This window comes from Leucoraja erinacea, chromosome 28, assembly GCF_028641065.1.
Source record: "Leucoraja erinacea ecotype New England chromosome 28, Leri_hhj_1, whole genome shotgun sequence".
In the NCBI taxonomy this organism is placed as follows: Eukaryota; Metazoa; Chordata; class Chondrichthyes; order Rajiformes; family Rajidae; genus Leucoraja; species Leucoraja erinaceus.
This window is the reverse complement of record NC_073404.1, coordinates 21,047,518-21,119,606: the sequence shown is the minus strand read 5'-3', so window position 1 is coordinate 21,119,606 and position 72,089 is coordinate 21,047,518. Positions and strand designations below refer to the sequence as shown.

General features: G+C 44.2%; 2 protein-coding genes and 1 long non-coding RNA gene across 7 annotated transcripts; 1 reads left to right on the top strand and 2 right to left on the bottom strand.

Annotated features, from left to right (window-relative positions):
- The first annotated feature begins 12,334 nt into the window (after positions 1-12,334).
- LOC129710465 (uncharacterized) lies at positions 12,335-27,591 on the top strand. The gene is made up of 3 exons (XM_055657420.1): positions 12,335-13,056; positions 21,060-21,168; positions 26,227-27,591. The coding sequence occupies exons 1-3, from the start codon at positions 12,431-12,433 to the stop codon at positions 26,863-26,865; spliced, it is 1,374 nt and encodes a 457-aa protein (XP_055513395.1). The 5' UTR covers positions 12,335-12,430; the 3' UTR covers positions 26,866-27,591.
- Positions 27,592-42,445: 14,854 nt separating this feature from the next.
- On the bottom strand, positions 42,446-49,310 carry LOC129710758 (uncharacterized). Its single transcript, XR_008725724.1, has 2 exons — positions 49,012-49,310; positions 42,446-42,915 (listed from the first exon to the last, which is right to left on the bottom strand). It is a non-coding gene; the product is annotated as an uncharacterized LOC129710758 (long non-coding RNA).
- Positions 49,311-52,056: 2,746 nt separating this feature from the next.
- mettl27 (methyltransferase like 27) lies at positions 52,057-69,905 on the bottom strand. Of its 5 annotated transcripts, XM_055657989.1 has the most exons (7): positions 69,729-69,878; positions 68,863-68,983; positions 58,727-58,855; positions 56,572-56,707; positions 54,787-54,879; positions 53,989-54,065; positions 52,372-52,600 (listed from the first exon to the last, which is right to left on the bottom strand). In XM_055657989.1, exons 2-7 carry the CDS (start codon positions 68,980-68,982, stop codon positions 52,583-52,585), a joined length of 573 nt encoding a protein of 190 aa, XP_055513964.1. In that variant the 5' UTR covers position 68,983; positions 69,729-69,878; the 3' UTR covers positions 52,372-52,582. The 5 variants fall into 5 exon arrangements, with proteins under 5 accessions (XP_055513961.1, XP_055513962.1, XP_055513959.1 ...); XM_055657986.1 differs by lacking the exon at positions 53,989-54,065 and having other exon boundaries at positions 52,057-52,600; positions 69,777-69,905; XM_055657987.1 differs by lacking the exon at positions 53,989-54,065 and having other exon boundaries at positions 52,057-52,600; positions 69,772-69,879.
- Between the last annotated feature and the right edge of the window lie 2,184 nt (positions 69,906-72,089).

The following is a 72,089-nucleotide window of genomic DNA, read 5'->3' as shown; positions in this document are numbered from 1 at the left end:
AAATCATGAATATATATTGTAAATAGCTGCAGTCCCAGCACCGAGCCTTGCGGTACCCCACTAATCTCCGCCGGCCAATCTGAAATGGACCTGTTAATTCCCACCCTTTGTTTCCTGTCTACCAACCAATATTCTATCCATGTCAGCAGCCTACCCCCAATACCATGTGCTCTAATTTTTCCCACTAATCTCCTATGTGGGATCTTATCAAATGCTTTCTGAAAGTCCAGGTACACTACATCCACTGCCTCTTCCTTGTCCATTAACCTGGTTACATCCTCGAAAAGTTCCAGAAGCTTAGTCAAGCATGATTTCCCCTTCGTAAATCCATGCTGACTCGGACCGATCCTGCTACTGCTATCCAAATGTGCCACAATTTCATATTTTATTATTGACACCAGCATCTTCCCCACCACCGGTCAGGCTAACTGGTCTATAATTCCGTTTTCTCTCTGCCATCCTTCTTAAAGAGTGGGATAACATTAGCTACACTCCAATCCACAGGAACTCATGCCAAATCTATAGAACATTGGAAAATTATCACCAATGCATCCACGATTTCTAGAGCCACTTCCTTAAGTACCATGGGATGCAGACCATCCGGGGATGCAGACCATCAGGCCCTGGGAATTTATCAGCCTTTAGTCCCAGTCTCCCCAACACCATATCCTGCCTAATGTGAATAATCTCCTTCAGTTCCTCCGCCACTCCAGATCCTTTGGCTAGTACATCAGGAAGATTGTTTGTGTCCTCCTTAGTGAAGACAGATCCAAAGTACCTGTTCAACTCATCTGCCATTTCCTTGTTCCCCATAATAAATTCACCCTTTTCAGTCTTCAAGGGTCCAACTTTGGCCTTAACTAATTTTTTTCCTCTTCACATACCCAAAGAAGCTTTTATTATCCCCCTTTATATTCTTGGCAAACTTACCTTCGTACCTCATCTTTTCTCCCTGTATTGCCTTTCTAGTTATCGTCTGTTGCTCTTTAAAAATTACCCAATCTTCTGGCTTCCCGCTCATCTTTGCTATGTTATATTTCTTCTCTTTTATTTTTATACTCTCCCTGACTTCCTTTGTCAGCCATGGTTGCCCCTTACTCCCCTTGGAATCTTTCTTCCTCTTTGGAATGAACTGATCCTGCACCTTCTGTATTATTCCCAGAAATACCTGCCATTATTGTTCCACTGTCATCCCTGCCAGGGTATCTATCCAATATCTACTCCTCCCACATGGCTCCATAGCCCCCTTTGCTCAACTGTAGTACCGACACCACTGATTTACCCTTCACCCTCTCACATTGTACATTAAAGCATCTGTTGCATCTGTGGATCTGTAATGGTTTCTGTCTGCAGAACTGCAATGTACAAATCCACAAAGAAGGAGAAAAATGAATCCTACATGGCCCTTGTCCCGATAGCTTTTGTTTGTATATGGCTGAATGATGCTATGTAGATACAGAGTTATGGAGCCACTGAGTCGGACAACATGGAAGTAGACCCTTCAGCCCTTTGATCTGAAAGTACATTCTTGGGAATATTGTGTATACAGCCAGGAGTCAGGGTTCAAAGCATCAATAAGGTTTAGGATGGATTGCAGTGTAGTCCTGTTTACAGAAATATTGCAATGCTTACCCATGCATTTTGTAATTTCAACTTTGTTTCACCTGTTTTCCAGAAGACCGGCTACAGTTTTCTTTGACTGATCTGTGCACATAAAAAAACAGGTTTATTACAGTTGCATAATGTTGGTGGTAGCACATTTAAAACTTGTTTGTGTAAGACTGCTGTGGGGCCTGAATCATAAACCTCAGGTGAAGTGGGAGATTGCAACCTTCATGTGGTCCACCCTGTTTCGACTAATGCAATCAACCCGACGTGCACAAACAAATAGATCAAATAGAGCAAGTTGATCTGCAACTTTAGGCTGTGCACGCCATAAGCAGGAGGAAGATAAACCTCAGGTATCTGTATGGTTGCAGAGTTCTCACTGTCAAACTATGAACGTTGCACAAATAAGGTACTGTCGTTGGGTGGAGTTGTTTTTCGCTTGTTTGTTGTCTCTCATCTGTTGAAATGGATTTTTACAGATTGGCTAATAGAGGAAGGTTTGTATTTCAGGCTCTCTGGAATGAGTGATTAGATTAATTGCACCAGTAGCTTCTACTCGAGCATTCTCAGACGAGTGTCAGGGTCCATGTTTGCAATTGCAAAGGCTTTGGTGTCTATTTCAAGCTCTAGGCCTGCTCACATCTCTTCTGCCTTTAACAATACAATGGTCAATAATGAATGTGGCCTGAATGGTACTTGGCACCAGATTAAAAGGTGTGCTTTTTTAAACCATGAGTCAATCCTTTTGCAGATTATTCTGTTTCTTTATTGTATAAGAAATCCTCGACCACTGCTACATAATCATCCAAGATGCCTGCCTGTAACACCTTCCATCTGCATCATGGAAAATGTGACCATCAAGCTGCAGTCCTCTTTGCTCACAAACAGAACTGAGGATCTGCTGCAGAAAGTAATTTAGTGCTGATGACCTCCTATGTGACTGCACTGAGTCGATGGACTAGTCCACATTTAAGGACTCAGTGACCAACCTAAATGAGAATGACACTGCCATCACAGACTTCATCAGTAAGTGTGTTGGTGCCAAAGAAGTCAATCCCATTGTTCCCCAACTATTAATCATGGATGAACTGTGAGGTCCACTCCCTAGTGCAGACCAAATCAGAGGAGTTAAAATCGGGTGATCCCAACCTGTGCAAGTAATCTAAATATGACATTCCCAAAACCGTCAGCTATTGTAGACAAGGCTTACGTGTTATAATGGGCTACAAAGCAAAGTTGTGCAGAACTGCTGGTAACAATGCAAGCTTGGCACATTCCATGCTTGTTTTAAAGAGAAGGTTGGTGGATAATGTCACCTATGATTTTGAATGCACCTGCCCCCATGGTCACTGCCACAGACATCAGATTGGCCTTCCTGAGAGTGAACCCACGGAAAGCTACTGGCACGGATAGAATCTCCGGCCACATTCCCAGGACCTGCGCACACCAGCTGGCAGTAGTATTCATAGAAATCTTTAACTCTCCCTCCTCTAATCTGAGTTTCCCACTTGCTTCAAGAAGACTACTATCGTCCCGTTCCAAAGAAAAAAAAAGTAACATCTTAATTACTAATGCCCAGTGGCTCTGTCTTGGACTCATTGTTCTAACTTGGAGATAGAGCACATATCAGCTCCAGCCTCTCAGACAGCTTCATACAGTACAAATTGCCTCCAACCACAACTTGTCCACAAGAGATGCCAAGCCCCTGGCTCTATACTCATCCCTGGGACATCTGGATAACAAGGACACCTACATCAAACCCCTATTTACTGAGCAAATCTCTGCCTTCAATGCCATAATTCCAACCAAATTAATCAACAAACTCCTGGACTAGGACTCATCACGTCTTCTACAACAGGTTCCTTGATATCCTGATTTACAGATTGCAGTCAGTAAGAACAGGCACCAAGGTATCTGTCATGGAATTATTTTTAAACCTTGCCTTCAGATGCAATGGTCCCTGGCGAGATCAAGATAGGAGTGTGGTTTCCCATGCACTTGGGGGATGGGGTCTATATGCATACACCCTCCTTCCTTTCCTATCCAGCCAGATTGGCTTGCTTTCAATGCCCTTCCTAGACGATTCTCCTTATCAGTTAGTCTTATCATTCACTTACAATTGAATGTAAATCACATTTATCAAGGGGAAAAAGAACACTTCAACCTAATTAGGCCTCTCAATTAAATCCTCCTTCAGTATCTTACATCCTAAACATAACTACAGTTTGTTCTCATAACAGTGGAAATTTCAAAACATCTCAACAAAAGTCTCAGAAGTCCATAGGAACACAGGTTACAATGAGCAGTCATCTTCCAGCCACTTCCGCATTTGACGTTTGTGCAGGACATGCGGTGGGCCCTATAAGTCATATTGCTTTGCAGAATTCAGAACTATGAAAGTATGTTTTTGTTGTGACTAACTATCGACTGGTCTGAATGGAAACACGTGATTTCTACAGACAACAGTGTTGCAAAATCCTTGGAGTTACATTGCATTCCGAGGCGCCATCAGGTTACTTGTGCAATCAAATATTACAAATCAAAGTACTGGTCTAATTTCCTGCTTGTCATGATTCAGGCAGAAAAGCATTTAAATTTTGCTTGGCTACCAGGACAAAGGGGTAATTGTCTTTGGACATGGAGAGGTGGGACTCAGTTATGGTACTGGCAGAAGAGTAACATGACCTGCCTCAACGACTATCGACCAGTGGCACTAATGTCCGTGTCGATGAAGTGCTTTGAGAGGCTGGTTATGGCGCATATCAACTCCTACCTCAACACGAACCTCGACCCACTACAATTTGCCTACCACCACAACAGATCAATGGAGGATGCAATCTCACTGGCTCTCCACTCTGCACTTGACCACTTGGACAATAAAAACATTTACGTCAGGCTGTTGTTTATGGACTACAACTCGGCATTCAATACCATCATCCCCTCCAAGCTGGTTACCAAGTTCATAGAACTGGGTCTCTGCACATCTCACTGTAACTGGATTCTCGACTTCCTCATCAACAGACCACAGTCTGCTCGAATTGGCAGAAATACGTCTTCCTCAATAACAATCAGTACAGGAGCACCTCAAGACTGTGTGCTCAGTCCCCTGCTCCACTCACTCTATATTCATGACTGTATAGCTGGACACAGTGCAAACGCCATCTTCAGGCTTGCAGCCAACACCACAGATGTTGGACAAATTACAGATGAGTCAGTAAAGAAATGAGATCGATCGATTGACCAAATGGTGCCAGCACAACAACCTGGCTCTCAATGTCAGTAAGACCAATGAACTGATTGTGGACTTTGGAAGAGGAAGGATGAGGACCCACAATCTTGTTTATATCAACAGGGCAATGGTGGAGAGAGTCAAAAACTTTGAATTCCTGGGCATGCATATTTCCGAAGATCTTTTCTGGACCCAGCACACTGATGCAATTATAAAGAAAGAACATTAACTCCTCTACTTCCTGAGAAGGTTATGGAGATTTGGTATGTCTGAGACGATTCTCTTAAACTTCTACGGTCTGGTTTGGCAACTTGAATGCCTAGGAGTGAAGAAGACTGCAAAAAGTTGTGAACACTGCCCAGTCCATCACTGGCGCTGACCTCCCCATCAAAGGGGTTTACAGGCGTCACTGCCTCATAAAGGCGGCCTGCATCATCAGAGACCCACACCACCCTGGCCACATACTCATTTCATCCCTGCCATCGGGAAGAAGGTACAGGAGTCTGAAAACTGTAACATCCAGGTTCAGGAACAGCTTCTTCCCTGCGGCCATTCGGCTATTAAACACTACAACCTCAAATAAGTTCTGAACTACATTGGATATTATTGTTATTATTGTATTATTATTGTTTGTTTTTTTGTGTACATGTGTGCGTGCATGTAATATACATACTCACAAATACTATATATATAAATCAAATCATATATATATGATCTATATATGTGTATTTGTGACGTGTATATATATACACACACACACACACACAAACTGAACTTTTTTCTCTCCCATTTATTATATTGTTTACAGTATACTTTGTTTACATATTCTGTTGTGCTGGTGCAAGTAAGAATTTCATTGTTCTATCATGGACATATGACAATAAACAACTTGACTCTCTCTCTAATAATCAACAATATACAAACCAAACAGTAAAGTGAGAAATTGCAACCATGTTTAACAAAGACCTGAACAGTGGTGAACACAACCCAGTCCATCATAGGCTCGCCACTTCCTCCCATCCCATCTATCTTCACCTGTATATTTCAGGCTGGAAGTACCATTGAGGATCCCTGTCACCCTGGTCATTCCATTTGATCTGTTTTACCTTCTGGCAGAAGATACAGGAGTGTGAAAGCTTGGACGTCCAGGGTTGAGAACAGCTTCTTCCCCGACTCCTGACCCAACCATCTTTTCACAACCCATTCCTAGAGGTGGGGGCTGCCACATATTCGTACTCTCAACTCTACCTCATTCAGTTATTCCATTATTGTACTTTAATGTTTATTTGCATTATTCTGTTGTTTTGCACTTGTTGCTGTATTTATTGTATTATTACTATATGTATACTGTTTACTCTGTTAGCTTTATATGAAGAGAGAATTTCCTTGCACTCTGATGTAAATGGCAATAAACTAGCCTAAATTAACGAGATGTAGTGAAAAATAAAAGCGAGAGATAAGAGATTCTGTCCTGCTGCCACCATGATTAGGCAATGTTTTTACATAACAGAAGAACATAACATCAGAGTAAAACTAAGGAGTGGTGTAATATCACTTGACTGTCTGTACAGGAAATTTGGTGAAAACTGCCCAGAGAATTGTCATGTCTACTTCAGATAACATTGTGCCTTCATTACAATGCATAGATAATTCAATTAGCAGTAGGATTCAAAGAGCCTGCAAAGGAGTGTAGATATGTTAAGTGAGTGAACAAAAAGTTGATAGATGGAATTTAATGTTAGAAAATGTGAGGGTAACCACTTTAGGAAGAAGAATATAAAAGCCAAATTTGATTCTGGGGTGGTACAATGCTGCAGCTAGTAGTGCTGCTGCCTCACAGAACCAGGGACCTGGGTTCGATCCTGGCCTTGCGTGCTGTCTGTGTGTAGTTTACAGTGCACCCTGTGACCAGATGGTTTTCCTCTGGGTGCTCCAGTTTCCTCCCACATCCCAAAGATATAGATACATAGAAACATAGAAAGTAGGTTCAGGAGTAGGCCATGTGGCCCTTTGAGCCAGCACCGCCGTTCAATATGATCATGGCTGATCATCCAGAATCAGTACCCTATCAGTATCCCCATAATCCCTTGATTCTGTTAGCCTATGTGAGTTTATAGCTTAATAGGCCTCTGCAAATTATCTCTAGTGTATAGGAAGTGGATGCAAAAGTGGGATAACATGGAACTAGTGTGAAAAGCAGATCAATAAACTGCGTAGACTCTGTGGGCCAGTTTCTATGCTGTATCTCTAAACTTAAACTAAATAAAACAATGATTTAAGTGAATTGAGACTGCAAAATATTTGTGTAAATAGGGACACAAGGTACAAGGAAGATGCTGGTTTACAGAAAAAAAGACATAATGTGCTGTGTAACTCGGCGGGTCAGGCAGCATCTCTGGAGAACATGGATAGGCAACGTTTCCAGTCGGGACCCTTCTTCAGACTGTTTGTACAAAGGTGGAGAAGTCTGGAAGAGAGGTTAGGGCCGTACCAAGTCTAACAAGTGATAGGTGGATTGGCAGGATTGATTGAGTGAAGTAAGGATTGATTGGCAGATATTTGGACAATGGCCAGAGATGAAAAGACAAAAGTATGTGAGATAAAGAGAGAAGCAGCATGAACTGTGAGGAAGGGATATAGGTGGAAAGGGAAAAGGGGGGTTGTGGTAGAATGGGTGTGCTCCCAGGTGGGAAAAAGGAAGAGAGGAGGGGGTAAAAAGCACCTCATATTCCACCAGGGTAACTTACAACTCAATAGTATGAACATTGAATTTTTCAGTTTACTCCCCCCCCTTCCCCCCTTCCCCCCTCCCCTTCCCCTTCCCCCCCCCTTCCCACCTTCCCCCCTCGCGCAACCTACCTTGAGGGTAAGCATCTCACCCACATGGGAGCACCATTATTACAGGTCCCCCTCATGTGGCAAGGCATCCAGGCCATCACGGACTACAGACCCTCCAACATCACCCCCACATCCAGCGACGCCTCCTTCCTTGAGGAGCTGAATCACTTCTATGGCCGCTTCGACAGGGACAATCTAGAGACAGCCATCAAGGCTGTGCTACCTGCCGATCACCAACCCCTCACACTCACCCCCTACGACGTGTACGTGGCACTGAGTAGGACTAATGCACGTAAGGCTGCTGGCCCTGACGGCATCCCCGGGCGCGTGCTCAGTGCCTGTGCTGCGCAGCTGACAGACGTCTGGACTGACATCTTCAACCTGTCACTTGCCCAAGCAGTTGTCCCCACTTGCCTTAAAGCCACCTCCATCGTGCCAGTGCCAAAACACTCCACTGCGGCAAGCCTCAACGACTTCCGCCCAGTTGCACTTACCCCCATCATCACCAAGTGCTTCGAGAGGCTGGTCCTGGCACACCTCAAAAGCTGCCTACCCCCCACACTGGATCCCTATCAGTTTGCCTACCGCAAGAACAGGAGTATGGAGGATGCCATCTCAACGGCACTTCACTCCGCCCTCTCCCACCTTGACAACAGAGACACTTATGTAAGAATACTGTTCATCGATTACAGCTCAGCATTCAACACCATTATTCCATCAAAACTGATCACCAAACTCGTAACCTGGGCATCGACCCCTCCCTCTGCAACTGGATACTGGACTTTCTAACCAACAGACCCCAGTCTGTGAGGTTAGACAAGCACACCTCTTCAACCCTCACCCTGAACACCGGCGTTCCTCAGGGCTGTGTGCTGAGCCCCCTCCTCTACTCCCTCTTCACCTATGACTGCACACCTGTACATGGTACTAACACCATCATCAAGTATGCAGATGATACAACGGTGATTGGCCTCATCAGCAACAACGATGAGCTGGCCTACAGGGAGGAGGTCCAGCACTTAGCAGCATGGTGCGCTGACAACAACCTGGCCCTTAACTCCAAGAAGACCAAGGAGCTCATTGTAGACTTCAGGAAGTCCAGAGGCGGCACGCACACCCCCATCCACATTAACGGGACGGAGGTGGAACGTGTTTCTAGCTTCAGGTTCCTGGGAGTCAACATCTCCGATGACCTCTCTTGGACCCACAATACCTCTACTCTGATCAAGAAGGCTCATCAGCGTCTCTTCTTCCTGAGGAGACTGAAGAAGGTCCATCTGTCTCCTCAGATCCTGGTGAACTTCTACCGCTGCACCATCGAGAGCATCCTTACCAACTGCATCACAGTATGGTATGGCAACTGCTCTGTCTCCGACCGGAAGGCATTGCAGAGGGTGGTGAAAATTGCCCAACGCATCACCGTTCCACGCTCCCCTCCATTGAGTCTGTCCAAAGCAAGCGCTGTCTGCGGAGGGCGCTCAGCATCGCCAAGGACTGCTCTCACCCCAACCATGGACTGTTTACCCTCCTACCATCCGGGAGGCGCTACAGGTCTCTCCGTTGCCGAACCAGCAGGTCGAGGAACAGCTTCTTTCCGGCCGCTGTCACTCTACTAAACAACGTACCTCGGTGACTGCCAATCACCCCCCCCCCCCCCGGACACTTATTATTTTTTTTTTTTTATTCAAATCGTTTGCTATGTCGCTCTTCAAGGGAGATGCTAAATGCATTTCGTTGTCTCTGTACTGTACACTGACAATGACAATTAAAATTGAATCTGAATCTGAATCTGAAATTTGGGCATCATCCTGACTTTAAAGCATGTTGTGATTCCTTCATTGCCATTGGATTTAAATTCTGGACTTTCCCCCACAAAAGCATTGTGAATGAATCCAGCAGGCAGGTTGCCATCACTTTGCCAAGGGCAAATAGGGATGGGCAATAAATACTAGCCATGCCAATGACTTTTAGATTTAAAAACAAGTTTTTCTTCCAAAGAGAGGCTAGTTGTAGTAATAATGCTGCCTTTCTGGCACAAAGTAACTGCAGAATTGACCCTACCTTGTGGCTGTATGGTAATACTTTTAGGTGGGATTCAGTTATTTAAAATGTTAGTAACCAAACTTCAATGTTACTACACATCATTGTCATTCTGCACAATGTACAAATGTGACTGTGCAGTTCAAATTGATGCAGTAACACTGGATGTCTGCCCCACCCATGGTTCAGTAACATTACAGATTCACATTGAACAGAGAATATGCATGTGAAGAAATAGGATTTGGGAGTGTACAACACAAACTCCTATAGTTGGATCAGATATGGATTCAGACATATAATGTTGGCCAATGGTTTGAAACAATGACTTCACACAGCAGTGCTTTAAAGTTCTTTCTGTATGTCACGTATATCCAGAACAAGGGGTCACAGTTTAAGGATAAACTCTTTAGGACCGAGATGAGGAAAACACTTTTCACACAGAGAGTTGTGAATCTCTGGAATTCTCTCCCGCAGAAGGTAGTTGAGGCCAGTTCATTGGCTATACTTAAGAAGGAGTTAGATGTGGCCCTTGTGGCTAAAGGGATCAGGGGGTATGGAGAGAAGGCAGGTACAGGATACTGAGTTGGATGATCAGCCATGATCATATTGAATGGCGGTGCAGGCTCGAAGGGCCGAATGGCCTACTCCTGTACCAATTTTCTATGTTTCTATGTAAGTCACAGTTTTATAAAACTGAAGAAGAGTCTCGACCAGAAACGGATGTTTCTATGTCAAGTTTATTCGTCACATACACATACGAGATGTGCAGTGAAATGAAAGTGTATGGGGCTTTTGTTAAAGCAAAGTTTTCTCTTCTTACTCTCTAGCTCTGCCTCCTGATGTTACCACAGAGAATCTGTGGAGGAGATCTACAATTAAATATGGGGAACTGGTTTATATGGTGGTGTAACGTCCAAGTGGACTCCAATGTAGAAACAAGGAACCGCACATGCTGGTTAATTCACTGAAGAACACAAAGTGCTGGAGTAACTCAGCAAGTCAGGCAGCAATGTGGTCTGAAAAAAGGTCACCTATCTACGTTCTCCAGATATAGATACTGTCTGGCCATCTGAATTACCCCACCTTTTGTGTTTGGACTTATTTGATTTGAGTTAGTATTCAGAAACAGATATACTCTACCAATGGGAAAAGGTGCGATCCAGAAAGACGTGGATGTAAATGTGTATTTTACCAGTGACATGCGAGTATGATAAATAATACGAAGATAAACTGCTGGACGAACTCAGCGGATCGAGCGGTTTCTGTGGAGACAAAGGGAAATGGTCGACGTTTCGGGTCAAGATCTCGCACCAGGGTCCTGCACGGTGGGTCAGGACGAATCTGATGTGGGGTCTCGACAAGGAACGACGGTCATCCCCTTGCCCTCACGGATACTGCTTGACCCGCTGAGTTACTCCAGTATTTTGTGTCTATCTCTGATTTTTTTTAAAAGCCGATTTGAAATCGATTCATCTCCTACACCGCTGGAAGAACTCAGCGGGACAGGCAACCTCTCTGGAGAGAAGGAATTGGCGACGTTTCAGGTCGTTATCAGTGGCGCTGGAGTAAATGTTCACCTTTTGCGCGGATTAGAAAATGTCGTAGGAATCAGTCACTCATTTTGCATTGTACAATTTCCACATCCGCTTCAATTTGTATCTCGCAAACAAATGAACGATTGATCTGTTACCAGCAGCCGGGAATCTGATAATGTGTTTTAGTAACCCGCCGATCGACGGGAACATTTTTTAAAATGTAGGAAGGAATTGCAGATGCTGGGTTAAACCGAAGATACACACAAACGCTGGAGTAACTCAGCGGGACAGGTAGCGTCTCTGAAGAGAAGCAATGGGTGATGTTTCGGGTCGAGACCCTTCTTCAAACTACAGAATATACAACATTGCGCCATCCAAACAATTGCAATGATGCACAGTAACACGTTAACTGATTCACCTTTTCAAAGGATACTCAGATTGAACGAATTACTACTGGTAGAGATTCTAATATAACGATTATACTATATATTTAAAAAAAACTCCCATGTTTTACCACTCGCCGTGGCTTTTGGCTTCCCACTAGTCGCGTTTAAAAAAACCCGATAATCACAACAAATAATCCACTGAGGGCTTTGAGACCCATAGCTCTAAAAGTCATCGACATTTGTCCATACTGTTTCCTTTTCTAAACTTAATCGCGTTAATTTTTTTTGCATTGCACTTCGTCATTTATTTGTCACGGTTAATAGATGATCCTTTGTAGCCCTCGGGGGTATCGGCTCTGGGCGTGGTTCCGAATCAATACAGAAACTTCGGTTGTTAAGGGAGATACTGCTGGCAACTACCGGTTGGATGATAAACCTGAATCTATCACCGGCTGCTAAGTTGCTGGAAGTACCCGAACACTGCCGCATGTAAACTTCTTCAATACGATGCCATTTCAATCATTTGTTGAATTAGTTTCTCTCTCCCCCCTCGTGTCCCGTGAACTCGTTAAGAGTTTCAACGGTAATTGGGCGAAACTTCTTAATGACCTAATTTGGGAGGGGCAGCCGAGGCTGGAACAATACAACCCGCCCACCTGCCTTCAATAAATACCGTTGTTTGCCGCATAGGCTTTAGTACTGCTGAAGACGACGGTGCAAGCTAACTCGTTCCAGTAACTGAACAGTTTGTTTTTTCACCGAGAGTTGCAGATTACCTGTGCTAAAGTTCGAAAATGGTATCAATGGGACTGCAGATTCTGGGCATCGCCCTGTGCGTGATCGGGTGGCTGGGAGCCATCATAACCTGCGTCCTTCCCATGTGGAGAGTGACCGCTTTCATCGGAAACAACATCGTGGTGGCGCAGATCATCTGGGAAGGTCTTTGGATGAACTGTATTGTTCAGAGCACCGGGCAGATGCAATGCAAGGTGTACGACTCTCTCTTGGCGCTCTCTCAAGATCTCCAGGCTTCCAGAGCTCTGACCGTCATTGCCATTGTGGTGGGAGTCCTGGGCATCCTCATCTCCATCGTGGGAGGGAAATGCACCAACTGCATAGAAAACGAGGTAACCAAGGCCAAGGTCACCATTATTGCGGGAATTATCTTCATCCTGGCTGGATTGTTGACCCTGATCCCAGTCTCCTGGTCAGCGAACACCATCATCAAGGATTTCTACAACCCGCTGGTGACCGACGCCCAGAGGAGAGAACTTGGTGCCTCCTTGTACATCGGATGGGGCACGTCGGGTCTGATGCTTCTCGGAGGAGCTCTGCTCTGTTGCTCTTGCCCCCCGAAAGAAGACAACTACACTGCGAAGTATTCTGCAGCCAAGTCAACTGCTAGCAGGAACTACGTGTAAAGAAACGGATCAACGTCTCCAGGCAAAGTTTGGGAAAGTGAGTCCCCTCAAATCTTCGGGCGACTTTATTTGGACTATGACTGAGATGTCTTGAGCGTGGACTGTTTTGTGGACCTGTTTTCTTAACTGGAATGGTTAAACTATATTTTCCGTTGAATGGAATCTGATTAAGACCAAATTAACGAAATGTTAAGATCGTCCGAACATCGCTGTACCGTCGGTTATGGTAGCAGTAAATGTCACTGTTTATCATAAAGGGTTTAGCAGTTTTTTAAAGTCTTTTGGTTTGATTGTGAATTCTATTGAATGGGGGCATTTATGATGGTTGATTGGATGTTACCGCAAATCAAATGGATCCAATCAACCGGATGATCCCGTCCGATATTAATTATTGTGATTTCATTTAAAATGTTTACTTTTGTAATTTTAATTACTGCTTATTTTTCCCCATTTTGTTTCTGCGCGATACATAGTTATATATAACGTGTTATATGATTTGAAGTGTACTTTGGATTGCAACGTGTTCAGCACCCAAGTGCACAATTGTTTGTACTTTTAAATAAATTCTCATTTTCCTTAAGTTGTGAATCGTATGGCGACTTTTATTTTTAAATCTGCTCTTGATTTGCATTTTACTCGGAGGTTTCTAATTGCTTTGTTCCAGGAGAGGTAGGTTTAGAGTTACCATGGCAGCGTAAGCCTTCTTGTTCATTGTTGTGGATCGGGATATTTGCTTAGCAATTGCCCGAAGCGACTGGAAGGTAAACGCTCTGGAATCGCGTGACCAACTCCTATCTGGTAATGAAGACAATGCAAATTTTCGTTTAGGAGCGAAGTGCTGAGAATGGGGAATGGTAAACCATGTGCAGCGAGGCTCGGGGTTTGTTGGCCGTCTTTGCGTAACCGCTGCTATTTGGGAATTAACTTGGTGTGTTTATATACTCTTCCTAGCCAGCCCAGTGAAAATGAGTCCATTGTTAGTGGTGTATCTCATTGAACTCATCGCTGCCTGTTTCGCATCCACAGACTAGCTTCTTTCCCACCACGTTTTTTTTTCCCAACGTAGTTAAACCAATCAACTGATCCAAAAAAAAAAAGTTCGAATCATCACCAGGGGTTTGGGGTAGATGACCGAGAGCTTGGGCGAATTCCAAAGCTGCTGGTACCGCCTCCAATGGTGGCACAGTTCAATTGCAGGTACAACCAAGAGAAGAGTTGTGCCTCCTCATTTTAAGTAACAAAGGCGTATTAATTTGAGGTTTGGAGTGTTTAGTGACCACGTTTATCAATAGGCCAACAGAAACATCAATTAAGAATTCTTGGCCTAGATGAGCTTGGGTGGACTCATTTGCATGTAGAAATGACATGAGGAGAGATTCAGTCAAATGTAGGAAATATGTAGTGGGTCAGAAAACATATGTGGAGAAAAGGAATAGGTGGCAATTTGGATCGAGGACCCTTCAGTCTGAAGTCTTGACCTGAAACATCACTATTCCGTTTTTCTCCATAGATGCTGTCTGACCTGCGTTCCTCCAGCTTTTTGTGTCCATCTGCAGTCAAATTTAATTGAGGTTGACTGGGTGTCTGCATCATATAATGGGCACATACCCTTAATCTACACACTATTCTACTTCTTTGCAGCAGCATTGGTACTAAACATAAAAACACAATCCCCCACCATCTTTATCCCTTCCTGAAAGCCTGCTCTCATGAGAAAATCTTTAGAAAGCGTAGATCACATTTACATCTTGAGCCAGCTGTATGATTAGTAGTGATCACATTCACCTGCCCTTCGTGTACTGGTGTAGCTGGATAAATCTTCCGTGGCCCATTTCATTCATCAACTAGAGGTAGACTCCATAAAGCACTGGAGAGATGCCACCCACACATTCACTGCCCAAATCGCCCAAACCCAGTGGTAATAAGACGGGCAAATACTGTCAGTGTCTACCACATCCCCAGCATCATGCTAGATAGATACAAAGTGCTGGACTAACACAGCGAGTCACAGCATCTCTGGAGGTAAGGGATGGGTGACATTTCTGGTTGGGACTCTTCTTCAGTCACACACTGGTCTGAAGAAGAGTACTGGCATAAAATGTCATCTATCCTTTTCCTCCAGAGAAATTACCTGACCTGCTGAGTTACTCCAGCACTTTGTGTTGACTATCTTTGGTATAATGCAGCAGATGCTGGAAAATCGAAGGTACACAAAAATGCTGGAGAAACAGCATCTAGGAGCGAAGGAAATAGGTAACGTTTCAGGCTGAAACCCTTCTTCAGACTGATGGGGGGGTGGGGGCAGGGAGAAGAAAGGAAAAAGGAGGAGGAGCCCGAGGGCTGAGGGAGAGATAGGAAGGGGAGGAGACGGCGAGGGCTAACAAAATTGGGAGAATTTAATGTTCATGCCACTAGGATGCACACTCCCCAAGTGGAATATGAGGTGCTGTTCCTCCAATTTCCAGTGGTGCTCGCTCTGGCCATGGAGAAGGCCCAGGACAGAGAGGTCGGATACGGAGTAGGAGTTAAAGTGCTGAGCCACCGGGAGGTCAGGTTGGTTAATGCAGACTGAGCGGAGGTGTTCGGCGAAACGATCGCCAAGCCTCCGGCTTCAGTTTGACTCCGACTCCTCCATGTGGAAATCCAGTGAATTTACCAACTCTGATTGAAAAGTGGAAGGCAGTTCAGTTGCCTCCCAATTCCTGGAAACATTTGGATTTTGCCTTGGGCAGGATGCGTGTGTGGAATTTGCATGTTCTCACTGTGACTGTTTGTTTCCCCTAGTGTTTTAGTTTCCTCCCACATCCAAAGGATACGTTGGTTGGTAGATTAGTTGACGTCTGAAAATTTCCCCTGGTGTACGTGAGCACAGGTGAATTCAGGGTAGAATTGAACATGTGGAAGCAAAATTGAAGAACAATGTGGAAACATTTTCCTGCAAACAGCATTGAGTGAATTATTAGATAATCTCCAAAGTGATGCAGATCAAGATGGATAGGTGACAGGTGGCAACTGCCCTTCTCGTCCCTAACATAATAGTCTAGCAACATTTCCATCTACTCCAGACAAGTTATCAGTTAATCAGCTTTCCAAAGAGGCAACACATCTGAAAGTGCGGAATTTCATTTTACTGCACTAGAATGTCAGCCTATTTCAGTGGCTATGCTTCTGAAATTGAATCTGTTGATTCAAAGGGGAGAATGGAATCCTCTAAATCATAGTGCTTCATACTTGTTGAATTTGAGAGTGGAAAAGATGAGAGGGGAGTCTTGGTCTCCAGTCTACAAGAAGGGAATACGGTCTTGCTATAATTCCACACCATAATATGCCTGGAAAAGTAAGCACTATAGTGCTTAAAGAAGGGTTTTGGACCGAAACGTTGCCTATTTCCTTCGCTCCATAGATGCTGCTGCACCCGCTGAGTTTCTCCAGCATTTTTATGTACCTTCGATTTTCCAGCACCTGCAGTTCCTTCTTAAACACTCAAGCCATTCTTTCACAGATACTCCTGGCTTGAGTAGTATCATGGTGGTCCAATGAATTGAAGTACTCTACATTTCCAAAGTGCTTAATGTGGGCAAGATTGACCTAGCAGTGAATGGTTACATTGGGTTTTTTTCTATACTCAATCATTTTGCTCCACGGCTTTGACAGCAGAGATGGGTGTTATTTGAGGGCATGGCCAGGATGACAGAGAGTGGCGTTTCATGGAAGCAAGACATCATAAAGGGAAGCGAGGGTTTGATTCAACATATCAGTCGCTGCAATATTTTAGCCCACAGGTGAAGCATTTGAGATTTTAGAAATGCAATTGGAAGTGGATTTGGAATCTTTTTCTTTCAATGGTGGATACAGATTAAATAGTTCAGTTTATTGTCACATGTATCGAGGTACAGTGAAAAGTTTTGTTGCGTGCTATCCAGTCAGCAGAAAGACAATACATGATTACAATCGAGCCATTTACAGTGTTTAGATAGATACATGATAAGGGAATAGTGTTTAGTGCAAGGTATCGATACGATGAAAATTAATTTATCCCAGGCGGGAAATTGATCTGCCAACAGTCATGAAACACAAAATACATGAAACATGAAATTAAAGTGACGAGTAGAAAGGATTGGGGATGTGCAAAGAATGGGGATGGGGGAGGGGAGTCAGTCTCAGTCTACCCCACGACAGAGGGGGAAGGAGTTGAACAGTTTGATAGCCAACGAGAAGAAGGATCTCCTGTGGTGTTCTGTCCTACAACTCCCACCTCTCTCCCCCCCCCCCATTATTGTCCAGCATGCTCTGCAGTTTGAGGAGCGTCCTCCCCTCCCATCAATCCAACTCTGCCCCAAGGATGGAGCCAGACTTCCTGATGAGTTTGTTGATCGTATATTGGCATCCGCGACCTTCGCCCTGCTGCCACAGCACACGGCAGCAAAGAAGATGGGTTTGGCTACCACCGATTGGTAGAACATCTGCAGCAGCTTACTGCAGTTGTTGAAGGAGCGGAGCCTTCTCAAAAAGTACAGCTGACTCTGTCCCTTCTTGTACAAGGCCTCAACATTCCTGGGCCAGTCCAGTTTACTGTCCAGCAAGGTCCGAGGGTCACCAATGAGGTAGATAATAGTTCAGGACTGCTCTCTAGTTGCGGTGGGGTGATTCAGTTACATGATAACAGCTGGAAAGAAACTGTCCCTGAATCTGGAGGTGTGTGTTTTCACACTTCCTCTCATTTTGCCTGATGGGAGACGGAAGAGGAGGTAGTGGCCAGGGTGCGACTCGTCCTTGATTATGCTACTGGCCTTGCCGAGGTAGCGTGAGGTGTAAATGGAGTCAAGGGAAGGGAAGTTGGTTTGTGTGATAACTGCGTCCACAATTAGCTGTAATTTCTTGCCATCCTGGTCGGAACGGTTCCCAAACCAAGCTCTGATACATCCTGATAAAATGCTTCCTATGGTGATCCTGTGGAAGCTGGTGAGAGTTGTAGGAGACATGCCGAGCTTTCTAAGTAGAGGCGTTGGTGTGTTTTCTTGGTCATTGCTTCAATATGTTGCTCCAGGAGATGTTGCTGGTGATATTGACTCCTAGGAATTTGAAGTTTTCAACCATCTCTACTTTGGCAAACTGGGGTATGTGTAGCGCTCCGCTTCCTGAAGTCCATCACTTTCTCCTTTGTCTTGCTGACATTGAGGGAAAGGTTGCTGTGTCGTCACCAGGACACAAGGTTCGTGATCTCCTTCCTGCACTCCGTCTCATCATTATACTACTGGCCTTGTACAACTCCTACATCAGGTTGTTATTCATCGACTTCAACTCTGCATTTAATACTGTCATCCCCGCCTGTCTGATCACCAAACTCAGCCGCCTTGGCATCAACACCTCCCTCTGCAACTGGACACTGGATTTCCTCACTAACAGACCCCAGTCTGTTAGGATCAACAACCTTACCTCCTCCGCTCTGATACGTGCCACAGGGCTGTGTGCTCAGCCCTCTCCTCTACTCCCTCTTCACCCATGACTGCGTCCCTAAGTATGGCTCCAACTCCGTCATAAAATTCGCTGATGACACCACGGTGGTAGGACTGATCAGTGACAACAACGAATCAGCCTACAGGGAGGAGGTCCAGCACGTGGCAGCTTGGTGTACCAACAACAACCTTGTCCTCAACACACAGAAGACGAAGAAAATCATTGTGGACTACCGGAAGACCAGAGGCTGCAGACATACCCCCATCCACATAAACGGGACTGAGGTGGAGCGCGTCTCCAACTACAAATTCCTCGGGGTACACATCTCTGAGGATCTGTCCTGGTCCCTCAACACCGCCAAACTGATTAAAAAGGCGCAGCTGCACCTCTACTTCCTGAGGAGGCTTAAGAAAGTTCACCTGTCCCCCCCAGATCCTGTCCAACTTCTACCGTTGTACCATCGAAAGCATCCTGACCACCTGCTTCACGGTATGATACAGCAGCTGCACCACAGCTGACAGGAAGGCACTGCAATGGGTGGTGCAAACCGCCCATCACATCATCAGTGCCCCGCTCCCTGCCACGGCTGCCCTTCACCGCACACGATGTCTGGAACGGGCTGGCAAAATCATTAAGGACCCCTCACACCCCAACCATGGACTGTTTGCCCTCCTCCCATCAGGGAGGCGGTACAGGAGCCTCAGGTCTCGCACCAGCAGGCTAAGGAACAGCTTCTTCCAAAACACCATTCACAGGCTGAACTCACAGGCCCGGCACTACCCCCCCCCCCCCCCCCCCCCCCCCCCACTTCTCATCAGTAGTATTTATAGTTCTATACACCAGAATACTGCTATAAATATCTATAAATATCTCAACAACGTACCTCGGTGACTGCCAATCACCAACCCCCCCCGGACAGATAAAATTATTTATTCAAATCGTTTGCTATGTCGCTCTTCCAGTGAGATGCTAACTGCATTTCGTAGTATTTATACTGTACACTGACAATGACAATTTAAATTGAATCTGAATCTGAATCCGAATATAGCACGTCAATCTTTTATCTGTATATATATTTATTTGCCTATGTACTAGATCAATATATCCTCATTGGTATATATTGTTTTAATCAGCATTTTACTGCTTTACACTCTGATTAGATGCTAAACTGCACTTTGTTGTACCTGTACTCGTATTTGTGCAATGACAATAAAGTTGAATCTAATCTAAAAAATCTAATCTAATTTAATATTCGGCCCACAAAGGTGGTGCTGCCTGCAAATTTGAAAATTGAATTAGATTTGCACATGGATGCACAGTCGTGGGTGTACAAGGAGTAAAGAAGGGGGCTGAGAACCTTGCAGAGCACCAGTGTTGAGGATTATTGTAGAGGATGATTTGTTCCCTATCCTTACTGATTTGGGGATTGAAATGGAGAAATAAACAGTGATTGCGACATTGGGAGCACCAAGGCCACGTGAGGCAAGATGAAAGAAACCTCTTTATTTAAAGGCAGGGAACCTTAAAGACAAACACAGATTTTCTTGTCAATTACAGTGGAAAGACTACACCCTCTAATCAGTGGAATTAGAGGTTTCTTCTGAATGAAGATGTGTCATATAAGTAAGGATTTAAGCTAATATGTCCTCAATCGAACATCAGAGAGGGGGCCACTTCAAATATTAATGGGGGTGGGCTGGGGGTGGGGAGAAAGGTGAGGGGAAGGTGAGGGGGGGGAGGTGTGCACTATTAATTGTTTGACAGCATATTTGAAAACATATTGCATTATAACATTTTTGGTCAACAGATTTCTTGGACTCATGAGCTAGCTTCATAGAAATTTGTGCAACAGCCTTCAAGAGTTTCAAGGGGCTGCCTCGCTAGCAGAATTTCATTGGCTACATTTAAGCAATGGCTAAGCCAGAAAGAATGAAATCCTTTGCAATTGTCATGGCAGATGCAATAGACCTTACACAACAGTTGAACAAAAAAGAGTAAGCCTTGCAAGAGATAAAATCACAGTTAGCATAATGATTGCAATTGAGGCCAAGCTAAGATTAGCTGAATAAGATAAACAAAATGTAAATACCACGAGCAAGCATTAATCATTGGGTTAGACTGATGTAGATTAGAAAAGTCAGAAAGGAAAAGACTGCAATGACACGAAGGAGAGCTGCTAGATAACTTGCAAATTCAAAAAGAATGCTCAAATGAAACCGAATATCTGCATGCAAAGAATACATATGTCAGGTCAAAAATGCACAAATAACATTAATGAATTGGGCCTGGCCCTTGGAAAATAACACTTTAACCAAAGAAAGAGAACTTGAGGTGAAGTTGAGGAATTCAAGCTGTAAACAATAAAGCACAAGTATTCACAGAGCATCATGGACCAATTAGTGATGGTATTCAAGTATGTAAAAGCGCATCAAAGGCCTGAAGATGGACAGTCATGTGGCAGATAAATCCAAATACAAGAAGTGTAAAATAATGCCTTTGTCAGAAAGGATGATATGATAACTTACTTGCTCTCTGCCAATCCCAGCCCCAATGATGCTTCTCCACTTCAAGCAGCCAGAAGCCGAGGAGTCAATGTGGATGTTGCATTTTCTCAAGGAGGCTTCGAGTGCATCCTGGAATGTGCTGTCTACCTGGTAATCTCTTCCCACAACAGCTCGGAATAGAATGTCTGTTTCTGGAGTATGATGTTAGGCACATGAGCATTGTGGGATCCCTAAGATAGAGTCCTGATCCTGATCAGTGTTAGGCATGTTGCTGTGGGCGAAGGCACTCACGTTGCTTGTATTGCCAATGGATATAGAAGATTTTGTGCAGACAGCAGTGGGGGAATCTATCCAGTTCCTTAAGGTGTCTGCTGTGGGCAGTCCTATTTTAGAAACTTATAGCACAGCAAGGATCACTGCTGTCAAGTAGATTATGAGTTTCATTTACAGGTTTAAGACCTTGTTTTTTAAAATGCTTTCCTTCAGATGATCAAAGGATCTGCTAGTTAACGGAAAGCAATGGTGAATTTCATCAACAATATCAGCGTTCATTGAGAGAGGACTGAGATATATAGTGGTATGTTTTCCACAGTCACGCAGTGAACGTTGATGATAACTTGGAGTTGGTCTTTGACCATGTGCAAATACAAGTACTGGCTATTTGCTGCAGCTTAAACATTGAGGACAGGGTGACCTTGGTTCTGGAATGGAAGCAATTAAGAAATAAAGAAAGGAATATAAAGAAATGATCTGACATTTCTGTCTCATCATTATCTGCCACTTTACACCTGGGAAAAGACAGGAGGAAAGCTCTATGTAATTGAATGTTTCAGGGTTCAATGGATTGCAAAGGGTTCACAGTTGAAATCCAATATGAACGTTGGTGCAGGAGTTTTGGTATTTGGCCAACAAAGCTATTTCCTACATCAGCTTTATGTTGATGTTTCCTTTATTGTCCATGGTGGCAGAGAACAGGGAACCTTGGAGTGTGCACATGCAGGTAAATATATATTACCAGTGCACAGAACAGATGAAAACATATTTGAAATGTGATATCAATGCATTACTGCTGATGCTGCATTGGTCGAGCTGCTGTCATTTGGACGAGCTGTTAATTTGAGGCTCCTTCTGCCTGCCGAGAACCATATTATTCAAGGGGCTTCTCAAGATGTCCACCCTGTATTTATCTCTCAACCGATGGAAACAAGAGAGACTGCAGGTGCTTGAATTTTGAGAAACAAATATAAACTGCTGGAGGGACTCAGCGGGCCAGACAGTGGGTGGAAGGAAATGGAGAGATGCATTTCAGGTCAGGACTTTTATTCAGTCAGGAATTTTTATACTTTTATTTAAGAATTGATAAAAGTATATAAAATTATGAGAGGCATGGAAGGCAGTTGGAATATATTTCCCAGGTTGGACACCAAAAACTAGAGGGCGCACTCTTAAGGTGAGAGGGGGGACTGTTTAAAGGAGATGTATGGGGCAAGTTTTTTTATTTAGAGTGGTGGTTGCAGGGACACAGTGCCAAGGTTGGTGTAGAAGCAGGTATGATAGTGAGATTTAAGAGGCTTTTAGAGAGACCTTTTGTAAGACCTGAGTCAGCAATTTCTCCTTATGTGTGCACAATTGACACTTGGTCTGCCAAAATCCACAGGTCTCAAAAGCATGAAGCAAGACTCATATCATGCATAAAGCAACTGGTAATTGAATTGTAGACACAAAAAGCTGGAGTAACTCAGCAGCATCACTGGAGAGGAGAAATGGGTGACGTTTTGGGTTGAGACCCTTCTTCAGACTAGTTAGGGACAAGGGAAACGAGAGATAAGGTGATGATGTAAAGGGATAAAGAACAATGAATGAAAGATATGCCAAAAAATAACGGTGATAAAGTTAGTTGTTTGTTGGGTGAAAACGAGAAGCTGGTGCGACTTTGGTGGGGGAGGGATAGAGAGAGACGGAATGCCGGGGTTACTTGAAGTTAGAGAAATCAATATTCATACCACTGGGCTGTAAGCTGCCCAAGCGAAATATGAAATGCTGTTCCTCCAATTTGCATTTAGCCTCTGACAATAGAAGAGACCTAGGACAGAAAGGTCTGTGTGGGAATGGGAACGAGAATTCAAGTGTTTAGCAAACGGGAGATCAGGTAGGTTCAAACGGACTGAGTGAAGGTGTTCAGCGAAACGATCGCCCACTCTACGTTTGGTCTCGCCGATGTATGAACAATGGATGAGGTTGGAGGATGTGCAGGTGAACTTCTGCCTAACCTGAAAGGACTGTCGGGGTCCCTGGACAGAATCGAGGGAGGAGGCATTGGGATAGATGTTGCAAGGGAGGGGGTGGTTTGGGTGAGAAGGGATGAGTTAACCAGGGAGTTGGGGAGGGAACGGTCTCTGTGGAAGGCGGAAAGGGGTGGAGATGGGAAAATATGGCTAGTGGTGGGACCTGTTTGGAGGTGACAGAAATTTCAGAGGATTATGTGTTGTATGTGACGCCTGATGGGGTGGAAGGTAAGGACCAGGGGGACTGTCTCTGTTGTGACTAGGGGGAGGGGTAGCAAAGGCGGAGCTTCGGGGTACCCGGGTGAGGGCCTCATCTATGATGGGAGAGGGGAAGCCCCATTACCCAAAGAATGAGGACATCTCGGATGTTCTTGCATGGAACACTTCATCTTGGGCGCAGATGCGGCGTAGACGGAGGATAGTCTTCAGGAAGCAGGTTGGGAAGAAGTATAGTTGTGGGAGTCAGTGGGTTCGTAATAAACGTCAGTCTATAGTCTATTTCTTGTGATGGAGACTGTGAGATCAAGAAAGGGGAGGGAGGTGTCGGAGATGGTCCAAGTAAATTTGAGTGCAGGATGAAAATTGGTGATGAAGTTGATGAAGTCCATGAGTTCTGCATGGGTGCAGGAGGTAGCATCGATGCAGTCATCAATGTAATGGAGATTGAGTTCGGCGATAGGGCCAGTGTACGCCTGGAGCAGGGATTGTTCAACGTATCCTACAAAGAGGCAGGCATAGCTGGGCCCATGTGGGTGCTATAGCTATGCCTTGGACCTGGAGGAAGTGGGAGGAGTCACAGGAGAAGTTGTTGAGAGTGAGGACCAACTCTGCTAGGCGGAGTGGAGTTAGTAGAGGGAAATGGGATGGTTCTGCGGTTGAGGAAGAAACGGAGGGCTTTAAGGCATTCTGGTGGAGGATGGAGGTGTAGAGTGACTGAACGTCCATAGTAAAGATGAGGGAGTGGGGGGTTCAGAAAGCGGAAGTCATTAAAGAGCCGAAGGGCATGTGAGGTATCTTGGACATAGGTCGGGAGAGATTGGACCAGGGGAGATAGAATGCAGTCGAGGTATGTGGAAATCATTTCTGTGGGACAGTAGCAGGCAGAAACTATGGGTCTGCCAGGGCAGTTGTGTTTGTGGATTTTGGGGAGAAGGTAAAAACGGGCTGTGCGGGGCTGGGAAACGATAAGGTTGAAGGCTGTGGAAGGCAGACAGTCAGAAGTGATGAAATCAGTAATGGTGTTTGAGATTAAGGCCTGGTGCTCATCTGTGGGATAATGGTCCAAGGATAAGTAGGAGGAGGTGTCTGAGAGTTGTCACCTGACCTCAGCCCGGTAGAGGTCAGCGTGCCAGACTACCACGGCACCTCTCTTGTCGGCGGGTTTGATTATAATGTCAGGGTTGCTGAAGAGTGAACGGAGGGCTGAGGTAATTGAATTCATCCCAATCTGTGGAGATGATAAAGACCTTCAGGTTCATATGGGTGAATATCACCAAAATGTTGACCTGGTCCTACACATCTATGCTACAACTGAGAGAGCACACCAATACCTCTACTTCCACAGAAGACTGAGGATATTTAGCAGGTCGCCAATGGCTGCAATCTCTACAGATACGTAAAATAAAGCATCCTAGCAGGATGCATCGTCACTTGCCATGGCATCTGCTCTGTCCAAAAATGCAAAAATTGTGAAGAATGCAAGATTGTGGGCATAACCCAGCATAACCCAGTTCATCATGCAAAACACCCTCCCCCCATTGACACCATCTGCAATTACTTTGCCTTATGAAAGCACCCAACCTAATCAAGGACCATGGTCATTAGGTCACCCCTAATCATGGTCATGTTCCTTATCCTGTTGGACAGATGATATAAAAACAAGAAAGCAAGCACCACCCGATTCAAGTTTCTTCCCCGCTGTCATCTATCTCTTAAACTGATGATTTATCAATACATCAATGTGCTGGGTCCAGGACAAATCTTCCGAGATATGCATGCCCAGGAACTTGAGGGTTTTGTCTCTCTCCATCACCGACCCATCGATGAAGACAGGTTTGTGGATCTTTGGTATTCCTTTACTAAAGTCAGCAATCAGTTCCTTGGTTTTAAAGATATTGAGAGCAAGGTTGTTGTTCTGGCACCATTCAGTCAGACGATCAATCCCCTCCTATATTCTGCCACATATTATCCATAATCACCCAACAACAGTGTGTCATCAGCGAATTTGGATGATGCGAGATATTGGAACTGTATCTGGTGACATAGTCATGGGTATAGAGTGAGTAGAGCAGGGACTGAGCTTTGAGATGCTCAAAGGTTATCAAGGAGGAAAACTTACTGCCAATTTGTACTGATTGTGTTCTGTTGGATATAGAATGTAACTATAGTCATACTTCCTGTATTTTTTGTACTTGTTTCTCTGTTCTGGCAGATGCCCTTGTGTGATCAGTTCATTACCATCCCAGTGAAGATCAGCTTTCAGTCAACTCCACCTATAGGAATTTGAGAAGGAAACAGGTCTCTGGTGATTTGATTTAAACGTAACAAGAGCATGGAATGTCCATGTTACTAGGTGGAGGTGAAATTCCTTTGTCCTCTCAGTCGGATATTATTTACCACAGGCAATTTAATTTACCGATAAAAGATCTTTACAGCGAGAAAATAAATTTAGCTACTAACACTGGTGTCCGAAGAACGCAAATGTTTTACGAACATTCCGTGTGGCACTTGAGTTATCAAAAGCACCTGAAAAAGATAATGGAATCTGGTTCAACGGGTAATCCCTGTTTTCAGTTATGTGGACAGCAGCTAATGCCCGCCCACTGGCGAGGGGATATAAAGGCCAGGGCATTTACTGATTGTCTTTAGGTTGTTCCGGACGGTCGAAGCAGTTACTCTGAAAGTTGCAGATTACCTGTGCTAAAGTTCGAGCATGGCATCAATGGGACTGCAGATTCTGGGCATCGCCCTGTGTGTGTTCGGGTGGCTGGGAGCACTTCTCACCTGCGTCCTTCCCATGTGGAGAGTGACCGCTTTCATCGGAAACAACATCGTGGTGGCGCAGATCATCTGGGAAGGTCTTTGGATGAACTGTATTGTTCAGAGCACCGGGCAGATGCAATGCAAGGTGTACGACTCTCTCTTGGCGCTCTCTCAAGATCTCCAGGCTTCCAGAGCTCTGACCGTTATCTCCCTTGTGGTGGGAGTCATGGGCATCCTCATCTCCATCGTGGGAGGGAAATGCACCAACTGCATAGAAAACGAGGCAACGAAGGCCAAGGTCACCATTATTGCGGGAATTATCTTCATCCTGGCTGGAGTGTTGACCCTGATCCCAGTCTCCTGGTCAGCGAACACCATCATCAAGGATTTCTACAACCCGCTTGTGACCGACGCCCAGAGGAGAGAACTTGGTGCCTCCTTGTACATCGGATGGGGCACGTCGGGTCTGCTGATCCTCGGAGGAGCTCTGCTCTGCTGTTCTTGCCCCCCAAAAGAAGATAACTCCTACGCCGCAAAGTATTCTGCACCAAGGTCTACTACGAGCAAGAACTATGTGTGACTTGGAAAGGGTTAAAAGTGAACAAGATTCTCGCGCTAAGTTCGCATTAAATTTGTGTATTTTCTACACGGTTTCCTAATTGAGGAAATAAGTCAATTTACTGTAAAGCGTTAAAGTAATTAGCGATGTTTTCTTAATCTAGCCACTACTGTTAAACCGTAGTTTGAATTTTCAATTAACGTTCTTAATAAGGGGTGAATTTGAATCTGCACTTGCGCGCAACGTAACTTCAGGTGCAACGAATTTTAAGTTAACAAGAATCTGATTATAAAGGAATTGGTGAAAGAAAGATATTTTAATGGAGTTCAGATTTTGTAAAATGCTTAGTAGTGATGATATGTTTTATTGCAACGAAAATGTGTTGATAGTTAAAGAGAGAACTTCCAAAGTGAAATCCCACTTGATATGTACCTGTCCGCAGTGGCGTGTGGATTGGAAACGCCCGCCGCCATTTCGTACAGTGAAAAGGTGGAGCTTGGAAGCTGTAAAATGGGTCTCTTTCCTACCAAAGCAGTTCAGCCCTTTGAAAGTGTGTTAAAACTACCTTGTATTCATTTTGCAATCATGTGATTGAAGTTATAGCTTTATTTTTAATCTTTTTTTAGAACTACTTGTTAAAGATTGTATTAACTTTTTCCTATGCCTTTTGGACACTTTCTTGAGTACTTAGGGGGCAGTAAACATTGTAAATCACAAGGTCCAAAATAAAATCCAAATTACACATCCTTTTTTTTTGTCTATATCTTCTTTCTGGTGGGTGTTGTGTGGGCATTAGGGAAAAAAGCACAGTAGTAAAGGAACAGGGTGATTTGAACCTGTGCCCACATTCAAAAGCTGTGTGTGGGGGGGGGGGGTTATTTAGGAAAGCATAGAACTGAAAGGTGGAGAAATGGTCAGACTTGTTTGGAATTGACTGTATCTAATAGTTTGCCCTCCAAATGATACAACAAACAAATGTAATGAAATTAAAACTTGGGATGGGGTGGGGAATTGAATAGGCTGAGCTCATTTGGTCTCCAAATCTGAGGAAGGACATAATTGCCATAGAGGGAGTGCAGAGAAGGTTCACCAGACTGATTCCTGGTATGTCAGGACTGTCTTATGAAGAAAGACTGGATAACTTGGTTTATACTCTCTAGAATTTAGGAGATTGAGAGGGGATCTTATAGAAACTTACAAAATTCTTAAGGGGTTGGACAGGCTAGATGCAGGAAGATTGTTCCCGATGTTGGGGAAGTCCAGGACAAGGGGTCACAGCTTAAGGATAAGGGGGAAATCCTTTAAAACCGAGATGAGAATAACTTTTTTCACACAGAGTGGTGAATCTCTGGAACTCTGCCACAGAGGGTAGTTGAGGCCAGTTCATTGGCTATATTTAAGAGGGAGTTAGATGTGGCCCTTGTGGCTAAGGGGATCAGGGGGTATGGAGAGAAGGCAGGTACGGGATACTGAGTTGGATGATCAGCTATGATCATATTGAATGGCGGTGCAGGCTCGAAGGGCCGAATGGCCTACTCCTGCACCTAATTTCAATTTTTCTATTTGCTGAAATGGAAGACTGGAGGTAGCCTGTTGGATAGTGAAATTATTTAATGACAGCAAGTGGCTAATAATAATCATCAATTTATTGCTTTCATGAGTTTAAAAAAAAAAAGTCAATTTGCATTTTAATCAATTAGAATATGGAACCTGCTGCAAGTAGTTGTGGAGGGAATAAAAACAGGGATGACAAAAAGCCACAAATGGAGCAGATATTGGAAGTTGAGAAAGTTTGCACAAAATAAACAATGTAATGGGAGCCAATGTAGGACAGCGAGCGCAGTAGGGACAGGGTGAAAGGAACTGAGAAATAGGGGATGTAGTTTTGGCTGACCTTGTAGAATGAATTGGAAATGTTTTCAGCAGCAGATGAAATGGCCTATGGAAATAGATGGTCTCTAATGGCATGGATATGTGGACTAAAGCTTATCTCAGCCCCACAAAACACAAAGACAATTGTGTTAAAGTTCAGTTTCAGATATGCCATAGAGTTTGGGATGGAATTGGTGACAAGAAACTGGAGTTCTTGACTAAAGGAACTAGTTTCCTATATATTTCTTCTTAGGAATTAGAAGCATTGTTGGCCATAGAGTCAGTATGGCTGGGACAGGGGGGGGGGCTTTGTACTTTGGACATAATTATTTTGAGGCAATGCCACCACAGGGCAGCTTCTAGATTTAAAAAGAAGGGGAGCGAGCCAGGAATTCATCCGTGAAGACAAGAGGTAACTGAGGATGCAGGATGAAAAACCATTATTGATGAGTATTAGGTGAAAAGATATTACACTAACCTTTCAATTTGTATCTGATCTAGACGGCATCAATGGTGCTCAGGTGAAGAGGGTTAAAACTTCAGGTTCCTCAGTGTAAAGGTCACCAACAATTTGTCCTGTCCCAGCCATACCGACTCTATGGCCAACAATGCCTCTAATTCCTAAGAAGACATGGGAAATGTTGTATGTCTCCAATGATTCTTGCCATTTTCTACAGATGCACCATAGAAAACATCTTATTGGTATGCATTCCAACTTGGCTTGGCAACTGCTTTGCCCAGGATTGCAAGAAATTGCAGAGTTGTGCATGCAGCTTACTCCTTCATGCAAACTGGTCCATTCCCCCATTGACTCCCATCTACACTCCACACTGCCTTGGGTAAGCAGCCAGTATAAATCAACATACTGATTTCCTTCTCTCCTCTTCCCCCACGGGTGGAAGAAGTAAAAGCTTGGAAAAGATACGAGCTTCAGGAACGGCTTCTTGCCTGCTGATGTGAGACTACAGAACAGTATTCTTATAACCTTAGGATGCTGTCTCAATCTACCTTGTAGACCATGCACTTTCTCTATTTTCTCTGCACTAACTTGTATTTGTGTGGTTGTGCTCAGTAAGGTATGGTTTGCCACGACAGCATGCAAAACAGCTTTTCATTATCACTGTACCAGTGACAATGATAAACCAATACCATTTATTTCCTTGCATTGTTCCATTACAACCCCCCCACCCCATGTGTTATTAGATTTTGTCATTCAATCTGTCTTCCACTTGCATTTGTTTTTCTTTTGTCTCAAGTGCCCTCCATCAAAAACATAATTTTAGATGGACGGCCATCAACCTGAAATATTGGTGGTTGTTCTCTCCTCAGAAGTTGCTTAACCCACCGAGAAGTGTCTATATCCACTTATCTGCCAGGCTTTAACCTGCCAACACCTTTCACCTGTCTTTCATGTTTTATCACTGAGAATCTGTTTCTACTTTAAGTTGGAGGTTTGTTTGTGCAGAGAGTGTTTGGCCATGTCAGTCCCTGAAATGAATGGAGAATGGAAAAGAACAAGAATTCGCTTGGTGTTAACACTGTTGGTCCCATAGTGGAGAACAGTTGATGTGCGCAGGGTAAAACTGGGCATTGACAATATTTCCTAAGTTGGATGGTAGGCACAAAGGGTAGGTGAGATTCTACAGCTATTTGAAGGGGAAAGTGCTAGAGAATATTTAAAAAAAAAACCTGCAGATATTGAAATTTGGAACAAATAAATACTAGAAGGACTAAGCAGGAAATGGTAATGGAGGCTCTTCCTAGTGACTGAACATCCCAGAGGTAGCAGGATAGGTTGTAGATGGGCAAAAAAACATGTGTGGGAAGGAACTGCAGACACAGCTTGAGTAACTCGGGTTACTGAGTAACTCGGTGAACAGGTGACTTTTTCAGTTGAGACCCTTCAGACTGAGAGTCAGGGGAGAGCAAAATATAGAACAAACAATTGAAATATATGCAAAAAGCAACGATGATCAAAGATACGTGGAATGGTTGAAAGGGGTCCATTGTTGACTGTGGGGAAGGTGATGAGTGATACAAACAGTGAAACTCAGCAGGACGACAGTGAAACTAGTATGACAACGAGGGTGGGGGAGGGACGATGGAGTGGATGCAAGTGTTACTTGAAGTTAGGAATCAATAGTAATACCACTGATTTGCAAGCTGCCCAAGTGAACAGAACCTTATTTCGCATGGACAGCTTACAACCCAGCAGTATGAATATTGATTTCTCTAACTTAAAGTGAAAAAAAAAACCCCACTTTGGCTGCTTTGGAGGCCAGTGGAAGTTCCAAAGTGTGAAGTATTTCAGCTCAAAAGAATAAAACTCTAGCTTGAAATTTGACTCCTTCTGAAGCTGAAAAACCAGTAGTACCAGTAAGCCAGACACACATTGCTGTAGTCGGAGAGGAGCTGCAAAGTATTTACCAAATTTGAAAGTTACTAAAAAAAAAAAATCTAAGCTGATGAGCGACCAGGCAGGGATATTAAAAAAAATAAGCAATTAAGTTTAGCAGTACACTGCTGTGATAATTTCTATAATATTCAGAGAAGTCAAGAAAATTGGAAATGAAATTTGAGAAGATCCAGTGCTCCAGGGCTTGCTGGGAAAAGCAACATTCATTCAGGCTGGGGGGGGGGCAGCAGCAGTGTAAGTGAGCAGGCAATGTGTGGTTATGGCTAAATGCACACAGATAACCTGGGGATGATAAAAAATGGAGCAGAGGAGATTGGAAAAAGGAAAATTAAGATCTTGGGTACACAGTACATGCTCCCCTCAGATCGGACCAGGTAAAGGCTTCTTTCTGCTAAAAATCAATGAACATTTTAGATGCAAGATTTTGAGGGGATGGCAGCCATTCCCTCAAATGTAGGTCAAGAGTGTTTTATTGTCATATGTTCCTGATAGAACAATGAAATTCTTACTTGCTGCAGCACAACAGAATATGTAAACGCTGTAGACAATATAAACGAGAAAAAAAGTACTCACAAGTACACGTACACGCACACATGTACACACATAAAACAAACAATAATAGTGCAATATTTTATGTGTGAAGTGTTTAAATTTCATGTGCGATGCTCCGCTATTCACTGGGAAACGTCTTTTCATTTTGCACTGTAACAACTGTTGCTTGCAAGATGACAATAAAGGTTGATTGATTGATTGAATAATAGTCTATTGTAGTTCAGAGCTTATTTGAGATTGTAGTGTTTAATAGCCAGATGGCATCAATAATAATAGATGAAAATCCCCTGGAAATTGGTGCCATATTCTTCATAGGCAGTCCCTTGGATGTTCAAGGGACCCAACTATCTTGGATATTCAACTTTAAACTGAGTGGAAGGTGGCATCTAGTTTAATAAAGATGTTGATGTTTCTGGAGATATGTTTGAATACCTTCTGTTTTATAAATATTTATCATTATTTGAGCAAAGATGAGGGCATAGAAATTTATTGGAAAATGATTGTACAGGATTAAGCCATTTGTTTAACTGCAAAGCTGCTTGTTTTGCATAGCTATCAATCTGTTTCAAGTAACTAACAGCCGTAAAAATACATGCAAAGATTTCTTATTTAACCAAGTTAAAGAGAATTCAAAAATGTTAAGCTTACAATCAATTGCACATCATCTCATCTTCCACTCCGTGTGTAACTTGACTCCACTGTGTGAGTAAAACATCTTTAAGAGTAAACAGTCCACTACATATGGTGAAAATCCAAAGCCTTGGACATGTTAGGTAATCAGAGTTACGAAGAAAACCGTGGAAAGTTGAACTTTTTGGTTGAAACCAGGCATAGGGAAGAGGTTTCAAGATTATGAAAATTTTCAAAATGGTGACACATCAATGGTTAGTGAATGGCAGCAATAAAAGGCATAACTCAGATCAGTAAGAAAACAAAAGTTCATTGGAGGGAATTAGAAAATATTTTTGTACTATTCTTAGAATGGATCATAAGATGAAATGAAAATGAAATGAAATGAAATGAAAAATGAAATGATTCATAAGATGTACAGTACAGAGATGATGGGTGAGGTGGAGGTTATGATATAATTAATTGGAAAACTATTTGAGAAGGAAATGGTGAAAATGCAAGGTAGATGTTTTAATTTTGTGTGGCAAATGGCTCAGCTCAGAAGCATAAATCCAGCTAGAAATCTTTAAGTTGAAATACTAGTACTCTGATACCTCATTTATTGCCGTGCAGAATGTTGATTTGTTATAGTGCTCTTGGCCATGGAGTATGGAGACCTGGATATATCCACACTCCACAATAAAAAAAGACAGGCTGTAGTCAGACTGTATGCTGCCATCCTTGCAGCAGTGCAACTGTGATCTCATCACTGCAGAGCTCATGGAGTAAACACTGATGCACTGGGCAGAGATTGCACATACGGGCAGGGAAAGGAGAATGGCCAAGGTGAGTGGTTTGGTCATTTGGCACTGAATTATGAGGCTCAAGGGCATTCCCTGGTTAGTGCAGTGCATTTGAGCTATTGCTAGGGATAGGCAGTGGCTACTCCATATGTTAACAGATCAATGGTCTCTTGACATCCCCTGATGGATATGATAGAACCTGCTATCTCTTTCTCCCCCCCCCACCTTATTTTATCTGGTTGCACATCTTTCCCCGAACCAGAATTTTTCAATAGAACCTAGTTCAACAGCAGGTACACAAAAATGCTGGAGAAACTCGGCGGGTGCAGCAGCATCTATGGAGCGAAGGAAATAGGCAACGTTTTGGGCCAAAACCCTTCTTCAGACTGGAGTTGCTGGTCATTGTACATTATCTTGCCCAACACCAAACCACGCAGCAATAAGATCACTTGAACCAATTTAATGTTGCGGGAGTGCCAGCAAAGAGCTGAGCCTTCAACCAGCATTTAAGCACAGCAGTGGAGTGGGAGGAGCTTGTGATAGTTTACTGCACAAAAGTGCTGTCAATAATACATTTCCCTAAATATAACTCTATAATGACACCTTTTAGCACTCATTTATTTAGTATTCCCATCCCTGCGATCACATCCTGTGCTTTAGGTGAGGTAGCAGTGTAGTACCTGTAACCACAGGGGCAGGAGGGAGGGGGGGGTAGAAGTGGTGGGGAGGAGCTGTCAATCAAAGATCCTATAGCAAGCAAGATAGACCACTCCTATATGCAATGGGCTGACATGTAGTACTGATCGGAATGTGGGCCTTTTTTTCATCCATTTCAGTAACCCGACCCGACTCGCAGTGTAATCAGTGTTGCGAGGGGATAGATTGTGTTAATAAATTATAATTCTGAAAATGAGAAGATATTTCCCAAATAACTTATTTTTACGAGGATGTTTCCGTAACCGGCTTCCGTCTCTGCACTAGTATCCTACGGGATCTTTGGTGTGGAGACGGAAGCCGGTTACAGAAATGGGTCTGAAAATTACCCATGAATCTGCCCATGACCGTACTACGTCTTTTTCGTCGAGTGATCTATCTTGCTTTAGGATCTTTGCTGTCAACTGTTTTCAAGTTTAAACGTTTTTTTTTAAAAAAGCAACACTGCAGCAGATCACAGACGCAACTGGGTTTTATGATGTGAGTTTGAGACAATTGTGAGAGATCTGTGGATTCTGCCAAAGGTGGGGCAAGAGGTGCTTGATGAAATGACATTTGAGGTTGGCCGCTGGTCCCCGGCCGGCCCGTTTGGGAGCAGGGTTGGGCTAGAGTTGGCGCTTCTTCTTCGCGCTGGCTGTGGGGCAGGGGTCGCTTGACTGAAGAATTCCATTGCCTTGAAATTAGCAGAATAGTAAAAGGCAATGGAATTCTTCAGCCAACCCCAGCTCAACTCCTGCCGGGCCAACCGACAGCTCCGGAACGACGGTGGCCATGCACCAAGCGCTGCAGCAATTCAGCCTCCTCCCCGCGCCTTGGACAGGGACGGTCCAGCAGCAACCGAACAGACCCGGACCCGACACCAACCACGGACGAGCACGATCTCGCTCACTCACAAAAGCATAATAATGCAATAAAAACAACAAAATAATCTTAGCTCTTAACAAAAGAACAATAAATGCAACCATTTCATAGTTTGACAGCAGCATTTTCTTACCGAGAAGAATCAAAGCTGGGGAAAAAACAGAAGAAATGAAGGTCCACTGCTCCACTGCTTTCCAGCAATGTTATGCATAGTGACCTTTGACCTGGGCATGCACAGTCGAAAGCAGTCGGAATACCGAACTCGCTTAGTGCCTGAGACAATTTTGTAGAGACAATATGGTAACTAATATAGGTTACCCATAAATGAAAAGGAGAGCAGGGCAATGATCAGGATAGCTCTCCAAACCTCTTACACCATTTAATGGCTGATCTGACTGTAATCTGAACTCTACATTTCCTTCTACCTATGGTAACTTATCACCCCCTGCCTATTAATCTATCTCTGGCTTAAAGATATTCAAATATTTCCATTACATGCTGAGAAAAATAATTCCAAAGCATTGATACCTTGTTCCTAATTCTCACAGGAGGAAACACTCCTTCAGAATCTTATGTTTCTATCAAGTCTTCTCAACCCGAGCACCTGAATCTGTCCGATACTTGATTAGTAAGGTGTCAAAGGTTATGGGGAGAAGGCAGGAGAATAGGGTTGAGAGGGAAAGATAGGTTAGCCATGATTGAATGGTGGAGTAAACTCGATGGGCTGAATGGCCTAATTCTACTCCTATGACTTGTGAATGTCCAACCTGTGCAAACTTTCCTCATAAGATAGTGAACTTTCTCTGAATTGCTAAACCTTCCTTAGATATATGGTCTTACCAATGGCCTAAATAACTGAAGCAGAACCTTCCAACTTTTCTATCCAATTCCCCCAATAATAAATAACATAATGTTAACAGTTCTAAGCACGCAGTGTGCCTGGAAACTAGCCTTGCTGCAAATCATACTCACGGCACAGTGGCACAGCAATAGAGTAGCTGCCTTACAGCCCCAAACACCTGGGTTTGATCCTAACTATGTAGACTGTCGGTATGGTGTTTGTACGTTCTCCACGTGTGAATGCGTGGGTGTTCTCCAGGTGCTCCAGTTTCCTCCCACACTCCAAAGGCGTACAGGTTTGTAGGTTAATTGGCTTTGGTAAATTAGGTTGTGGTTAGTGTATGGGGTGATCGCTGGTTGGCACGGACTTAATGGGCTGAAAGGTCTGTTTCTGCACTGTATCTCCTAAGAATAAAGTCCAAATCCTTCTGCATTTTAGAATCTTAAAATCTCTCATCTTTTAGAGAATATAATTTTCCCACGGGTGGAAATATCTGGACATCTGTCATGGCTCATCAAGAATTTGTATGGATCAGTATTATTACACTTGGTTCTTAATGCCAAGGAATATGGATCTATTTTCTTTCACTGCTTGTGATACAACAACACTCCTGTCTCAGGAATTAGCTGAGTGAATCTCTTTTGAACAGCCTCCAATACCAGGATGTGCCAAAAGTGTGCAGAGTACTCCAGATAGGGCCTCATCAGTATTCTGCACACTAACAATCTTTCCCTATTGTTAAACTCCAGTCTTGCATTGGAGGCTTATTTGTCATTTGCTGTTTTTTCTACTTGTTACACCTGTCTGCTAGGTTTTTGCAATTCACGTACATGAATACCTAATCCCTCAGTACCTCACTCAATTTTAATTTTTGTCCCTTTTTGATAATGGTCTGCCTTTCGATTCCACTTTCAACTCCATACACTCATACTTTTTCACATTTGCTCCGTTTTCCAAGATTTCACCCACTCACTTAACCTATTTTGTTGCGGGGTCCTAATATAGTCCACATTTCTGCCACAAAAAGTTCCTCCCACATGAAGGAAATCAGCGACGTTTCGGGCCGAAACCCTTCTTCATGGTCTGAAGAAGGGTTTCGGCCCGAAACGTCGCCTATTTCCTTCGCTCCATAGATGCTGCTGCACTCGGTGAGTTTCTCCAGCATTTTTGTGTACCTTTGGTACATGCTGTAACTCTGATTCATAAAAGCATGTACTTCCTCATTATTATATTAGGAGGCCATGAAGCTGCAAAAGAGCAATGTGGAAATGTTTCTGTCACAAAGTAAAATATTTCTGTCGCCCAGAATGAAAATAATATTTTTTATTAAACTGCGACTCTCATCAACTATTGTTAATATTTCTGAGGTCATTCCTATTATGGTTTGTCAAAGTTATGATGATCAAGCACCGGTTTCAAAGCTTTTTTTACTTAAAAAAAGTTTTGTCGTTGCCTGATTAATGGGTGGGTAGTTTAAAAAAAATGTCTTGTTCTTTGTTGTGTGTGTTTTATTTTAAAAGCAGTGGAATTACCTGCAGGGTGACATTCCTGGATGCAGTAGAGCATATCACCATTTACTGGTTGTTGGGTGGGGTGCATACAGCAGTACTCATTTTTATATGATACTAACATAACACATCAATCCAGTTACTGAAAACAATCTGATTACTTACAGATTTAACTGAAAACATGTTTTTTCTCTGTTCTTGATTCTCCTGTTTTTTTCCTTTTGAAATACATACCCACTGGTTGTCCAGTGGGGTTTCCAAGTCTGATATGAGTGTTTAATTATAATTTTCAACTGCCAGTCAATTACAAGGACAGGGAGGTGCAGCAAGGGAAAATGTTTGTAAATCGACGTACAGATACAATCGCCCAACAAATGCAACATTTGCCTCAGACATCTCTATTATTGCTTAGTGCCAAAGTCTTAGACGGGGCAGAATTTATTAAGTGTAATCAATAGGATTTCTCGAAACAGCATGTGGATTGTCCAGCTTAAGAAGGGAACATACTGGATCTTGTGTTGGGAAATGAGCCTGGCCAGGTGACTGTTGTTAAGGGCCTGTCCCACTTTCATGACCTAATTCACGACCTTTTTTACTTGTGGTCATTTTTCATCATGCTAGAAAAAACGCCCCGACCTACTTGATGCCACGAGTACCTACGACTAGCATCACGGCCTGCTACGACCTACCTACGACCTCATGATGACCATGCTGCGAGTACGAGTCGAGGGCAAACTCGGAAGAGGTCGTGAATTACGTGGTGAAAGTGGGACAGGCCGTTTACGGTGGGAGAGATTTTTGGGAACAGTGATCACAACTCGATAAGCTTCAAGATTGTTTTGAATAGGGAGAATGGAGGACCTTGCAGGAAGGTACTAAATTGGAGTCGTGCAAATTACAACATTATTATGCTGGAGCTCGGGAGAGTACACTGGGAGAAGTTGTTATTTGATAAGTCCACATTTGATATGTGGTATAGACACAAAATTCTGGACTCTCAGCGAGACAGGCAGCATCTCTGGAGAGCAGGAATGGATGACGTTTCGGGTCGAGGCCCTTCTTCAGACTAGTTAGAGGAAAGGGAAACGAGAGATAGCGATAGTGATGTAGAGAGATATAGAACAAATGAATGAAAGATATGCAAAAAAGTAATGATGATAAAGGAAACAGACAAATTGTTAGCTACAAGCCATAAAGGAAACAGGCCATTGTGTGTTTTATTGTTTTTTAGCTGTATATATGTGGGGTGGGGGGTGGGTGGGGAAACCGTTTAATCTCTTCCCTGTACGGGGACCCGACCTTTTCCGTCGGGTCTCCGGTGTCGTTAAGCCTAACATCGTGGAGCCGGCGGCGGCCTCCAACCTGAGGGCTCCAGTCGCGGATTCTGCGGACTCGCCATCGCGGAGCTGGCCGACTTCGGAGCGGGGAGAGCTGTGGTGGTGCGCGGCTGCAACCCAACTTCGGTGGCTCTGGCCACAGGCCCAGTGGACAGGAACATCGGGAGCTCGCAGGTCCCTGGTGGGAGACCGCTTTTCGGAGCTCCCGCAACGGCAACTTCTCCCGCCGGAATCGCGGGGTTTAAATGACTCGGAGCGGCGCCTAACATCGCCCCGCACGGCTTAAACGGCTGCGGGACTTACCATCACCCGCCGGGGGCTTTAACATCGTGAGCCCAGTCACCTCGACACTGCAGTTGGACTGCTGGACTGCAGGAGAAGAACAAAGGGAAGAGATAAGCCTTTTGCCTTCCATCACAATGAGGTGTTGGAGATTCACTGTGATGGATGATTGTGTAAATTGTGTTAAGTGTGTGTCTTGGTTTTTTTCTTCTGCAATGTTATGACAGCAGGAATTAAATTTTGTTCAAACCTGTTTGAATCACAATAAAAGGCATTCTATTCTATTCTATTTTACTTGTTACGCGAGAACGGGAACCTGGTGCAACTTGGGATGGAACTCTTGCTCTCAGGAGGCCGCAGGCAGCAGATGCTCCCATTAGGTTGTGGCCCTTGAGAAGCCAGGCGGCAGATCCCCACAGTCGGACTTGGCGCCATGGAGCCGTCAAGAGAGGACCCCGCAACAGTAGAGGGCTATTGCCGGCAGTCAAGGTCTAGGAACTTCAAGGAACTGTGTACCTAGATTACACTGCTCTACAACACTTCCCAGAGCTATACCAATCACTGTGTAGGTCCTGCCCATGTTATACGTTCCAAACTGCAATTCCTCATATTTCTCTGAATTAAATTCCATTAGCCATTCCTCAGCCCACCCTGCTGCAATTTTTAACATCCATTTTCACTATCTGCAATATAACCCACTTTTGTACCATCTACAAATTTGCTAATCTTGCCATGCACATTTGCATCCAAATGTTGAATGTGGCAATTGAGGTTGGAGGGTAATGAGCGTGAACCCAAAGGCTATGAATGTTGAAATTGGTTAAGGAAGGAAGGTGATAATGGAAACCATTTAAGGGAGAGATGGGTTGATGGAACCAGATGGAGGGAGATGGAGAGGATATGGTGGGTGAAGTGGGTGGGTGGTCGTCGAATGGAACCAGGATGAGGATGGTGGTGAAAAAGAGTGATGGAGTCTGTAGAGTGGTCTGGGAGAAGCAGGGGGTTGATTGGAACGAGAGAGAGGAAAAAAAAGTCTGCATGGATATTACTAAAGGATTTGACAAAACCCCACTTGGTAGACTGCTGCAGAAGTTGAAGGTCAAGGCACATGGAATCCAAGCTGAGCTGGCTAACTGTATCCAATGTTGATTTGGTAATAGGAAGCAGAGGGTTGTGGTGGAAGAATGCTTTTCTAATTGGAAGTCTGACCAGTGGTAAACTGCAGGGAACGGTGCTGGGATCTTTTCTGTTTGTAATATACATTCATGAAATGGAAGTGGATGAGGGAAGGTATGATTAGTAAGTTTGCAGATGACAAGAAAGGTTGCTTAATGGTATGGCAGGATATAGATCAGAAGGAAAGTTGGGCAGGGTGTTGCTAGGTGGAATTTAATTGTGACCAGTGCAAAGTGGTGTGCTTTGGGAAGTCAAATAGGGGTAGGATATATATGGTAAACAAGAGCACCAGAGAATGTTGATGAGCAGAGGCTCCTTGGGCTTCTTCTTCTTCTTCTTGCGTATGGTGTGTGCAGCCTAAAATTGTATTGATGGAGACAGGGGTGTTCCTCTCCTCCTTTACCAGTAATTCCTTAGTCTTGTTGGGGTAGAGCAGCAGGTGATTTCGCCCACACCACTCAACAAAATTGTTGACTTCGCCTCTGTATTCAGCTTCCCTCCCTTTACTGATGCAGCCCACAATTGCAGAGTCATCTGAAAACTTCTGCAGGAAGTACTTTCGAATTGATTTGTGGTAAGGAGCAGGAGGATGTGACAGGGAACAAGATGGGTATGCAGATCCAAGAATTCATATCAGAGGTATCTGGATACTGGCATTTGTCTAAAATATTTTATTTGCTTGAAAATCCAGTGAATGAGTGTGGGAACTGTGGGAGGTGAGCAAACTTACTGCGGCATTGTGTTAAAAAAAAAATATGGCTGTAATAAAGGACAGTATATATTTTATAAAGGATAGACACTACTCTGCAGCAGGGACGAGATAACAGCACGCTGATGATTTCCTGATTATTCCTAAACCATGAGGAAGTAGTCACAGGGTCAGTGAGGCGAAACAATGGCTGCAAAGAATGGTGTAGGAGGAGTAGGTTTTGATTCACAGGGGACTGGCATCAGAACTGGGGAAGGAAAGAACCCCATTCGGTTGGGATGGATTGCAGCTGAAGCATGCTTGGTCACAGCTGTGGTATATTAAATCACTGCAAGTGAAATCCAGCTTTAAACTAAATAATATGTGGCATAGAAGGTGGTAAAGGGACGCAAGGTGTCAGTACAGGGAATCCAAAATGCTGGAGGAACAAAATAAAAAGGAACAAAGCAAGAAAAAAAAAAATGAGGGCAAAGAACATTGTTCTTGGGTAGTTTACAACCCAATGCTAAGAGCACTGAATTTAAAAATGTGCTCTCTCTCTCTCTCCCCCCCCCCCCCCTCTCCTCTCCTCTCCCCCCCACCCCTCCCCCCCCCCCCCCTCTCTCTCTCCAATCTACATCTGTTCCTCCCATTTCGCTCCCTTTCTCAGATGCTGCCCTCCTATCCACCCCCTCCCCCATATTTTCCAGGTCCCCATCACCCATTTTGATCTCCCCAGCTAAGACTAAGACTTTGCCTCCATCACAGTGAGGATGTGCTTGGTGAACTCACTGTGGTGGATGTTTAATTTGTGTTTATTGTATGTTTTGTTTTTATTGGTTCTGTGTATGACTGCAGGCAACAATAATTTCGTTCAGACCGAAAGGTCTGAATGAAAATAAAGGAATCTAATTCTAATTCTAAAAAAAAAAAAATTTAACCTACGACCCAGATATTTCACTCACTGACTCCTTTCCTCATCTGGTTCTTTCTGCCTTCATAACTCCCCGAATGGATTCCATTATCACCTTTCCCCACTTATCAGATTCCAGGTCTTGTAGCCTTTGAGTCATCACTTATCACCCTCCAGCAGCTGTCTCCATCTTCACTCCCCCTGCAGTTGTTTTTGGCTTTAGTTAAGATCAGTATTCAATGCAAACACGATTTCCTGATTGTTAAAGTAGCACACTTGAAGGTTAGCAGTAATTTAAATAGCATCAAAGCACAAAAAAATGATCAAATGTGCAAAAATTGAGCGAAACTTTCAAGGAACATAAAATCGACTAATAATGTTGCTAAAATGCAAGCATAAAAAGATCAGTGAAGTCAGGTGTAGGATGCGTACATTCAGAAAAGAACAAACTCATAATGGGGTCACACGGAACTGCTGATACTGGTTTACACAAAAAAAGCACAGTGCTAAAGTAACACAGGCAGCATCTCTGGAGGCCATGGACAGGCGATGTTTTGGGTCCAGACACTTCATACAGATTGTAGTGGAGAGTGGGGTGGGGGGTGGTGGGCAAGATAAAAACTGCCAAATGATAAATGGATGCAGGTGAAGGGGGCATTGTCAGATGGGTGTGTAAAGGCTAGAGAGGAAAAGTAGATAATAAGATGTTACATAAGCAGAGAAGGGTGAGATGTAAAGCCAGAGGGAGGGGTATGTGGGGAACGAAAAAAGAGGGTGGGATAGTGGGAGAATTGGGTGAGCATCAGGGTGGGGCACAGGAAGGAAAGAGGGTGTTACCTAAAAGCATGGACCAGGTAGGACCTGCTGTGGCACGGAGCGTGGAGCAGCGGTGGAGGACACCAACAAGGTCGCCAGAACTCGACACATAACAACTTGACTTGAAAATGGCGCCAAACCTGACAACTCTTGTATATTGTTTCTTTGTACAATTCTTATAACGTTGTACTGAATCTATGATGTGTTTATGTATAGTAATACTTTTATTGAACTCTATGCAGAAAAATAATGTCACTGCACCCCAGTACATGTGCAAATAAAGTTCATAAGTGATAGGAGCAGAATTAGGCCATTTGGCCCATCAAGTCTACTCCACCATTCAATCAAGGCTCTTCCTCCTAACCCCATTCTCCTGCCTTCTCCCCATAATCCCTGACACCCGTACTAATCCCTGACGCCTGTCACCTGCATTTTATGTACCATTAAATAAAGTACCATTGAACTTGGAGAATTCAATGTTCATACTGTTGGGTTGTAAGCTACTCAAATGGAATAGAAGATGTTGATTCTTGGCTTCTTCTTCTTCTTTCGTGTGGCGTGCACAGCCTAAAGTTGTTGGACAACTTGTTCTATTTGATCTTCCGTTTGTGCACGTCGAGTTGATTACATTAGTCGAAACAGGGCGGACCACGTGAAGGTTGCATTCTTCCACCCCTTGATTCCTGTCAATGGATGAGAACCAGGACAGAATGATCAGTATGGGAATATGATGGGGTGTTAAATGGTTAGCAACAGGGAGATCCAGTAGGCCCAAGACAGATCAAGTGCAAGCATTCAGTGAAACGATCACCTGGTCCAGTGATTCCCAACCTGGGGCCATATGGCCCCAAAGCGGCCATGGCAAATTTCATGGGGGGCCACTGAAATATTTTGGGATTTAGGGGGCCACAGGTTCAATGAAGGGGGCCACAGAGCCTCCTAAATTTCAGTTCTAATAAATTTAAATCTATGTAGTTGAAATACTTTTGATGTTTGTGGAATAGAATAAAAGAGAATAAATGTGCAATTAATACACTGATATTTTTATGGAAGGTATTATAATATTTTTTCCGTTAATAATATCGGGGGGGGGGGGGGGGGGGGGGGGGGGGGGGGGGGGCATAGAAAAATTAAAAGATCCCAAGGGGGCCATGAGCTAAAAAAGGTTGGGAACCGCTGACCTAGTCTATGCTTTGTCTTGACGATGTAAATGAGGCCATATCAGAAGGACCAAATCCAGTAGATGAGGTTAGAAGAGGTGCAGGTGACATCTGTCACACCTGGAAGGTGTGCTGTGGTCCCTGAATGGATGTGAGGGAGGAGGTGTAGGGGCATGAGTTGTATCTCCTGCGGTTGCAGCGTGTTGTACTTGCAGGACGAAAGGTTTGGTGGGAAGGGATGTGTGAACCAAGAAGTTGCAGAGGACGTGGTCTGGGGGGAAAGGGGTGAAGATGTAAGCATGTGATTGATGGTGGTGTCATGTAAGGAATGAAAGAAAATTAGTTAAGAAAAGTGTTTAAGAAATAAGTAGCTTAAAAGCTGATAAATCGCAGCGATTGATCATTTTCATGCAAGAAATGAAAAAAGATATTAGTGGAAATAGTAAATACATTATTATATTATTTTTCATAATTCTATAGATTACAGAATCATTCATCCAGAGTGGAGGACATTAACCATAATACCATTATTTAAAAGTGGAGAGGTAACATAGATCGATGGAACATCGGTTGTGAGGACACAGACTACAGAAATGTCCTGACCTGAAGCATAGTCCATTTCCCTCTATATAGAGGCTGTCTAGCTTGCTGAGTTCCTCCCGCAAGTTTTTTTGATCAGTGGTAGTAAAATGCTAGAGATTATTATGAATTAAATGGCAGGACATGGAAAAATATAATTACATTAAATATAGATTTTTGGAAAGTAAATGTTTTTTGGCAAAGCTACTGGAGCTTAGGATAAGAGAAAAATTGTGATTTTTAAAAATCTTTGATGAAGTACCACATCGAAGGTTGGCATGTGAATTTAAATAGCAAGGTATCATGGGTAATAGATTGGTATTTTATTTGTTTCAATGGCCTAAAAATAAGAGCTGGGCCTTTCAGAAGTGAAGTCAGGCAATGCTTCACAAGTGTGCTTTGCAAATTTTGGAATTTAGCATTTGCAATTAATACTCAGCCAATAGTTGTCTTTAAACCCAAGATTGGTATATTTTTGCGTAAAAAGGAACTGCAGATGCTGGTTTTAACCGAAGATAGACACATAAAGGTGGAGTAACTCAGCCAAACAGGCAGCATCTCTGGAGAAAAGGAATAGGTCTGAAGAAGGGTCTCGACCCAAAACATCACCTCAAATGCTGTCTGACCCGGTGAGTTGCTCCAGATTTTTGTGTCTATTTCCAGACCAAATAGTCTTTACAATTTTGCTCTAAATTCTTGGACTGCAAATTCGAACACTTATCTGTAATCTGATAATTATTGTGAAGCATTCACTTGCAGTAACCTCCACTCACCATTCAGTGTAGAAGGAGAAAATGGCAGATGATTTTCTGAAGCATATGTTTAAAAATCTGTGTAAAAGATATGAATCTATGGAGGACAGAAAGAGTGCTTGAGATACATGTGAAGACATGGACAGCAGCAGAATCTGATGTGTTTAGGCATGTACTGTAGCTTTCATTATAATGATTTGAAAGATATTCAAACCCTTTTATGGAAAAGATGAAAAGAAGAGGCAAAGCAACAGATAAAAAGCAAACATTCCTCGTGATCTTAATCTTTAATCCTGGCCCTGCACCTTTTGATGAAGATCTTTGTGGATCTTATAGTTATTTTATGATGCGATTGCTAACAATCACTTTTTTCTCTATTTGTCCAATTTGTGTGCTCTTCCATCTGTAAAGTCTTACTTGAAACTGGCTCTTCCATTTGCTTTGTTGGAGGAAGGGTGGGTCCAGTATCATGTTAGATCTCCTTTTATGTTGTGAATTACTGTGGGTGAGGGGTATGTTAATTGAGATGTTTCTTCCTGTCGTGAACCTTTGTCCCCAAGTTAAATGGGAAAAGAGGAGTTTAGTTTAAGGATTATCACTTTAACGGAAAGTTAGTGGAATAAAATCAGAGACAGAAATAAAAGCATCAAAGGCTCAAACCTGAAGAAACAAAATGTTGGGAGTAATCAGCAGCTTAAACAAAGGAAACAAATGCATATGTAAAAACTGGCGAATACTTTCAGATGAACGCCTTTTAAAGAAAAAACAAAATAAAGTATAGGAAAGGTAAAACACAGATGAGAAAGTAAGTAGATTGACCTACAATGAGCTTTAATGGAAAACAGAAGATTAAATAACAGAATCCCCACTATTTGAATTTTAAATTGGAAGCCTTATAGGAATGTGGGCAAATGCAGGGAAGAGAATGCGAGGGTGATTGTTGGGAGCAGCACAATCTCAGATGGACTGTAATTTATGGATGGTTGAGGATGGATAGTACCCATGACAATGTTGAAGTAGACAGGTCTAGCGATGACATAGGAAGAACAGGCTGAAGGAAAATAAACTACATTTATTTAATGCCTTTTGTTATCCTCAGTTCATCACAGTGTTTTTACAACCAATGAAGTACTTCAGAAGTTATTTTAAAAATTTAGAAAGCGTAGGAGCCACTTTGTACAGAGCAAACTCCTATAAATAGTAAAATGGTAATGGCCAGATAATATATTTTAGTTATGTTGATGCTTATAAATTAGTTTGATATATTAATGTTTACATTCGATGGAAAGAACAGATAGAGACTTGCTGAGTGTTTACTCTGAGAAGCAGGTTCTTCAATATTGTAATAGTACAACAATGCTACATTTGCTTCAAATGAAGAAGGTAGCTGCAAGAATTGCTGGAATCAGAGGCACAAGTTTGTAGCAATAAATTAAGATTATACCTTTTGATTTAACTGCAAATAATTTTGATAGAATCTTGAACTCGGGTGAGTTATTTTTGCCCATTAGTCTCAGAGAATTGTGATTCCTTGGAACTCCATTCTTCAAAAAGTGATGGAAGCAGTGTCTTCAACCATGTTTTAAATAGTAAGAGTTAAATTATTGATAAGCAAGGTTATAGGTTACCGAAGATGGATGGGAATGCAGTTGAGTTACAATAGGTTAAGCCATGACCTTATTAAATGACAGACCATTCTCACAAAGCCAACTCATGCTCCCAATTTGTTTATTTGCATAGGTGACAATGTGGCGCAGTGGTAGAGCTGCTGCCTTACAGTGCCAGAGACCCGGTTTCGATCCTAACCATGGGTGCTGTCTGTATGGAGTTTTTAATGTTCTCCCTGTAAACAGAGTGTTTTCTCAGGGGTTCCGGTTTCCTCCCATTCCAAAGATGTACAGGTTTGTAGTTTAATTGGTTTCGGTAAAATTGTGAATAGTCCCTAGTGCGTGTAGGATAGTGTTAGTGTCCGGGGATCGCTGGTCGGCACGGACTCGGTGGGTCGAAGGGCCTGTTTCCACGCTGTATCTCAAAACTAAACAAAACTGGCTATCAGTCAAAGAGAACTGAATGCACTGGCATTCTGAATATGACTAGAAAGCCGACAGCTGGTGACTCTTTCATTCTGTTTTTCTCTCTGTGACTGTTTTATTCTCTTAGTATCTCACTCTTTGTTATGTATCCTGCATTGTCTGCACTTTCCTGACTTTTAGTACTTTCCGCATCAAATATATTTGTCTGTCTCCAATCTTATGTAGACACAAAATGCTGGAATAACTCAGTGGGACAGGCAGTATCTCTGCATAGAAGGAACCGGTGACGTTTCGGCTTGAGACCTTTCTTCAGACTCCAATCTTGTGCATTTATCCTCAACCTGTATCTTCTGTATTTTTCCAATTATTCTTAAGTGGTTTGTTACGGGCTTGGACACACTAGAGGCAGGAAACATGTTCCCGATGTTGGGGGAGTCCAGAACCAGGGGCCACCATTTACGACTAAGGAGTAAGCCATTTAGAACGGAGACGAGGAAACACTTTTTCTCACAGAGAGTGGAGGGTCTGTGGAATTATCTGCCACAGAGGGCGGTGGAGGCTGGTTCCCTGGATGCTTTCAAGAGAGAGCTAGATAGGGCTCTTAAAAATAGCGGAGTCATGGGATATGGGGAGAAGGCAGGAGTACTGATTGGGGATGATCAGCCATGATCACATTGAATGGCGGTGCTGGCTCGAAGGGCCAAATGGCCTGCTCCTGCACCTATTGTCTATTGTCTTGATAATACAGCAACTAAATAGAGATAATATTGTTCCTCTTTCAATGCCTTCACCCCTGTGTATTTCTTTGTAATTTCCTTCTACTTTTTAACTTATCTTTGACCGTATTCCCCGATAGCTCCCTTCAATCCCTTTCTCCAATTCAGTTTTGGTTCAAAAATGAATATTTTCACATTTTCCTTAAAATAACCACACAAAGATTATCCATTGTAGATGCTGGAATCTGGAGCAGTTGCAATGCATGGTCCTTTGACACACCTTTTTTGCCTCCTGATATTGCTGAAATATACCAGCAGGTTATTCATTGTCCAGATTTGTGACACTGTCCTAACTTACTGTATTGTCAGACCACTTACAGCAACGTACTTCACCTCTGTCACTATCTGTCACTGTAGGCGGCGCGACTCCGGTCAGCAGCGGCCTCTGCAGCCTGTCCGCGTTTTTATTATTTTTGTCTATGTTTATATGTAGTATTTTGTTATTTTATGTTCGGGGTGTGTGTGTGTGTGGGGGGGTGGGGGTGGGGGTGGGGGGTGGGAGGGAGGGGGGGAACTTTTGAATCTCTCCCTGCACTGGAGACCCGACCTTTTCTCGTTGGGTCTCAGTTGTCGTTGGGACTGCAACGAGGAGCGGCCTCCAACAGAAGAAACCGGGGACTCTGGTGCCGACTCACCTCACCGTCGCGGAGCTGGCCGAGACCGGAGCGGGTGGAGCGGTGGAGGAGCGCTGCCGCCGCTGCTGCTGATGCGGAGGCTGCTACTGCGGGTCTGCGGACGGCGGCACCGGGAGCCCGCGGATCCCTGGAGGGGGACCGCTTTTTCGGGGCTCCTGCAATGGCGACTTCTCCCGCCCGAGTTGTGGGGTCGAAGAGCTCCTGGAGCGGGGCCTACATCACTGCCCCGCGCGGCTTGGAATGGCCGCGGGACTCTGCGAGCGCACGCCGGGGTCTCTAACACCAAGACCCGATGTGCGACCTCGCACCACCCGGCGTGGCTTTAATGGCCGCGGGACAATCGCCATCGCCAGCCGGGGGCTTTGACTTTGACATCTTGGGGGGGGGGGGGGGGGGGGAAGGGAGAGTGCAGTGGAGAGATAAGTTTTTTTGGCCTTCCATCACAGCTATGTGATGGATGTTTATGTAAAATGTAAATTATGTTGTGTCTGGGGTCTATTTGTGTGTAATGTATGGCTGCAGAAACGGCATTTCATTTGGACCTCCAGGGGTCCAAATGACAATTAAATAGACTATTGACTATTGATCTGTGGTTCCTCCAGGATCCATTCTGGTTCCTTTCTTAAATGAAGCAGACATTCATTTGTCGTGGCATTATTTAGTTTCCAAATCCAGTTCTATACTTCCAGCACCTCTCCTGACGTTATTTACTATGATCTACTACTTTCTAGTTTTATGTGAGTCTTAATTTTCAACAGCAAAACATTGGGGGTTCTAACTTGTCTCACATACCAATCACCTTCCTCCCACTCCACATCAGTGTATTTTCCAGCATTGCAATCACCTTTTCCAAGTTCATCATTTTCCATCGTTCCGATGACTGGATTATTATTCATTCTCCCTTCCTTTACTAGAAAAATCTTGTGATTCGTCCCTAAACTGACAAAGGAGAACATAAGAAATTGAAGCAAGATAGACACAAAATGCTGGAGTAAGCCAGCGGGTGGGGCAGCATTTATGTCTGAGTTTGACCCTTCTTCAGACTCAAGCATTTCTCCAACATTTTTGTCTACTGTTCCATGGATGCTGCCTCACCTGCATTCACATTCCCGTGCAGATGTTGTGATAGGTGAGACACGGCGGTGGTCCCACCACCGCCCCCCACGAGGCACCACTCACACATCTCACCCTCACCTCCGGCAGTTCTGTGTCCGGCGGCCGCTTTGTCCACACCGCATAGAGTTTTAACGCCGGCCCGGAGGCAGGAGCGGACCGGGTGAGTCGGTGCAGTTCTGCAGTTCCTTCCGACACTCTTTGTTAAGCAAAACAAGTCATAGAAACATAGAAAATAGGTGCAGGAGTAGGCCATTCGGCCCTTCGAGCCTGCACCGCCATTCAATATGATCATGGCTGACCATCCACTCAGTATCCCGTACCTGCCTTCTCTCCATACCCCCTGATCCCTTTAGCCACAAGGGCCACATCTAAATCCCTCTTAAATCTAGCCAATGAACTGGCCTCGACTACCTCTGTGGTCGAGAATTCCAGAGATTCACCACTCTCTGCGTGAAAAATGTTTTCCTCATCTCGGTCCTAAAAGATTTCCTCCTTATCCTTAAACTGTGACCTCTTGTTCTGGTCCTATTCAAATAATATTATCAACCTCAACTAAGTCTTTTCTTCACCTCCGTTGCTGCAGAGAATACCATCCCAGTTATCAAATCTTTCTTCAAAGTGAAAAGAAATTCCAGCCCTGCCAATATGTTCATAAATCACCCCTGGATCCTCTCCAGAGCAATTGCACCCCTTCTACAGCGTGTCAATAAGATTATGGCTATTCTTTTATATTAGGACTACTTTCCTGTGCTAAATCTAAATGAAAGGAAGATCCTCTGTCATGAAGGGAAAAAAATGTTTTTCATCAACTTGCCTCTCTAGAGGTACTAATGCAAGAAAGTGCTATTCAGAATCAGGCAAATATTGGCACAAACAAAGGAGGTGGTACTAGCAAAGGTGATTAAAAGCTTTGTTACATGGATAGGGTTCATATCGAAACTTAAATTAGAATAGCTAGGCAGCTAAATTTATTGGAGGAATTCCAGCACTTAGTCCTAGGTGAATGAAAGCATAGCTACAGTGGTGGAGTGAAGGGACTGAGGTATATAAAGAGACTGGTATTTGGCAAGTGTAATGTTCTTGGAGCACGATAGGACTGGAACAGTTTACGAAGGGAGTTGGAAGCCCATGGAAGGGATTTGAACAAAAAGACGAATAATTTAAAATTTACAATTTGCATGATCCAAGCAAATTAGCAACTACAGAGGTGAACGGATCTGCTTCAAATTGCATATAGAAGGCTTTTGCAAAATTCAAATGAATGGAGTATAAATAATGGTTTAGTTTCCAGCATGCTTTAGTTTTGCTTCATTACTAACCTTCTGACAGTGCCACACTGACATCTTGTGAGAGCAAATAAAAACACTGCTGAAAGTTAGCCCTGCACCTATTGGGACCTTTTGTATGCAGAACATGCCTGGGAACTGCATCTATAAGCTCAGATACCCAAACATTGAGCGAGTTCCGCAGACAAAAACGCTCAAATCAGTGCAGCATATACTTTATGTCTAACAATGCATGTTATGTGCCTGTATCGTTTTGAGGCTCCATTAATACCCAAATCATCCCAAGACACACCACAAAGAAAGAGACAGGATGAAATACCGAATTAATTAAGGATGGATGATTTAAGGGTAACACAATGATTGATGGGTTATTCAAAAAACACAGAGTTGGACGGTTTTGTGGAATACTGTTTGAAGTGCAGCAGGCAAAAATCTGCTGTCAGTAAAGGGATAAATAAATATAAAAATGAGGTGGATGGTAGTCAGACCTAACACGGACAAAAGTAATAAACTCAGTTCCGTAGGTTTGCTGCAGTAAGAGCTTGACTTGATTTGAGGATTTGGATTTTAAATAGAATGAACTGGTAAGAGGAACGATTATAATTTAGACAATCTTTTAAACAAATTGGAATGTTAAAGTAGTCTTGCATGTAACACTGGTTCAGGTGTACAAATTGCCAATGACAATCATCCTCAGGAGTTTTAATCAAATGTTCTTCTCCGTACATTTGAGCTTCTGCAGAACCTCACTTAATGTAATTTGAAGCAAATCCAGTCTGTTGTGACTGAGCTCCAGCCATTAAAGAAATCCGCACAATACGGATACATCTCTGCTGCAATTAGTGGTTTGACACTTTTGATGCAACAGCACTGCAGAGTAAAGAAGGGAGGAACGAGTTCCACATTCACTCAACGAGACTTTGAACGTTTAGTCGAGGAGATCCACTGTAGGGGAGGGATTATTTACGTTGAAGATAGGGAGATGGTTGTGCAACAGCAGGGCATGAGGTGGCAGAGGTTGTATTCAGCAGTAACATTCCCCAAAATATGGAATAATCCAAGATAGAACTGAAGATGAGAATTTTGGTTTTCCTTCTACTGATGTCAGGGGAACTGTCTCTAGCATAAACCTTCCTCTCACCAGCAGGAGTGCGGTCCTGGCCTCCCATCTACCTCATTGGAGACCTTTGAACTTTCTTCAACAGACTTTATATTGCACTAAATGTTATACCCTTTATCCTTTATCTGTACACTGTAGATGGCCTGATTGTAAACATGTTTAGTCTTTTTGTTTACTGTTATCCTTCCATTGAATTTGGAGGCTTTTGAAAGCCAGCATAGGTGGTTTCCTTCTGGTGTCTTAAGGTGCCTGCTGTAGGTAGTTCATGCCAGAGAGGCACATGGGAGAGTAGGGATCATTGTAGGAACTTAACGAAGGACGCAGTTATGAGTCAACCACAGTGATGGGTCTGGACTAAGGTATAGGATAGAGAGCAGATTTTCTTTTTTATTAGTGTTATTATTTCTAGGAGCATGCTTCCCAAATTCAGTTCAAAACATTGGCAATTAATATTCTGGTGAAAATAATCAACCTAATAATGCAAACACATTCGAACATTTATTGAAATAAACATCTCTTTCAACAACCCCATTTTCTATGCATTTGAACTTGTATATATAAACGTCAATAATTCCAGCCCCAGGACATTATTTCAGTATTATACTAATTAGAAGCAGATGAGTATAAACAATCTATTTTCAATGTTCTCAGTTTTCATTCATATCATAATCCTTAATTTCAATTTTAAGTTGGAATCCTTGATTTTTGGTAGATATAGATTGTCCCAGGAATGTAGATAGAATCTCCTTTAGATTCTAGTTCAGAAGTTGCCTTTTCCCAAAGTTCTATTTCTTGTACTTTTACCTTTACCCACAATCGTTTTTGCTCCATTTCTTCCATCAAAGCTTGTAGTTGTGTCTTGTAAAGCTGATTTGACACATTGCTCCGGGTGGTCATACACACAAAGCCTCCTAGGGAAGAATGAATATGGTTAAGCTTTCAAATTATCTTCGTGCCAGAGCCATGCAGCACAGAAACAGGCCATTCAATCTTACTTGTCTAAACATTTCTACACAATTTACATCAGGAATTTATAGGGCCACAAACTTTTTCGGCCACTCAGTAGATTGTGACTAATCGGTACTAATTGTAAATATGAAATTGCTTGGTAACTGACCTACTGTCAATAGACACAAAAACTGGAGTAACTCAGCAGGTTAGAGCATCTCTGGAGAAAGGAAATAGGTGATTTCGGGTCGAGACCCTTTTTCAGACCCGAAACGTCACCTATTCCTTTTCTCCTGAGATGCTGCCTGACCCGCTAAGTTACTCCAGCCTTTTGTGTCTTCAATTTAAACCAGCATCTGCAGTTCCTTCCTATACTCTACCGTCAATAGCTATCTGGAAAAGAAAGTTCCAATAATCTCCTTTAAGAATATAAGTAACTCCTACCTTCACTGATGTAAGGTGCAAGTTTAAATTTTAGACAACGCCCTCCAGTATTTGACTCAACCAATGACGTAATAATAAGAATAATAAGACCTCATCTACTGTATCCGCTGTTCCAGGTGTCAACTCCTGTACATCGGTGAGACCAAGCACAGGCTCGCCGATCGTTTCACTGGACACTTCCGCTCAGTTCGCCTAAACCTACCTGATCTCCTGAGTGCTCAGCACTTTAACTCCCCCTCCCATTCCCAATCTGATCTTTCTGTCCATGGCCTCCTCCATTGTTAGAATGATGCCCAGCACATATTGGAGGAACAGCACCTCATATTTCACTTGGGTAGCTTACACCGCAACAGTATGAACATTGACTTCTCCAACAAAGCCCTTACTTTCCCACTCTCTCCATCCCCTTCAACCTTCCCAGTTCTCCCACCAGTCTTATTGTCTCCGACTACATTTTATCTCTGTACCGCACACTCCCCTGACATCAGTCTCGACCCGAAATGTCACCCATGCCTTAATTACCAGCAATAATACTTTATTTCTACCTATTCTCCAGCAGTTTGTTTTTTGCTCTAGATTCCAGCATCTGCAATCCCTTGTGTCACCATGTGATGAAATAATCTCCAATTACCTGAAAGGGTACGATTATAAAATACTAGACCAACTGGGCCCTGTCACATGGGAGGCCTGGTCCCCCCCACGCTATATTCCACCACTCATCCATATCCCACATGGGAGGGCTGGTCTCCCGTTCCCCAACGCAATATTGCACCACTCACCTGTTCCTCCAACCCAGCGCAATATTCCACCACTCACCCGTTCCCCCAACGGAACCTGTTCCCCCAACGCAATATTCCACCACTCACCCATAGCCCCCAACTGCGCAGAGGCAGAGGCGGCAGCCTACCTTGCCCTGGGTGCCGCTCCTCTTCCTCCCAGCACTCTTCCTTCTCGTGGGACGGGGGGGTTGTCGGGGAGGACGGGCTGAACGGCGCAGATATATCGCCAGATAAATACAATTTAAATACAATCTCATTCACACGCCTCTTGTGTGAAACATCAATGCCTTCTGAAAATCCAAATACACCAATGGATACTCTACTAAACACATTCAATAGATCAGTAAAACCAAAACTACGAGTGACCAAACGGACTCTATGTCAACACTCCCATTTATTTATCTGTTGAGAATTATATTTTGTGATTTAACACCTAATTATAAGCATATGAGGAGGAAAGAACTGCTGATGCTGGTTTAAATCGAAGGTAGTCACAAAATTTTGGCGTAACAGGCAACATTTCTGGAGAGAACGAATGGGTGATGTTTCGGGTCGACCTGAAACGTCACCCATTCTTTCTCTCCAGAGATGCTACTTGTCCCGCTGAGTTACTCCAGCATTTTGTGTCTATAAGCATATCAGCTCAACATTACTCTGATAACCGGGCTAATTCTAAGAACTAGCACTTGAGAACCATGCCACCTATTGGCAACATTTGCTAGTTGGCATACTTCATAAATGTAATATACTAGACCAAGGGGGACACGTTGGGTACCGTCCCCCCCCCCCATTCGCGGTTGCGGTGGGGGGGGGGGGGGGGGGGGGGGGGGGCTGCAGCGTCACACACACTAACCACTCCCACACTCACCAACCAGTGCTTTGGCTGGGCAGTCTGAATTTAACAAAAAATAAGAGATTTCTCCCACCTGGTTTAGTAACACGATGGAGTTCACAAATCGTGGTGTACGGCACCTGCCCTCCACTTAACGCCCCGACAATCAAAACAGCGTCATAAAGATCTGAAATAGAACATTAAAAAAAATGCCGGATGAATAACTGTGAAATTTGGCTTTGGGCGATCAGAAGCATTCTAATCTCTTTACTAGGGTGAAAATAGCGTAGGACAAGCCCTTACATCCACAATCCGTGTCGAACATGATGCCAAATTAAACTAATCTCCTCTGCTTGCAGCTGACCATATCTCTCCATGCATTACGTATCCATGCTCAGACTTCCTCTCATTCCAAAGACACATGGGTTGATAGATTACCCGACCATTGTAAAGTGCTTCGACAGTCAAGGGAAGATATAGGCCTATCTTCCATTCATTTGTCCTTAGTACCGTCTGTATCTCTCGTTCCTCATTCCCTTGACTCAGTCCGAGAAGGGTCTCGACCCAAAATGTCACCTATTCCAGTCTATGATCTTTGCTTTCATCCGTCTGTCCGCACGTTCGCTAGCCCTTGGATTAAAGCTGCAAATTCACGCACAGGATGTGTTTGCGAGAGAGAGAGGGATTCCGCCACTTGCACATCTCCGTTTATTCCCCCTTCACATTTATTTTGTAGGTCAAACACAGTTTTCTAAAAACAAAGTGTCTGAAGAGGGTCTCAGCCCGAAATGCCACCCATTCCTTCTCTCCAGAGATGCTGCTTGTCCCGCTGAGTTACTCCAGCATTTTGTGTCTACCTTCTTTCTAAAAACAAACCCTGGTCCTGCAATGTTTTTAAACACATTAAAAAAAAATTAAGTTTGGTTGGGGGCAGATATATGCAGCGTGATATTTACACCCACACTTCAAGAAAAAATTCTTATTGCAAACCGAGTACGATGGGGTGTTTCTAAACAAGAGAAAATACCGCGTTAACAGATGTGACACTCAATCTTTGCTGGGTTTGCAACTTTCCAGTTAGGGAGGGGGTGGAGAGGGAGAAATTATAAAAAAGGCAGCAAAAAATGTTTACAGCGAGCTAAGACACAGCCAGGCAGCTTGTTGTCTACTTAACTTCATTCCATGCTAAGATTTCTGTTGACGAACACAAAAGTCTTTTTTTTGTTTGCAGCATTCGGGTCCCCCCCCCTCCACCCGTCCAGGGAAATGAAAGTGTTTATTTTTTTGTAATAAAGGAGGGAGGAGGGTGAAATCGCTCAGTAACTCAGCAGATCAGGCAGCATCTCTGCAGAGAAGGAATAGGTGATATTTCAGGACGACTGTTTCAATAGCTGTAACGGGTCATGTCAGCTAACGAAAGTGGACCCAAAATATCACCTATTCCTTCTCTCCAGAGGGTCTGAAGAATGGTCTCGACCTGAAATGTCACCCATTCCTTCTCTCCAGAGATGCTGCCTGATCCGCTGAGTTACTCCAGCCTTTTGTGTCTGTCTTCGGTTTAAACCAGCATCTGCAGTTCCTCCCTGTACAAGGTATGTGCCGTTTTAACTGAACGCATAACTGAAGTCGGGTCGGGTCAAAGATAGGGTTGGTTTACTGAAATGGTGGAAGTTACGCTCCGTTGCGTACTGCACGTCAGTCCATTGGATTTTGCAGGAGTGGTCTATCTTGCTCCGCTATAGGATCTTTGGTTCTGACTACATACTTCTATTTGGTTTTATACAGTATCTTCGTTGGTATTTGGAATGACAATTTTTCCAGTACATGAAATAATGAAACAATATCAGGAGGTTATGAATTTACATTTTTATTAATTTACCTGAAGACAGTGGAAGTGATTCAGCACCCAGGATACATTTCTGGATACTTTGGTATAGTGATTTAGACTGTGCCAAATGCAACATTTCTTCACTGCCATCCAGTCCATGGAAGTTGCAAAATCCAAGTTTCTGTAACTACACAAAAAGAACAATTGCACGTCACAGCTGGAAGTAACCATGCAAACAATTGGGTGTACTTGTAATACCACATTAAGTTAGTAAAGACACATTTCCAAACTGACGGATAGCTGAGAGACAAATCTCGTACCATTGCTCAGTTTCTGCAGAGTTGGCTGGCCATATATTTCAACATAACATGCATATCTGTGCTGTTCTGTTTAAAGAAAGATGTTGTATTTGGAAAGCACATTTTATGACCGCAAGACATCCTAATGTGTTTTACTGCCTGTTAGGTACAGGTGCACATCCTTTTATCCGGTGTTCCGGAAACCGGAAAACTCCGAAAACCGGCCATTTTTTCCAGATGTCGTCTGCACACCAAAGCTCGCGTTTGGCGCCAAACTTGACCCGAAACGACCCACGGTCAACCCAGGTCTGTACTACTGTAGCGGCTGCCTCATCCCCGGAGACCGGGAGACGCTTAAACATCTGTAAATCATTGCTTAAATGTTAGTCAGTTAGTTTGGAGGGCTTTTATGTGAAGGGGGGGTGAAGGGGTAATCTTTAATTCTTAGTCCCCTACCTGGTCGGAGAGGCGGGGAGCGGTCAATGCCTTACCGGGTCGCCGTGCAGTAAGCTCCGCAGCGCTGTGGCCGGTGGGGCAGCGGGCGGCGCCGGTTGTAGCTCCGACCAAAGATCTTATATCCTATAAGATCTTTGGCTCTGACCCCGGCAACTCTACCCCTGGCTGCGAGGCGCTCCAAATCCAGCGCGGCCCACGGCCGGACGCCCCAGCTCCGCGAATGTCGGGAGTCGGCGGCGTCGCAGCGCTGGGATACCAGCGTGGAGCGGGCAATGCCTTACCGGGTCGCTGTGCGGCAAGCTCCGGAGCGCTGTGGCCGCCGACCCAACGTTCGCGGAGCGTCGCTGGATTTGGAGCCGCGCAGCCAGGGGTAGAGTTGCCGGGGTCGGAGCTCCAACCGGCGCCGCCCGCGGCCGGACGAAGCCCCCAGCTCCGCGAGGTTGGGAGTCGCCGACCAGGTAGGGGACTAAGAATTAAAGTTTCCCCCTTCACCCCTACTCCACCACCACCACATAAAATCCCTCCAAACTAACTGACTAACATTTATGCAATGATTCTCCCGGTCTCCGGGGAGGAGGCAGCTGCTCCAGACTTTTCAAGCCGCCCGCGCTACCTACCTAATCTACGCTAAAAATCTTCCATTCGGAAATCCGAAAATGTCCGAAATCCGACAAGTGTCTGGTCCCAAGGCTTTCGGATAAAAGGTTGTGCACCTGTACTTGAAAGGGAGCTAAAGATAAACTCTGGGCTGTTTGGATTAAATTATGTTTATATGACTACAGACACAAATGAGAAGGTAACCCCAGAAAAACTAGTAGCTAAGAAGGAGATGGTTTAACAGACTTCTACCTGTCAGATAGTCTTAAACAATTGTGTGCAGTTGTGCATCACAAAACCACTTAACTGTTGAGATTTATAATAGTATGTATTTTGCAAGCAGCCTTTTCATAACAGTTAATGAGAATCAAAGACTCCTGTCTAATGCTGAAAAACATCGGACGTCTTCAGACAGTGTGGAATTTGACAGTTTGGTTAAGAATATAGTTGGTACTTCAGGATGGGTCTACTGACTCATCTATGTGTTAACAATCAACTAGAGTTAGTCTTTATGAGTGATGGAATATGATTATTTATCTATCAAATATAGGCCTATAAAGCCCAATCTAACATAAACTGGATGAGGTGTGAAACATTCAAAATCTTGGCTGGATGCAGTGTTAACGTTTCTCTGACTGGAGTGTCTGGAACTAGGGGTCACAGTCACAATATAAGGGATCAGCCTTTCACGACAGAGAATAGAAAGAATTTCATCACCCAGAGGGTCGGAAGAATGATTCCATTGATATTCTGCTGTTACTGCAAATTAGTAAGTAATAATTGCTAAAGAAACAGCTGACAAACCCAAAATATGTCCACTTGGCACTTTTTGTTATTAATTATAATCTAGTAACCTGAGCAGCTACTAGTCCTGTCCCACAAGCAACATCCAGAACCAGCGCCTGATCACGGTCTTCAAGCATTACATCCGCTAAACACGTTGAAGCGAGGAGAGGAGCTTGATAATCCAGAATTTTCATATCCTGCGAAAGAAACAATAGAAAAAGTTGTTAGTAATTTCAACAGCAGGGTAAATTCAGGTGATAAGGAATAATGTATTTATTTATATCCTTCCCGAATGTTATATTTAATAACATTAACTTTACAGCTACTAGCTCATTTCTGAAAGGAATTCTCAGTCATTTTTACCAATAGATCATTTCTACTAATTAACTTCTGTAAGTATACCTTCATGAATCTTAAATACGTCCTTCACAAATGTAATTGCATTCTTTATGCATCTTACACAGTGTAAAAGTCTATTTCAAAACCATGCAATCCTAATCTATCTGGTCAACAAGTTAGCTCATTCACTCTCTGTAAATTGCTCCATAAAGAGATTTACAGACAGTGTTAAGGATTATTCAGAAACTAAAGAATTTGTCATCAGCATTAATGCAGCAGGAACCAGTGTTCAGAATGCCTGTTCCAATGTACATTGCAAGTAGTAATTCAGTTTGAAATTAAAAAGGACAGTTTTTGAAACAAACAATTCTGCTTCCGAGCACTACAGACTGCTAAGCGATTTGGTTTGTAAACTCACATGACCATGAGATATTCTGGTATGCAACGGGAGTATGTTAACTGGCCTACATCCTCCCCTTGAGTTATTAAGCACCATTGTGATATAGATCAAGCAGGCTTCCAAACCAGCCATTTTATCACTTGGCATATCAACATATGGTCATGTGCATATAGTACATACAAAGTGTTGGAGTTGCTCAGCAGGTCACACAGTAGGACAAAGCCTGACAGGTAATAGGCCGATACAGGCGAGGAGGGTTTTTTTGAAAGGCAGATGGTCGGACAAAGGCCAGAGCTGAAAAGTCCAAAGGTATGAGTAATTGAAGTTTCCAATGTTCAATAGGTTCAGGATCAGTTCCTGTGGATTGGAGGATAGCTAATGGTACCCCACTTCTCATGAAAGGAGCGAGAGAGAAAACGGGGAATTACAGCCTGACCGGTGGTGGGAAAGATGCTGGGGTCAATTATTAAAGAGGTAATAATGGGGCAATTGGATAGCAGTAAAAGGATTAGCCCAAGTCGGCATGGATTTATGAATTATGAAAATCATGCTTGACTAATCTTCTGGAATTTTTTGAGGATGTGACAAGTAAAATGGATGAAGGGGAGCCAGTTGATGTAGTATATCTAGACTTTCAGAAAGCCTTTGATAAGGTCCCGCACGGGAGACTGGTGACTAAAATTAGAGCGCATGGTATTGGGGGTAGGGTGTAGACGTGGATAGAAAATTGGTTGGCAGACAGGAAGCAAAGAGTAGGAGTGAACAGGTCCTTTTCAGAATGGCAGGCAATGGCGAGTGGAGTGCCGTAAGGCTCGGTGTTGGGGCCACAACTGTTTACCATATATATTAATGATTTGGAAGAGGGAATTAGGAGCAACATTGGCAAGTTTGCGGATGACACAAAGCTGGGCGGCAGTGTGAACTGTGAAGAGGATGTTAGGAGGTTGCAGGGTGACCTGGACAGGTTGAGTGAATGGGCAGATGCGTGGCAGATGCAGTATAATATAGATAAATGTGAGGTTATCCACTTTGGTGGCAAAAACAAGGGGGCACATTATTATCTCAATTGGGTTAGGTTAGGTAAGGGGGAGGTACAGCGGGACCTGGGTGTCACTGAAAGTTGGCGTGCAGGTACAGCAGGCAGTGAAGAAAGCTAATGGAAAGTTGGCCTTCATAACAAGAAGATTTCAGTATAGAAGTAGAGAGGTTCTTCTGCAGTTGTATAGGGCTCTGGTAAGACCACATCTGGAGTATTGCGTACAGTTTTGGTCTCCTAATTTGAGGAAGGATATCCTTGTTTGAGGCAGTGCAGTGTAGGTTCACGAGATTGATCCCTGGGATGGCGGGACTGTCATATGAGGAAAGATTGAAAAGACTAGGCTTGTATTCACAGAGGGCAGTGGAGGCCAAATCACTGGATGGATTTAAGAGAGAGTTGGATAGAGCTCTAGGGGCTAGTGGAATCAAGGCAGGCACGGGTTATTGATGGGGGACGATCAGCCATGATCGCAATGAATGGCGGTGCTGGCTTGAAGGGCCGAACGGCCTCCTCCTACACCTATTTTCTATGTTTCTATGAATAACTGGCTTATTTGGCAGAGTACCTTCTCTCCACTTCCTCCACAAAATGTCCCATGCTCCACCGACAGCATTTAGCAGTTTGCACTTTATTATTCACAAGCAACCTCTGACTCAAATGATTCACAAGCAACCTCTGACTCCGTTGTGCCAACAGCCATGTATCCTCGACTGGCTGCTACTGGCTTCCTATCATTCATCATCTGTGGCTTTCTAATATCAGGCTGTCAGCTAACTTCCTTCTCAGAGTTTGATCTGTGCCATTCCAAGCCTTTTGGACTAGTTCTTTGCCTTTCAGCTCTTAATTCGGTGCTTCCCGGTGTCTATAGAATTATGTAGATTTGTGTGTGGAGATGAAGAGGAAGCTTGGAGGGAGTAAGGAAGAAAAAGGAATTGTAAGGGTTTCTCGCCAAGGTCAGAAAGATGGAAATGCGGCACACTAGAAAATTCAATGAGCTATTTGTGAGGAAAATGGGATATTGACATTGGGAAAATGTAGATATATTGCAACAGGGGCTCTGGAAAACTTTGGGGAGGGGGAGTTAATTATATTGAGTATAGAAGCTGGGATGTAATGTTAAAATTGTACAAGGCATTGGTGAGACCAAATCTGGAATATGGTGTACAATTTTGGTCGCCCAATTATAGGAAGGATGTCAACAAAATAGAGAGAGTACAGAGGAGATTTACTAGAATGTTGCCTGGGTTTCAACAACTAAGTTACAGAGATAGGTTGAATAAGTTAGGTCTTTATTCTCTGGAGCGCAGAAGGTTAAGGGGGGACCTGATAGAGGTCTTTAAAATGATGAGAGGGATAGACAGAGTTGATGTGGACAAGCTTTTCCCTTTGAGAATAGGGAAGATTCAAACAAGAGGACATGACTTCAGAATTAAGGGACAGAAGTTTAGGGGTAATATGAGGGGGAACTTCTTTACTCAGAGAGTGGTAGCGGTGTGGAATGAGCTTCCAGTGGAAGTGGTGGAGGCAGGTTCATTGGTATCATTTAAAAATAAATTGGATAGGCATATGGATGAGAAGGGAATGGAGGGTTTATGGTATGAGTGCAGGCAGGTGGGACTAAGGGGAAAAAAAAATTTGTTCGGCACGGACTTGTAGGGCCGAGTTGGCCTGTTTCCGTGCTGTAATTGTTATATGGTTATATGGGCCAGGAGTCATAGAGTCATACACAGTAGAAACAGGCACTTCGGCCCAACTTGCCCACGCCAACCAACATGCCCATCTACACTTTCCCCACCTGATGCATTTGACCCATATCCCTCAGAACCTATCCTTCCATGTACCTTTCTATAAGCTTCTTAAACATTGCAATAGTACCTGCCTCAACTACCTTCTCTCCGGCAGCTCGTTCCATACACCCACCACCCTTTGTGTAAAAAAGTTACCCCTCAGGTTCCTATTCAATCTTTTCCCCCTCACCTTAAACCTATGTCCTCTGCTTCTCGATTCCCCTACTCTGGTCAAAAGACTGTGCGTTTACCCAATCTATTCCCGTCTTGATTTTGTACACTTCCAGAAGATCACTCTTCATCCTCCTGCGCTCCAAAGAATACAGTCCTAGCGTGCTGAACCTCTCCCTATACTCAGGCCCTCAAGTCCTGGCACCATCCTCATACATCTTCTCTGTACCCTTTCCAGTTGACAACATCTTTCCTATAACATGGTCACTAAAATGGAACACAACACTCTAAATGTGGCCTCACCAACATCTTATATAACTGCAGCACGACCTCCCAAGTCCTATACTCAACATTCTGACCGATGAAGGCCAAGAGAAAAAGAGAAAATCAAGAAGGCACAGGTCAAGGATGCAATTAAAGGTAATGTGTAATTATGAAGTAATTATGATGATGAGGATGGGGTACAATGTCAAGGAGATGAATGATTGAAACCAGATAAAAGGCAAGGAAAATACAAATGTTGCTTCCATGTACTGAAATAAAATCTGACTTATCCTCTGCGGTTCCTCTCATTTCACATCTTACATCAGGACAAAAAAATAAAGGACCAATCTTGCATCAGGGCAAAAAAATAAAGAGCCAAAAAATAAAGAGACAAGAGCATAATAAAATTAAGAGAATAATTTTAAAAGTGAGAGAAACAAATGAAAAAAAGATGTTGCACAAATTAAATTAAAAAAATCATGCTGTTCCACAAAAAAAAAAATGGAGGGCACGGTGGCGCAGTGGTAAAGTTGCTGCCTTACAGCGTCAGTCACCCGGGTACGAGCCTGACTAAGGGTGCTGGCTAGATTAAGTTTGCATGTTTTCCCTGTGGCCATGTAGATTTTCTCTGGGATCTCCGGTTTCCTCCCACATTCCAAAGCCAGGTAGGTTAATTGGCTTTGGTAAAAATTGTAAATTGTCCCAAGTGTGTAGGATAGTGTTAGTGTACAGGGTGAACGCTGGTCGGCGCGGACAAGGTGAGCCGAAGGGCATCTTTCTGCTCTGTATCTCGAAAGTAAACTAAAGTAAAACTGCAAATGCTAGAAATCTGAAATAATAGCAGAATATACTGGTAAAACGTAGCAGTTTAGACAATATTCATTGAGAGTCAAAGAGAGCGAGATAAGTTAGTTTTCAGGAGGAGAGATAGTGGGAGAAGTCACAGACTGGTTTAATGTGGCTTTTACCAGTATATTATGCTTTGTGGTCCACATAATGTGTGATTAATGGTAAGGTTGTGGGGCCTGCCCACAAGGCCTGACTACAAGTAGGGCAAGAAAAACTGAACACAATGTGATATAAAAAAATGGAAAATGTTGGAGAAACCTAATAGGTCAACTGCATCTGTGGGAAGAAAACCAACAAATGATGCAGATGAGGGGTCCTTCATCTGACTGAAAAATAAACACGTTAGTCTAGGTGGCAGCTCAGGCTGAGGAGGACTATGGGTGGAACTAAGGGAATTTCTCTGAAAGGGTTACTGTAAAGGAGTCTAGTCTGACACACTGTAACCTTTACTAGAGTCTTTAATATAGCACATGGCACACATGTCCCAGTACTGGCTGCACTCAGCCTTCAGGCATACCAGGACAAAATGGGAGGAGAAGGGAGGAGATCATAGTTATACTGATATGAGAGGGCGTGTTAATGGTGATGAGGTAGCTACATTATAGGTTGCATGCATAAACCATCTACATCCTTTCCCATACAATTTAAACAGAGTTATAAGAATAGCAGGTTGATTATACAGGACCTGCAACATTAAGCAAAGTCTCCGTAGCGATCCGGAGGTTTGACGATCCGACCCGAGCGAGTGCGCACAGCACCCTCACCCTCCCCACCCGAAAGAAGAGAGGGCAGACCGGGAACAGGAACAGGGAGGAAGGAGTAGGCCGGCGGGGACCCCGGCTGCAAGGGGAAACCGGCAGGTATTGGAGAACCAGGAGAGAGGGAAGGGGAGGAACGGGCGGCAGGCGGAGAGAGAGAGGGAGAGACGGGCAGGAGGAGAGCGGGCCGGAGAGCGGAGAACGGGAACCGACCAAGGCATGTTACGGGCAGAGGGCATGTCACTGGCGGGGGGCACCGCAGGCGGAGGAGAATAAGGAGCAGCAGGAGGTGGTTTCGGCTCTCTGACCGCCAACAGGTGCTGACGGCTGCGCCGGTAGACAGTGCCCTCATAGTCCACCAAGTAGGAACGCGGCGAATCGTCGACCCCCACCACGGTAGCGAGTTTGGAGAAACCGGTAGACGTCTGCAAACGGACGACCTGGCCTGGCAGTAGTGGGGAGAGAGGACGGCTGGACTTGTCGTGCGAGCGGCGTTGGATTTCGTGCTTCTGAGCAATGCGCTGCTGGACAGCAGAAGGCTGCAGGACCCTGGGCACCAGAGCTTGCTGGGCAATCGGCATCGGGGGGCGAATAACGCGGGACATGAGCCGTTGGGCAGGCGATTTAATGGTACAGTCACGGGAGATATTCCGAAGGTTCAGCAACCCGTGGTAGAAATCACCATTAGAGAGATAGGACTGTTCAAGCAGGTGCTTTGCACTGCGCACAGCGCGCTCAGCCAGGCCATTGCTCTGCGGGTACTCTGGACTGCTGGTGTAATGATCGAAGTTCCACTTTGTAGCAAAGGCTTTGAACTCAGCGCTGGTGAACTGGCGGCCGTTGTCAGTCTGTAGCCGGACAGGGGATCCAAAAGTGGCGGCGGAGCTTGCTGATGACCATCTCCGAGGTGATGGCAGGGAGAAGGTCCACCTCGAACCAATTTGAGTAAGAATCCACCAAAACGAGGTAGTGCTTTCCACGCCATTCAAAAATGTCGGCAGCCAGCGAGGACCATGGCATGTCAGGGGCAGGCTGTTGTAGCAGCGGCTGACGCTGCTGATGCGGGGCAAGAGAATTGCAGTCCGGGCAGGAGGCCACTCTGGCCTTGATGTACTTTGCCATGCCAGGCCAATAGTATTGTTCCTGGGCATGCGAGACAGTGGCGTCAGCCCCCGGATGCCCCATGTGGGCAGCATTGAAGTACAGGTCGTAGAGGGAGGCAGGGACGACAACTTTGTGGCCTTTGATGATAATGCCATCGATGAGCACCAGCTCATCACGAACCAGGAAGAAGGGGTGAACGCCAGCAGGTAAAGAGGTGCGTTTGACAGGCCATCCACGCCTGATGACAGCGGCAAGCTGTTGAAGATCGGGGTCGTCGGCGGTGTGCGCAGCCAGGCATTGGAGCTGCTTGGAAGGGACGAAATTCACGTTCAGCACCTGTAGGTCATCCTGTTCGAAGGGGTGCTGGACACGTGAGGTCCGGGGGGCCCGGGACAGCGCGTCAGCCACATGCATCTCGGTGCCCCTTTTGTAGACGATTTTAAAGTCAAAGCGCTGCAGCTGCAGCATCATCCGCTGCAGCCTTGCGGGAGCAACGTGGATAGGTTTGTTTAGGATCGTCACCAGAGGTTGGTGATCCGTCTCGACAGTGAAACTGTTGCCAAAAAGGAAGTCTCGAAACTTTGAACAAGCGAACACAACTGCCAGCAGCTCCTTCTCAATCTGCGCGTAGCGCTGCTCCGTGTCCGTCATGGTCCTAGAGGCATAGGAGACCGGCTGTAGAGAACCATCATCGTGCGGCTGCAGACAAGCAGCACCCAGACCAAAACGTGAGGCGTCACATGTTACCACCACCGGACGCTGCAAATCAAAGAACCTCAGAGTGGGTGTGCTGATCAGCTTTTTCTTCAGCAGGTCGAAAGCCTGCTGGTGGTGTGGGAACCAGGACCAGGCAATGTCTTTTTTAGTAAGCTGTCTTAGGGGCGCGCTCAGCTCGCTGAGGTCAGGAGTGAACTTGCCCAGGTAGTTGAGCATGCCCAGGAAGCGCAATATCAGTGGGGGCAGGCAGTTCAGAGATGGTGCTCGTCTTTTGCGGGTTGGGCTTCAACCCTTTGGCCGTGAAAATGTGGCCAACGTACGGGACCTCAGGTACACTGAAACGGCATTTGGACGGGTTCAATTTGAGATTTACCTACCTGGCGCGGTCCAGGATTCTACGGAGGTTGCGGTCATGTAAACCAGAATGTCGTCCACAATAATCGCACAGGGCAGACCTGCAAACAGTTGCTCCATGGAGCGCTGGAATACCTCACTAGCGGAGTTGATGCCGAACGGCATCCGCAAGAATTTAAACCTGCCGAAGGGTGTGCCGAAGGTTGTTAAGTCAGAGGAGCGTTTGTCCAAGGGTATTTGCCAAAATGAACTCCTGGCGTCGAGGACGGAAAACACCGTTGCTTGTCCGACTTGGGCGGCGACGTCTTCAACGGTCCGCATTGGGTAGTGGGACCGCTTGATAGCCAAGTTCAAGTCCTTGGGGTTGATGCACACCCGTATCTCATTCTTTCCTTTCTTCATTGTGGCGACCATGGTGGAGACCCACTCGGTGGGCTCGCTGACTGACGCCAGAACACCCATATCGACCATGTCCTTTAGCATAGCCTCCACCTTGTCCTTCATGGCGAATGACACTCTGTGCGGCGGGCGAATTACAGGCATCACGGAGGGGTCAGTTGCAATCTTATACACTAGCGGCAGCTTCCCCAGCTTACCGTCAAAAAGGTCTGGATACGCGGATAGCGGATCCATCACAGCCTAAACCTCGTGAACTGTCCGGTCGAAAGACATCAGACCGAGATCCTGGCAGGTCTGGTTGCGCAGCAAGGTGACACAGTCGCAATCCAGAATAAAGAACGACAGGTCACAGGATGATTTCTGCAGCACACAGTGGAAAGCAGCCCTCCCCACAGGTGTTAGTTCCTCTCCCCCATAGGCACGCAAAACAGAGCGATCGGCAGTCAACAGCTCATTATTCCTTATCTTGTTGAACAGCGATGTTGACATAACATTCACTTTTGCACCCGTATCCAGCTTCGCAGAGAATGACTTGTTATTCACCGTAATGAGCACAGAAGGATCGGGGAGGCTAGAGTGGCTGTGAAGGAGAGTGTAAACGCTTGACTCTCCCATGGAATATTCAATCGCAGAGTCGGGGGCAGTGTCTGCAGTAGACTGAGAGTCCATCTCACTATCAAGTTGCTGAAGGTTGTTTAGGATTTGCCTAGTAGTTGGTGGAACTTTCCCACGGGAACGGCATGCGGCAGCAAAATGATTTAATTTCTTACAGAAATTGCAGGATTTTCCGAAAGCCGGGCACTGAGACAGCACGAGGTGGGCATAGCTACAATTGGGACACTTAGGTGCCCGCGGGTCCCGAGATGGACGGGCGGGCCGCGGTGTAAGGCGGGAACTGTCCTGCAAACGCCGTGGCCCTGTAACACCAGTCAGATTGACAGCGCGACTGTCAGATCCCCTCACCCCATGTGTAGGGTTTACCACCTCGGCGATGCGACACGCATGCATTGCCTGAGTCAGTGTCAGGTCAGGTCGTTGCAGCAAATCAGCACGTAACTTCTGGTCTAAAATGCCAGTAACTAGAATGTCCCTGGTAAGCTGGTCACACATATTTTCGAAACGGTACCGCTGAGCAAGATAGCGCAGGTCAGCGATGAAACACTCGACAGGTTCTTCTGGCTGTTGCTTCCGCGAGAAAAACCTAGCCCGCTCCAATATGCGGTTGGAGAGCAGGTCGCAAATCTCGGCAAATTTACGTAAAAGACATACCGGGTCGGCGGCAGATTCAGCTGGCACGGCGATCTGGCCGTTGACATCCAGGACCTCTGGATCATAAACGAAAACCCGAGCTCTCTTCATGGCATCGGGACCTGCTAGATTAAGCAGGAGGGAGGCACGGACCGCAGCAGGGTCATTTCTGTGCACAATATTGACTAAGTGAGTGTAGTCCATCACAAACGTAGCCTATCGCTCCGCAATGTCCGCATCAAAGACAAGGGGAGAGGGTTTCCTGCACGAGGAGGCCATCAAAACTGATAGGGAATACCAGGCAAAATATAAAATAAAACCGGTAAACGGGAGACGCGAGTCTAACTAACTATCTGACACCATGTAAAGGAGTCTAGTCTGACACACTGTAACCTTTACTAGAGTCTTTAATATAGCACATGGCACAAACGTCCCAGTACTGGCTGCACTCAGCCTTCAGGCATACCAGGACAAAATGGGAGAAGGGAGGAGATCATAGTTATACTGATATGAGAGGGCGTGTTAATGGTGATGAGGTAGCTACATTATAGGTTGCATGCATAAACCATCTACAGTTACGTTATGTAGCAAGTAGGACCCAAAAATGTTGACCATTTTTTCTACAAATGCTGCCTGAACCCACTGAATTTTCCATAATTTTCTATTTTTATAATGATATTTTCATCTTAAGAAAACTGATTTGCACATGTTGTGCATCATTATTGCAAACAAATAATGACACCTTGATTGCTATAAAAAATCTTTACATTATTACCTGTTCATAGAGTTTGGACCAGGTATCATAAAATGATATTTTATCTTCAACCGTACAGTTTGCATGAGCAGACAGAATAGTTGCTTGCACATCTGTAATTGTTCTTGGATTGGCTGCCATTCTGGAGATAAAACAGAGAACCATGTTGAACAATGACGTTATTTCATATTCCATAAATCAAGTTTATTTTGTTGCACTTAAATCAGATTATATACATACTGTAAATATTAACTGAACATAAATACCAGTAATTTTGCACATTCATATATGTAGAAATCCAGCTTATAAGATTCATATCTTAGATTTTATACTTTCAATAATTCACAGTATAAACATTTACTCTCATTATAACAAATTGTTGAGCAAGTAATTTTCTTACACCAGCACATGTCCAGAAAGTTAATACTTTGAAAAAAGAGAGGAAATAATCTAATCTTTTATATCTATTGTATATAATTTTAATTTGCAGATGATAAGATAACAAGGAAAAAAATATATTTGTTTGCAATATGTTCTGACATACTGCAGCCAAAATCTGTTAATAACAGAAGTGAGCAAAATGAAGATACGGCCAAGGTTGTCCAAAAACATAAAACTAAGAAATGAATAATACAGTAAACAACAAATACTGTGCAGAATCATCAAATTTCAAATGTTAATTTGAGCTTGCAAGTAGAATAACGCCAATAAAGTAAGAAAGGAGGAATAACAAAATTGTGCGGAGGCTTGTGCTACGAGTATTAGGGCATAGAAACAAAGTTTAATGCAAGATATTTGATAAAATACATTAATACACAACTGATTAACTTTTAGTGTTAGTGTTTTAATTATATTTTTAATGTTGACATATAATAAACTAGACGGACCCGTCGGGTCCCCCTCGCCCAACGCAATATTCCACCACTCAACCATACACGAGCCGATGTCCAGAAAAAATGGCGACCCCGGCCCGGCAAACCCTGCCGCAACTGCGCAAGCGTGACTGCCGGGACCGTGTTGTGATGCCAGAGATCCCCGTTGTGACGCGAGTCAAAGCAAAGTGGCGATCTCAAAATGGGGGCGGGCCCGGCAACATTGCTCCAACTGCGCAGGCGTGGAAATCGGGCCCGGCATCATTCCCCCAACTGCGCAGGCGTGGAAATCGGACACGGCAAACCTCCCCCCAACTGCGCAGGCGTGGAAATCGGACACGGCAAACCTCCCCCAACTGCGCAGGCACGGATGGGCAAGTGGGAGCGAAGTGCCGTTCGCGGGAAAATTAAAGTTTTTAAAAGGAAATACTTTGTAAAATCGAAAGAAACTTGCTACTGCACATCCCCAGTGGAATGGCGAGTAAGGTAGGCCTAAAATTGTTGCGCTATCGTGTACCGTTTTGGCTGTATTTCGGGTATATATATATATATATATATATATATATATATATGTATATATGTATGTATATATATATATATATATATACTGGACTTTGTGCCTTCCCCCACAGTGGGAATCACTGTGGGGGGATGTTATGTTTGGTGTTGAATTTCTTCATGAATACTATTGTATTTTTATTAGTGTGCTGCAAGGACAATATATATACACACACACACACATACATACAAAGAAGATCAAGAGTCAATTTAATTGTCATTTGGACCCCTTGAGGTCCAAACGAAATGCCGTTTCTGCAGCCACACATTACAAACAAATAGACCCCAGACACAACATAATTTACATTTTACATAAACATCCATCACATTGCTGTGATGGAAGGCCAAAAAAAAACTTATCTCTCCACTGCACCCCCCCCCCCCCCCCCCCCACCCCCCCCCCCACCCCCCACCCCCCGATGTCAAAGTCAAAGCCCACGGCTGGCGATGGCGATTGTCCTGCGGCCATTAAAGCCACGCCGGGTGGTGCGAGGTCGCCCACCGGGTCTTGATGTTGGAGCCCCCGGTGTGCGCTCGCAGAGTCCTGTGGCCACTCCAAGCCGCGCGGGGCGGTGATGTTAGGCCCCGCTCCAGGAGCTCTTCGACCCCGCAACTCGGGCGGGAGAAGTCGCCGTTGCAGGAGCCCTGAAAAGCGGTCTCTCTCCAGGGACTCGCGGGCTCCCGGTGCCGCCGTCCGCAGACCCACAGTTGCAGCCTCCGAATCAGCAGCAGCAGCGCTCCACCACCGTTCCACCCGCTCCGGACTCGGCCAGCTCCGCGATGGTGAGGTGAGTCGGCACCAGAGTCCCTGGTCTTCTTCTGTTGGAGGCCGCTCCTCATTGCAGCCCCAACGACAACGGAGACCCGACAAGAAAAGGTCGGGTCTCCCGTGCAGGGAGAGATTTAAAAGTTGCCCCCACCCTCCCACACACACACCCCAACAAAAAATAACAAAAACTACATATAAACATAGGCATGAGAGTTTTAGTAATATATTTGATATGTGGATTGTTCTCTCACAAGGCCTGACTACAAGTAGGATAAGAAAAACTGAACACAATGTGATATAAAAACAAAAAAATGGAAAACATTGGAAAAACTTAGGTCAACAGCATCTGTGGAAAGAATACCATGGTTAATGATCCAGATGAGGGATCCATCACATGACTGAAAATAAAAAATAAGTTAGTCTAGGTAGCAGCTCAGGCTGAGGAGGACAATGGATGGAACTAAGGGAATTTTTCTGAAAGGGTCACGTCACGTAGCAAGTAGTACCCAAAAATGTTGACCATTTCTTCTTCTAAAAATGCTGACTGACACGTTGAGTTTTCCATAATTTTCTATTTTTATAATGATATTTTCATCTTAAGAACATTGATTTTCACATGTTGTGCATCATTATTGCAAACAAAGTTTGCAAATGAGGGGGAGGCCATTTAAGACTGAGGTGAAAAAAACGTTTTCACCCAGAGAGGATTGAATTTGTGGAATTCCCTGCCACAGAGGGCAGTGGAGGCCAAATCACTGGATGGATTTGAGAGAGTTAGAGCAGTAGGGGCTAGTGGAATCAAGGGATGTGGGGAGAAGGCAGGCGCGGGTTATTGATTGGGAACGATCAGCCATGATCGCAATGAATGACGGTGCTGGCTCGAAGGGCCGATGGCCTCCTCCAGCACCTATTTTCTATGTTTCTAAATAATGACACCTTGAATGCTATAAAAAATCTTTACAATATTCCTTGTTCATAGACTTTGGACCAGGTATCATAAAATTATAAAATATTGAACTGTACAGTTTTCATGAACAGACGGAATCGTT

Coding starts and splice junctions, on each gene's coding strand:
- LOC129710465 (XM_055657420.1), top strand. CDS start 12,431: ATGGTATCAATGGGACTGCAGATTCTGGGCATCGCCCTGTGCGTGATC. Junction 13,057..21,059: donor GCTAGCAGGAACTACGTGTA/AAGAAACGGATC, acceptor TGCCAATCCCAG/CCCCAATGATGCTTCTCCAC. Junction 21,169..26,226: donor TGGAATGTGCTGTCTACCTG/GTAATCTCTTCC, acceptor TACCTGTGCTAA/AGTTCGAGCATGGCATCAAT.
- mettl27 (XM_055657986.1), bottom strand. CDS start 68,982: ATGGCAGCCAATCCAAGAACAATTACAGATGTGCAAGCAACTATTCTG. Junction 58,856..68,862: donor GGTCCAAACTCTATGAACAG/GTAATAATGTAA, acceptor TTTCTTTCGCAG/GATATGAAAATTCTGGATTA. Junction 54,880..56,571: donor ATCACTTCCACTGTCTTCAG/GTAAATTAATAA, acceptor GTTCTATTTCAG/ATCTTTATGACGCTGTTTTG.